General features: G+C 41.1%; 3 protein-coding genes and 2 non-coding genes across 5 annotated transcripts; 4 read left to right on the top strand and 1 right to left on the bottom strand.

The window, feature by feature from the left end:
- Positions 1-13,008: 13,008 nt before the first annotated feature.
- Positions 13,009-41,729, bottom strand: USP12 (ubiquitin specific peptidase 12). Its single transcript, XM_063305748.1, has 9 exons — positions 41,389-41,729; positions 29,407-29,487; positions 27,796-28,009; positions 25,153-25,376; positions 23,828-23,904; positions 23,446-23,529; positions 17,744-17,941; positions 15,052-15,130; positions 13,009-14,702 (listed from the first exon to the last, which is right to left on the bottom strand). The coding sequence occupies exons 1-9, from the start codon at positions 41,434-41,436 to the stop codon at positions 14,601-14,603; spliced, it is 1,107 nt and encodes a 368-aa protein (XP_063161818.1). The 5' UTR covers positions 41,437-41,729; the 3' UTR covers positions 13,009-14,600.
- Positions 41,730-50,907: 9,178 nt separating this feature from the next.
- Positions 50,908-56,732, top strand: RPL21 (ribosomal protein L21). Its single transcript, XM_063305749.1, has 6 exons — positions 50,908-51,027; positions 52,818-52,896; positions 53,189-53,250; positions 54,466-54,578; positions 54,912-55,062; positions 56,605-56,732. Exons 2-6 carry the CDS (start codon positions 52,830-52,832, stop codon positions 56,692-56,694), a joined length of 483 nt encoding a protein of 160 aa, XP_063161819.1. The 5' UTR covers positions 50,908-51,027; positions 52,818-52,829; the 3' UTR covers positions 56,695-56,732.
- LOC134499405 (small nucleolar RNA SNORD102) lies at positions 53,937-54,014 on the top strand. Its single transcript, XR_010068129.1, has one exon. It is a non-coding gene; the product is annotated as a small nucleolar RNA SNORD102 (small nucleolar RNA).
- On the top strand, positions 54,642-54,773 carry LOC134499416 (small nucleolar RNA SNORA27). The gene has a single exon (XR_010068137.1). It is a non-coding gene; the product is annotated as a small nucleolar RNA SNORA27 (small nucleolar RNA).
- Positions 56,733-63,919: 7,187 nt separating the features above from the next.
- RASL11A (RAS like family 11 member A) lies at positions 63,920-67,502 on the top strand. The gene is made up of 4 exons (XM_063304455.1): positions 63,920-64,175; positions 64,732-64,788; positions 65,870-65,949; positions 66,859-67,502. The coding sequence occupies exons 1-4, from the start codon at positions 64,052-64,054 to the stop codon at positions 67,309-67,311; spliced, it is 714 nt and encodes a 237-aa protein (XP_063160525.1). The 5' UTR covers positions 63,920-64,051; the 3' UTR covers positions 67,312-67,502.
- Positions 67,503-72,089: the final 4,587 nt, after the last annotated feature.

The following is a 72,089-nucleotide window of genomic DNA, read 5'->3' as shown; positions in this document are numbered from 1 at the left end:
AGAGGCGGAAGCTGATCAACTACCCCCCCCACCGCAAGACAGACTGTAGGATTGACCTGCTGCCCGATGTCCCCTTACCTAGGCCGAAGATTTACTCGATGACCCCAACGGAGATGACAACCCTCCGGGAGTTCATCGACAAAAACCTGGAGAGGGGCTTCATAGAGCCGGCATGCTCACCGGTCGGAGCGCCCGTCTTATTCCGGGAGAAAAAAGACGGCACCCTACGGCTCTGCACCGACTACCGGGGCCTCAACGCAGCTTCCCTATCCAATAAATACCCCTTACCCCTCGTGAAAGACATGCTTGCCCACCTGTCCACGGGCAGAGTATTCTCCAAGCTGGACCTTCGTGAGGCGTACTACCGAATCCGAATCAGGGAGGGGGACGAATGGAAAACTGCGTTCAACTGCCCCCTAGGCGCCTTTCAGTACAAAGTGCTGCCATTCGGACTAGCAGGGGCCCCGGGGGTGTTCATGCAGCTCATCAATGAGGTTCTGCATGAACACCTGTTCAAAGGGGTCCTGGTCTACATAGACGACGTCCTCATCTACTCCAAGACGCACGAGGAACACGTGACCCTAGTCAGACAAGTCCTCGAGAAGCTAAAAAGGGCGAAACTCTATGCCAAACCCTCAAAGTGCGAATTCCATAAAGCACGCCTAGACTACCTGGGGTACCAAATCTCCGGGGCAGGCATAGAGATGGACCCCGCAAAAGTCGAGGCGGTGGTGAATTGGGAACGCCCCCGTAACAGGCACCAACTCCAGAGCTTCCTCGGCTTCGCGAATTTCTACAGGTCATTCACACGGGGGTTCGCGGAGATAGCCCTCCCCCTAACAGACCTCCTCAAAACTAAAGGGGTGGGGGACACACGATGCGCCAAGAACCCAGGGACAGTACTAAATTGGACTCCCGCGTGCCAAACCGCATTCAACAGGCTGAAAGTGCTGTTCACCACGGAGCCAATCCTCGCGCACCCGGACCCAGAACGGCCATTCGTGGTCCAAGCCGACGCCTCAGACTTCTCCCTGGAGGCCATCCTACTCCAAAAGGACCCCACAGGAGTCCTGAAACCATGCGCCTACCTGTCGAGGAAATTCTCAGAGACAGAAAGGCGCTGGCACGTGTGGGAGAAGGAAGCCTTCGCAGTAAAATCGGCGCTAGAAACATGGAGGCACCTACTGGAAGGAGCCACCCAACCATTCGAGGTCTGGACAGACCACCGGAACCTCAAGGCCCTCCGGACGCCCAAACGCCTCAGCCCAAAACAGGTCAGATGGGCCCAATTCTTCAGCCGCTTTAACTTTCAGCTGAAGTTCATGCCTGGCAAAAAGAACTTCCTGGCTGACACCCTCTCCCGACTGCCCCAAGACGAAGAGCCCGCCCCAGACATGATCGGGACGGTCCTATCCGCTTCCCAGCTGGGGATGGCTGTGACCACCCGGAGCGGCGCTCGGAGGCAGCCCAACCCCACGGCACAACCGACGGTGGGGCAACCAGTGACCAGACGGCGCCACCCACAACTGCCAGGGGGGATACGCGCGGACCTCACCACCGCCCTCAAAACCGACCCCTGGCTACTAGCAAACCCCGACAAGGTGACGATGGCACAGAACCTGGCATGGGGGGAAGGCAGAATATATGTCCCGGACTCGCAACGCCAGGCGATCTTGCGCAGATCCCACAACACCAAGCAAGCGGGACACTTCGGGTTCCTAAAGACCCTGCATCTAACACGACGTCAATTCTGGTGGCCCGCGCTGAGACGGGACGTGAAAGCCTATGTAGCGTCCTGCCCGACATGCACCAGGGCCAAACGGGCACCAGGTAAGCCCCCGGGACTTTTACAAATGGTGGCGGAGCCCTCCCGCCCATGGGAGGAAATCTCCATGGATTTCATAGTAGATCTCCCACCCAGCCAGAAGAAAACAGCCATTTGGGTGGTGAAAGACTACTTTTCGAAACAGGCCCACTTCATCCCCTGCTCATCGGTCCCGTCCGCCCAGCAACTAGCCAAACTCTTCCTTATACACGTGTACAGGTTACACGGATGTCCCGCACGCGTGGTGACCGACGGGCACACAATTCACCTCGAAATTCTGGCGGGCCTTCCTAAAGCTGACGGGGACCCAACAAGCCCTATCCACGGCCTGGCACCCCCAGACGGACGGAGCCACAAGTCCTCAATGCCACCCTGGAACAATTCATACGCTCATACACCAACTACCACCAAGACGACTGGGTCGAACTGCTCCCGTTCGCAGAAGTCGCATACAATAACGCCGTCCACACGAGCACGGGGAAAACCCCGTTCGAAGTAGTCTCTGGGCGCGACTTCGTACCCATACCGGAGCTACCGCAACCCCCGGGACCCCAAGTGGACGCTAGTGACTGGGGACGGAAGATAGCGGAATCGTGGCCAATAATCACGGCAGCGCTGAAGGAAGCACAGGCGGCCTACAAAGAGCAGGCCGACAAGCACCGGCGCCAGCAACCGACGTTCCAGGCAGGGGATATGGTCTACCTATCCACCAAATTCCTGAAGTCACCGCAACCCTCGAAAAAACTGGGGCCTAAGTATATCGGGCCGCTTCGAGTGACACAGATAGTGAACCCGGTGGCAGTACGCCTGGACCTGCCGCACAATCTACGGAGACTCCACCCGGTATTTCACACCAGCCTCCTGAAACCTGCAACCACCTCTCGATGGCACCCAAGCACGGCATCGCCCTCCCCAGTGATGATCGACGGCCAACAACATTTCGAAGTAAGAGACATACTCGACTCTCGCCGTCAACGGGGAACACTACACTACCTAGTAAGGTGGAAACACTTCCCCCACTCAGAATGGGTGGCGGCGCAACACGTCAAGGCGCCAGACCTGACCCGGGCATTCCACAGGACGTACCCCGACAAGCCAAAGGGTCGCCAAGCCGAACCGGCCCCTGAACACCCTTTTCCCCCGCGGGCCTCCCCCCCCACCCGCCGCGCCCCCAGGGGAAAGGGCCCCCCAAGCCCGCGACTTGAGTAGACCTCCTCCCCCCCGGGACTCACCCTCCCCCCGCCCCGAGCCCACGAGGGAGTGACGATTGGTCACCAGTGCATGCCTGGGGGCAACGCCCAGGATGCACACATACAATGGCGATCGCACAATGCAAAAAGATAAGGTTCCTACCTGGAGCTGAAAAGCACCCGACCAGCCACGCCTCTTCTCTCGAACTGAGCCAAGCAAGCAGGGTGTGGCTGGGGCATGCGCACGCCCAGGGTGTGGTCGGGGCATGCGCACTCGGAACACACCCTAAAGATGGACACGAGGTAGAGGGCGGAATAGAGGGAGGGGCGAAAACACTCCGGCGGGAAATTTAAAAAAAAAAAAAAATTTTGACAGCTCTCCTGGAGAAAACCGGATGGCCGGGGGGGGGGGCACTATTCGGACGGGGGGCAGTATGTCATGAGTGCCGTTGAGCTGAAGACATCAGCACAACGGCACACATGACAATACCGAGGAAGCAGAGGAAGGGACTTAAGATAAGCATAGCACGCACAACAACAGACACAGACCCCGGCCGGATGATTCAGCCATCAGGACACAAAAGAGGAAGAAGGAAAGACAAAGACAGGGCGGATCACAAGGCACACCTAAGCTGTCAGCAAAGCGCAACGGAGATCGCCCAGCTGACAGCAATCACCGGCTGAAGGAAGAAACAGATTATGGGCAATCCCAGGGCACCAGCAGGGGCCCCGCAGCCCTTCACCTACCGGCACGAAAGCATGCAGGACAAAGGGGGGATGACGCAACCCAAGGTGAGGGGGCGCTGACCGGCGTGGGGTATTTAAACCCCACACCGGCGCGCTCCCTTCACTCTCAGCTTTTTTCGCGTCTGACACTACGTTTGAATAAACCTGAACCTGCTCTTCTCCGAATCAGCGTCTGTGTTTTACTCAGCGGTAGGCAGCGCATGACATCCCCCTTGTGGACACCCCTCCTTTTAACTCTCTTGATGTAAATTAACAAGTGATAACTTTTAGTTAATACCAGAATATTTAATTTACCTCTGATGCTTCCATGAAGTAGACCATACTTAAAAAGAGCCTCAGACAAAACAGAAGTCTCTCTTTTTGCCTCATTCCCACTAAAAGAGTAGCACGCTATTTCTGATGTTCAAACTAGGCTTTGAGCAAATGTGATGAGACATGCTTCTAAACTGGATGGGAGCCATATTCATTCTTAGAATGGGCACCCCCACTCCATACCAGAAAATGCCAAGCAGGGCAATGTTTGGCCACTCTGGAGTGGCTCCAGGATCTACAAATGGATTGGTGGCAAGTTGTATGTGGATGCTGAAGTGCACTTTGGCAGCTCTGCATTGGCTCTTTCGCCTGATACACTGAGCTTGTCTACCCATCTCTTCACCCTCATGTACCACTGTCTGAACCCCTCCTCCCCCATATCCCTTCAGTCACTTGCAGATTTTTCACCAGGGATGAAAGTGTACCATAATCTGTGTTCATCTATCCAAACTAAGAAAAAACAATTCTAAAAATAGAAACAGCCCATGGCTAAGTCTTTACTTGAAATTTAGCATGCAGCAAGTTAGATGAAATGTAGATCTCTTCTAAAAAGTCAGTTTAAATACCTCTGTCATTTTGTTTGGAGGATTGTTTTAAATTAAGTGTTGGGTGAAACTGCTGCTTATGATCAGAGGGGTGAATAAGTCAAGCATGTGGCATCAAGGCAAAAACTTTAGTAAAATGTTTAGTCATCATTGCTTGCAAGTGCTAGGAGTCAACTCATCTCTGTGAATTGTTTGCTATCTTTCTAGAAAATTCTTTATACAGCATGGTGTCCATTTTGTCTGAATGACCTCTCACCTCATGGCTTGATTACATCACCAGAAACAATTGAGTTTCTTTCATGGATTACATTATAATGACATTGGCATGCACCATTTTTCACTTAACACTTCTAACTCTCTAAAACATAGGCAGGAAGACTTGAGGTGTGGGGGCTGGGAAAACACATTTTAATTCTGTTTGGATGCTAAAGGTCACAAAGGATAAGTCATAACGTTACTGGAATGTTACTGAAATGAGTTGAGCTGAAAATTTCAGCCTGAAATTTTAGGGGGAAAAGTCACACTGTCAGTACATTGTTGCTGCTGAAAATGGAGGCTCCATGTAATTTAAGGATGCTGTTCTGAGTTTAGATAGCAATAAATCGTCAGTCTATTTCAAAAGTTGTTTATGGAGGACAAATCTATCAATTCATGGTACAATGTTGACAATGTGCAATCTTGGATTCGGTGGTGGTATACATAAACTAGCAGCCAGCCAGCCAGGATACTCAACATGGCACCCATTGGCATCACTATACCTGCAGAAACCACCTAGAGGGGTACCCTATTTCCTTATTTTTCAACAGATATACTTACTTAAAAGTAAAAGGCAGCCAATTGTTCTTGAAATATGATGCTTCATCATAAGCCATAAATGTATACAGTTAACTGGTGGCCACTGTGCTCCATCCTTTTTGCAATCTTTTTGCAATCTCAGGGAGTCCAAAAGTCAAAATTTGCAGTCCTTTTGGGGGGCTGAATGGAAAGGTTATAATGAGCAAAATATGTATCTTATGTCTTGCAGAGTTACTCTTAATATACACCAAAACCTTCAACACCATCTGCAAAATTGGCCTGTTATTTGTGCCTCTCTTTCCAATTATATCATGAATCAACACTCAAACGCCCCCCCCCCCCAATGTTATCCTAAACTATTGCAGGAGGCACTCTTTATTTTACACTGAAGTGGATGCCTTTTTAAAGCGCAAATGCCAAAAACAGTTTTCATAAACACACTAAAATAATATTTAGATATAAAGTCAGTTAATACAGGAGATTTCTGTTTGCTAGCGTAGCAATGATATACAGTAGACAGTGCTAAGCAAACATGGCAGCCTGGTAGGAAGGTACTAAGTATTTACTTGTGACCTAATAATTAAAGGAAATATTACAAAAGCTATCCATCTTACTCAACATTCACCACCAAATTCACTGATGAACATTAGATGCTATAGACACTACCTCCCTAAATTGCCAGAAGCAAAATTCTGGGCAAAACACTATGACTGATTGAGTGCATAATGCTAAGTTTAACAGTGGCTCATCAACAATGGCTTAACCAATGAATTATTTTATGGCATAATATCATGTACAAACTGGGGAACATGACAAGATTTTTTATTTGGAAATTTGCTTTGAACAATTTATATCTATAAACTGGGTGTGGATCACCCCTGTCTCAAATAAATCCTGAATATGTGCCTGGGTTTTGATTCATCTGAGCTTTGTGTAGTATTGTGACAAATTTATTATCTCTTGCGTTGTTTAACATTTTACCTTCAGTGAGTTTTGCGATTTTTTTTCTTTTTTGTAATCACCTACCTGTATAGATGGTATCTTATACAGGTCATATATTTTGGGCAGAAAAGATATATCTAATATAAGTTTGTTCTGGTGGATATGCTTGCACTTCTCATTTACACCTAGGGGGCATTTTGTTGTAACTAAAGTGAGTGTCTTTCCACAAATCCAGGCCAATAACGGCAATGGAATTTCTACAGCTCAATGCCTGGCACTCTATTCCAACTGGGATAAGCCAATGCTGAGTTCATAATTGCACAAACCTGCCGTTGTGTTCCAGGCACACACACTGTAGTGAGTTGCATGCAGTTTCCTGACAACTTCAGGCAGACAGCAAGGCAGGAAGAAAGCCAGCTAAGCAGATACACACACGCCCTGGGAATGATACAAGGATGCAATGTCTTACCTGTTAGCAGAGCACGGTACGGATGGTAAACAGTCCAGTCCACAGCTGTAGCTGGAGAGGACAGGTGGTTGGGCTGGAAAGCAGGCAGCCAATGTAGTGCAGGTTCAGGAAAACAGGGCAAGACAGCAGAAGTCCAGGAACCAAATGCCAAAAAGTCAAGCAGCAGAGCAGGAAGCAAGGATACAGGAATGCAGGTCCAGCACTGGAGAATGGTTTCCAGTGGAGGGCTGGTCTCTAGCTGTTGCTCTTAAATAGCCCAGCTACAGGCCTAGATTATTTAGGGCACTGGTGTCCTTGCTTCTTGAGGAGCTGAGTAGATCACCCTTGCTCCGCTATTCAAATCTGCCACTGAGTCTTGGGGCTAAGCACCATGCCGGGATCTGTTCCTCATCACCTGCTCTTGGCTGAGAGTCTGGCTGAAACAGCCTCAGGTGGGAAATCGCCCCCTGGCCCCTGAGGCTGGTACTTGGTGGATCAGGCCTTTCAGCTTCTGAAGAGTCAGAGCGGCTCATAATACCTGCAGTATATTTTAGTTTCTGCTTGGGGTGTGAACCCACTGTGACCTGTTATCCATGATCTAGGGCATAGTCTCATGAGTATACAAAGCCAACTGGTACTTAAGCAAACCATGGCTTTGAACAGTATAAAATCCCTATCGATATTGTGTACGGTCAAGGTTGAACTATAAATGGGAAGATGTTACAGTTTAGCTGGCATCAGCATTATTTATAGCCTGTTACTTTAATTGCTACTGTCAGAACAAAAACAGAAGATGTTTTTCTGTTTTGATTATTGGAGGTGCAGTAGCCTCACTAATTCTTCAGTAAGGCAAATGTTTTGGCAGCTATTGAGAAATACGGTACGTGATGGCAGTTCTCTTAAAGATGAAAGCGAGTATCACAATGCTGTAAGCACCAGATTGGATGCATCTCTGAACAGGGTATCTCAGCTGGAAAGTTGTGATAAATCTGTGGATATGACTATAATTAATTTACCGAAGGCTGCCTTTAGCATAACAGAATGTATGAAGAATCTCATTCTCACTAACCAATTACATGTAGTTCAATTTCCAGAAGTAGCAGAAAAGAAGTCTACTAATTCTCTTTAGAGAAGCTACAATTTTATTTGATTTTTAAACTGTCCCAATTATGCAACTCGCAGCAGTTTGCAAAGGAAAATAATCCATAATACAATGTCACAAAAATAGTAAGAACGATCATGACAAACCAATAAAACCTACCAGTAAACCAAGGAACTAACCAGGATTGGCAAATACAGGCCACTCAGCAGCGATCACATCAAGAGCCTAAGTTGCCTCCTGTTGCCAGTGGCTAACCAGACAACAAATACAACTGCCCATCAGATTGTTGGGAAATTCTCCAAGGGCCTGTTACTGGATCCATCAGACACATGGGATGGGCAATTCTAATAGACACGTTGCCCTGTAGTGGTCATGGGTGGTAGCCAACTTCATCCAGATCAGGACATGATTTGACCAGAGCAAAAGGCTAGATGCTGTGTCCTTTATATAATCACTGAACTATATATACACCACCTGTATGCATCAGGCTTAAGATAATTTAAGATAAGCCCACTGTCACCATGGAGGCCATGGCCTCCCAAGCCTTCTTGGATCCATCCCCTGAGAGACAGGCTGAACTCAACCAGCACTAAAGATAAGGAGATTCCAGTATCATCCCAGAGACCAGATCAAGGAGCTCGGGAGCAAGCCTGCTGGGCTTACTTACTTACATCTTCTCTACCCTTACTGCTATTGCTCTACCCTTACCCTTACTTATTTACTTCTCTACCCTTACTGCTAGAGTGCACTCAAATTTGAGATCATGCCTGTGTTTAGTTGTACTCGCTTGTTTTCTACTAGCATCACTCTAGGTATTTCTTCAATGTCTTCATACTGAAGTAATTGGTTTATTTCTTCCCTTCTGCCCCCAATGTTTTGTGTAATACTTGCAATAATAATTACCATGACTAATATGTTAATTTACATAGGGAGTATCAGGGATGATCTGCACAGTGTCTATCATTGATTGCAGAATACCTATTTTATTTTTATTTCTATTTACTGTGGTTCTCCTTTCTTCATGCTAGTTTCAGTCAGTGTTAACAGGGGAGGAGAGACTGATCCCATGGTCCCTCACTTGTGGGATGCTGCAGGGCTTGACACTCTCACCTCTTCTATTTAATATTTACATGAAATCATTAGGTTAGGTCATCTGTCAGTCTGGGATCAGGTATCATCAACGTGCTGATGATACCCAATAATATATCTTGGCCCCAGGCTGACCAAGTGATGCTGTTGAAGTCTTGTCCCAGTGTCTGGAGCTGCACAGGTCTGGATGGGGAGGAACAGATTCAGGCGCAATCCCAGTAAGACTGGCCACAAACATTTAGGCGCCCTAGCTCTGGAGTTCTTCCATTTTTGGTCTTGGATGGGATTGCATTTCCCCATTCAAGTCTGGTGTGCAATTTGTGGGACATCTTGGACTCACAGCTCCTGCTCAAATACTAGGTGGCAGCTGCGGACAAGAGGGCCTTTGCACCAGCTGTGCCTTTCCTGGACCAGGAAGCCCTTCAGACAGACACTCATTCCTAGTCACCTCACAAATGGATTGTAATGTGCTCTATGTGGAGCTGCCCCTGAAGACCACCCAGAAGCTACAGGTTGTCCAGAAGGCTACGGTGTGGGCAGTGTTGGGCATGCCTCATTAAGCCTGTGTGATCCCACTGTTCTGTGAGCTGCACTGGTTACCACTTGGCTTCCAGGTAAAATTTGGTTATCACCTATAAAAGCCTTCATGGTATAAGGCCTGGTTATCTGAAGGGCCACCTGTCTCCCTCCCTCCAGGGTAATCAGGCAAAGTGTCTGCACTTTGGGTCACATTGATTAAGCAGTGTCATGGGACCCAGGAAGCTTGACTTCTGTCACAGTGCCTGTGATATCCTTCCAGTGATCCAGATGGCTCTCACCAGATGATATTCAGGAAGCTATGAAAGACCTGGCTATTTTTCCAGGCTCTGGGGTAGAGGGATGGTTGAGCTGCTGCTGGATGCTTTCTTTGGCCATATGTTGTTTTTGGAGACATTCATGATTTGCATGTGTGTGCGTGCACCCGTGTGGTTTATATTTTCTGCTTTTCATTGTAAGCTGCCCAGAGTGGTTGGGAGTCAAGCTGCCTATAAAATATATAAATAATTTTCAAATAGTCTTCCTTATCACTTTCCTTTTTTAAAGTCTAAAATTGCAATATTATTACTTGTACAAGGTAGATATGTATATGCATACATCAGTTATAGTGAAACAATGCAAAATAGTAGTGCCTATGTTTTCCCTGTGCTATATTAGGTTGCACAATAAAGTGCTGAATGTTAAAAAACAAACCAAAATGTCCTAAAGTTCAAAAATAAGCCAAAATTAAAAACAAAGATCAAGTATATTTGATAGACAATGTTGAACTACTGCCACTGATGTATTATTTAGCAGAAACTCTAATGCAACAGTCTCAATCTTTTTCTTTTACACTTGGAAAGCATTTGTCTTTGTATTTTACGATATGAGGAAATGTGGTTGACTTAATCTTGATTTAGCGTGTTGTATGATCAGGCCAATTGTGATCAAGCAGCTATGCAAGCAGTAAGAGAGATCTTATGAAATGCTAAACTACATTTAGTAAGGCTGTGCAGCCCTTGAGGTTTAAAGGGAGAAGGTAATTCACAGCATGGATGGGTACATACACAATAGTTGCCAGGAGTACCTTAACTAAAGGCATCTTTTTCAGGGATCATGGCAGGACTGGTACAGATAGTCCTTGTTTAGCAACTGCCTCAGACTGTGACCATTTGCAGTTACAACAGTGATGAAAAAGTAACTTTGCGACCAATGCCCACATTTATGACCTTTGCAGCATCTGTCACATGTTCAGCAGTACAGTCATTAGGAAGCCTTGTCCTGTGCCTGACCCATTTTTTTTTCCTTTTCCTCCCTGGCAGGGTAGAGAGATTGCTTAAACAAGCGATCACTTCCTGAGTTAAGGGCAAGTTAACAAGCTCAGCTCTGTGACCTTAATTAGTTGACTAGAACCCTCCAGCCAACTAGCTGCTGCTGCCTGAAATTGACCAGATGCTAATCAGTTTCACACTCAAGGCTTCTGTTTCACTCCTAGGCAGCTCACAGTGAACATGCAGGGCAAACAGTCCGCGCTAGCATATTCCTTTAGTTGTGTATTCCCCATTGTGTGCAAGCTTACTCTTTTGTAATCACTTCCTTTCCAATGAAAGTAGCATCAATTCTCTTCTTGCTAATTATGCCAGGGATGGGGTGAGCATTCCAAAGAGTGGGGGTATGGGGGAAAAAGGCTACAAGATTTGCCCTTTTACCCGGCATCCTCACGAGTACCTGAAACCTTCCCTGCCATTTTGGGTTGTATCCTTCTGATGCTGTAACGCAGAGGAAAGCTGAAGTAAAATCATACGCACAGTCATGGTCATGTGATTTTTCACTTAGCAATCACTTCGCTTAACAACCAAGTTGCCAGTCCCAATTGCAATCACTAAACGAGGACTACCTGGATCTTCCTAACCCAAATAGATTCTGCCTGACCAATCCAAGTGAACAGAGATTGCCTCCTGGCTCTCACTTAATGAGAAGTATGGTAGGAGGAGACTCAAAAGTAGGCATTCTCTGGGGGAATTATCATCCTGTGAACAGCTCCCTCTCCTCACACCTCCCAGGTGAGGATGGCTCCCATTTTTATGGCTGCTCAGAAGTTAGTAAAATCCCGATCATTCTAAAAAGCCTTTGGCCCCTGATTGGAAGGAAATCATTGGTGCCAGATGTGTAGATATTCTCAAATTATTATATTTCTATGTTTTTATTATTGAATTGGATTGTTGCTATTGCACTTGTGCACCACACAGAGCCTTTTAAGATTGAGGTGATTTAAACATTTTATATGTAAATAGGAGGAGGAAGGGGTATTAGGTATGTTCACCACCTTGAGTTATTTATAAAAATAATAAAGGCAGGATAAAAATTAATTAAATAAAAAATAAAAAAATAATATTAAAAGAGGCATATATTTTAAGATATTTCTGTTAAATGCCATATGTGCATCCATGCTCCAAATGTTTCACTTTGAACCTGAAGGACCGCACAGCCTTAGGATTTAAAATTAACCGGATAAGCCTTCAATTTGAATTCTCCACTATGGGTTGATCAGAAACTCCTACTTTTATTTTACATTAACCACATCTTAAGGTATCTGATGTCCTAAAAGTACCTGTGACTAATTTTAAATATGTCTGGTGATGACACCTGTGTGAATCATAGCATTTTAAAATCAGGTTGTTGATTCATTCCAAAATTAGTTAATCTTCTTCTGATTTCCAGTAAGGAAATGGCTCAGCATACTGTGTAGAGATAAACAATATGTATGTGACATTTAGGATCATAAGAGAGCCAGTGGAGAGCCAGTTGGGTCTAGTGGTAAAGGTGCTGGGCTAGAAACCAGGAGTCTGTGAGTTCTAGTCCTCCCTTAGGCATGAAAGCGGGCTGGGTGACCTTGGGCCAGTCACTTTCTCTCAGCCCAACTCGGTGCAATGTAGACTAGCCTCCTCGTTTTTTTTTTAAAAAAGAGAGTTTGGTGTTGGGTTTAAGGCATCAGGCTAAAAACCAGGAGACGTGAGTTGTAGTCCCACCTTAGGCACAAAACCAGGTGGGTGACCTTGGGCCAGTCACTTTCTCTCAGCCCTAGGAAGGAGGCAATGGCAAACTACTTCTGAAAAACTTTGCCAAGAAAATTGCAGGGACTTGTCCAGGCAGTCGCCAAGAGTCAACACTGACTCAAAGGCACCAAAAAAAATTTAGGATCACAATCGCATACTCCCAGTTAGTACCACCAATATTGGGGGATGATAATTGTTATTTTCCAAAACATGTGGAAGGCAGTAAGTTATCTATCCTTGTACTAGTGTTTTCACTGAAAGTCAGTAAGCCCAGATTCAAAGTTTTATGCAGTAATGACATTCACAAATAGTCTAAACAATGGGTGATTTTATATAAATCACTTTTAAAAATTAATGTCAATTCTCCTCAATAGTTCTTATAGAAGTCTTTGTACTAGTGGTATTTTTTCTGCCCAAGCAACATGACAGAATAACTGAAACAAAGCTTTAATTTTTTTTAATAAAAAAATCTTTACATTTTAACATGATCTTTTCACATTAGTTGAATAAAACAACCTACTGTTGAAAATCTGTTCAGTTTGATGACGTTAATTTCCTGAGCTAAATTGTATAGATAAACTGAATGCATTAATTATAGCAGCAGACAAAAACAGTTTCATACTAACACTGCCAGCAAAACAAAACTATGATGAAAAGGAGTGTCAAAATATGAAGGCATAATTGCTCTAACTGGAAATGTGCATTTAGCTTTGTTTCATCAAATTACATTCAGCCACTGTCAGACAACATAACGGTGATGTAGAGATCCCTTACTTTCAGGATCAAAATAACCAAATTTTAAATATTCCTTTTCTTAATTTTTAAATTTTAGTGGATAAAATCATCACAAGACTGTTGGGAGTTTTCAGCTATCCATATCCATTGCATTCACAGAAACTGAGATATTCTGAAGCTAGTTTACATTTTAATTAATGTTACAGTGAAGTCCAAAATTACATACATTTGCCACCCTGGTTCTACTTAAGCATGGGCAATCCTGGCCTATATTGCAAAGTGTTTAGAAGACTTAGAAAAGAAAAATTGGTATACCATCTAGCATATTACAGTGATAAAACACATAATCTGTTTTACACTGTCAGAGAAATTTCCACTTCAAATTCCTTAAATAACACACATTAAACATACAACAAGAGACACTGGCTCCTTATTAAAGAAGCAAATTCCATACTTTCTCCTGGTTAGTTTAGGTTTCGAAACTCTATTTTCTGAGAAATCTTTAGATGAACAATGTAAAAGAGTATTTAAATCCAATATAATCTAATATACAAATCTAGGTTCCAAAAATTGTTGAAATATAAAACACAGAAACTCTAGAAGTTGCAGTAATGCATAAATAAAAATAAAATTATAATTATAAATCAAGTTCTTCCCCATAGAAAGTTTAAAACTCAAAACTGTTCCCATAAAGGTACTTATTACTGTAACATAAGCTTCTTACAAGAAGCAAAACACATTTGATTTCTTGGTTCTAGTTTCAAAACCAAATGCTATAAATTTATTCTGGCCAAGAAGGCAGCTGTTATGCTAACTCTCTGTTTATGTGTGCAAAAAAATCTAGAAACTGAATATAGGTAAAATCAAGATCAAGAATCATGTGCACTTTTAGTAATATCAAATAAACAAATTAATGTGCCAAATTTATATTGCTTTGTTGCACTTGCATTCAATGCAACACTGACAAGAAATCAAAGATGCCAAAGATTATGAAAATATATCCACAAAATTGGACTTCTGATCAAGTCTGTTAGATACAATTTGCTTGATGGGAAATTCTTACAAGAGTAGTTGACATCTGCTTCCCTGTGCATTGGTGATGCATCAGCCATATCCTCATGACCCCTGAGCAAATTCATGGAGCATAATATGAAGATTTTATGAAAGCCTCTCTGAATACCTGGGTTTGTTGCAGTGCAAACTGCATTGTCGTTCTTTTGCCTCTGCATTTCTCTCTTCTAAGAAATAGTTTTCACGTTATCCAGAAAAGGCAGTAAGTCACTTTTCACCAGACACATTCAGTCCCGGGACTGATAGAAGAGAATATAACCAGATTCTGAGTTTTTTGAGATGTCTGATGTCAACCCGTAGAAATCTTCAATAGCTTGGGCATCTATTTTCTGAAACAAAATAGAAGGGTATACATTTCCATATATATATATATATATATATATATATATATATATATACATACATACATACATACATACATTTTGTAATTTTGTAGCAAAAATATAAGATAACTTTAGCAGCAGCATTTTATAAAATGGTTTGTCACTTGCAGCAACAGAGGCATTACTGAGAAAAATATGCATAAATTAATTTTTTTTGGTAAATAGCAGATCCATACCAATAGCAACAATGGAAGTTCCTTGCAAATATTTCTAGTTTTGGTAATCTAAAACCAAATAGCCAAAACATAAGTTTAGTGAATACATTTTACAATCAATGAATCATAATAATTCTTACCTCTACAATGTCATCATCAAAGAGCAACCAAAAATCATGACTCTTCACAATAGCAATATAGTGTCCTCTGTTAGGTCCACTGTGAAAAGAAAGTCATTAATGTTATGCCATCTTCAAATTCAATATTATGTAGGGTTTTTTTTAAAAAACATAACATTGTATTAAGGAGAATCTTTGATTAGTAGTACTGCTTTTTTCCTTCCTAAACCAGCATAATCTTTATGCCAGTGTACTGAAGATTTTATATGAGGAAAAAAGCTGATGAACAGTTAAGCTAAAGAAGTAACAATATGTAATTTTCTTGTTAATGAAAGTACAGAAAATTATACATCCAAAGTAATGACAATTAACATCTTTTAAAATGCAACTTTCAGGCAAAAACTGATACTCAGATGAAGGCAATTGAAAGGATCACTCATAAAAGCTCCTTAAAAGAGAGAATTAAAATTATCCACTAATACATATTTATGAAATAATTAAAAATGCAGGATACAATTTTTGCCCTCCAGTGGCACCCAATTTTAACAGCCTCATAACTTATCTTCTCTTAACATATAACAGTGAAACTTCTTGCCAACTATTCCTTTATCATACTGACAGTCTATCTAGAAATGGAATTTACCCTTTCTCTAATAATTAAGAAAACTGCAGGATTTAGGAACATGAATAGCATAACATTGAACTATAAACACACGTACAGATACCCACACACATACAGTCAGTAAGGAAATACAGAATATATTCTGTGCTGTAATTATAGAACGAGTTATTCAACATAATTTAATGAAGAACACTCCAAATCAGATATTTTTCATAAGACACCTTTTTTCTATTGTTTACTGAATAAACTTTGCTAGGGATGAATCTTAGAAGACTATTATTATTCATATTAAATAAGTTATTATTTATATATTATTTTCCTCCTAAAAGAATTGAGTGTTGTTCAAACTAGTAGCTATAGAAAGAAATATACAGTAAAAATGAAAACATTATCATTTTAGTAGTACTACAGTTAGCAACACAAATTATGTCTTAGTTCCATTTTGGCATTCACCAATGTCCCATTCATAAGCAGCACAAGGGCCAGCAATATGACACTTCTGGGCATTGGAGCATCTACTCCTAGGTTCTTGGACCAACCAGTGATTCTGTTTAATTAGAAATGACCAAAGTCTCATGAGATTTGAAATGAAAATGCCAAAATCTAATGAGATACTGATGTGTACAATTTGGAGAGAAACCAGTGCCTTCAAATGAAGTTGCCAAAACCACAGAAAAAAAGGGACATTAATCGAAGTAAATATTTGTAGCTCAGGGTTGAACTGTGGAGTCCTTGGTGCTCTCTGAGTCTTGTTGCACTGAAGATGTTGCCTAGTCTGGCAATGAAACGTCTGCAAGAAAACAAGGCTGAGAGAGCACCAAGGACTCCACAAAAGGGACATTCCTTGGGATTGCATGTGACATATAGGAAGTCCTCGCTTAATGACTCTAATTGGGGCTGGAATTTCCTTCACTAAGCGATGCAGTCATTGGGCAAAACATCACGTGACCACACCACTTAGGGACAGCAGTTTCAGTAGTCCCGGTTGTGGTCGTCAGGCCAGGACCATGTGGTTGTTAGGCCAGGACCTCATGCTTCTCTTGCCCTGCTGTGCTCACCTCCAATTCAACCCCCCACCCGCCTATCACTCCCCCATCTCTGCCCTTCTGGCCGTCCTGCACTCTGCTGCCCCTGCTGACTTTCACTGTCTTCTTCCTCCTGCTGATGAGGCAGCAGGAGGAAGAAGGCAGTCTGGCCTGGCCCTTCATGAGACAGCTGCTGGCCACACAAGGCCTCAGGAATGCTGCATGCAGCTGCCTCACAAAGGGCCAGGCCAGGCGCACCTTGTCAGCAGTGGGACGAAGAAGATGGTAAAGGTCAGCTGGAGACAGGAGGGCTGGCGGAGTGCGGGGTGGGCAGAGTACAGGGTGGCAGGGGCAGTGAAATGCAGGGCAGAGCACAGGGGCGGCAGGGTGGCAAGGCGGCAGAGTTCAAGGCAGAACCAAGGGCGGTGGGGGTGCAGGGCGAAGTGCAGGATGGCTGGGGTGCTGGAGTTCAGGATGGTGGAGGCGGCAGAGCACAGGGCAGCCAAAATGGCAGAGATGGGAGGGAAATAAGCAGGGGGAGTTGAAGTGCACGCTGTGATTGTAAATGTGGGCAGGCTGCCAAGTGTCCGAATTTTGTCATGCACCATGGGGATGCTGCAATGGCTGTAACTTCGAGGACTGGGTGTAAGTACCATTCGTTCAGTGCCATCGTAATTTTGAATGCTCGCTGAATGAATGGTTGTTAAACAAGGACTACCTGTATAAAAATGTTGCTCTACTCCACCTTAATGGCGTGACTACTTCTTACTATTACTTTGAAGAGGAAAATTTTGCAGAAGAAATACGATTAGTTGCTACGTTACAGGCTACCACTTATGTAAAACATCTGCATTCAATCATATCACTCAGATATGAATGGGAAGTGAGTTAAGAGGATAGAGCTACCTTTCTTCATCTCATTTATATACCCAGCACTAATGTTGTCACTTAACTCTACATATGTAATAAATTTCAAACTTTATGTTTAGGATTTTTAACGGTGCATACATAGCACTATTTTCCAGTAAGTCAACAAAAAATAATAGGTTGTATCATATTTTATTACCTTCCACAGTGAACTACCACTGCCACAAGATCATACATTCTGTCAGGATTTGTGGCATCACCAGATGTATTAAACAGTCGAAGTTCTAAAGGAAACACTACCCTATAGGAGAGTTTTGTATATCGATGTAGCTGGTCCATGTATTTAAATCTTTTCAGATGGAGAGCAAGAATCATAGGCAGCTTTTTTACTTTCATTCTGAAACAAAATTAAAGTGATCACCATATTTAATTAGATTTCAAAGTCTATTTTGCTGCCTGTCTGCAAAGTCATAAAACAATATTAATGAAACTCTGTTATCAATACATTATCTCAATATTACCATTTGCTGAAAGCTAAAAATATTTACTCAATAAAACTTCAATTTTCCCCCCCAAAATTTATGTGAAAATGATTCAGAGCAAGTCATTAGCCATTATACACCAAGGTTAAAAACATTTTTGAGATTTGGGACAGAGCTGCTAATGAGGAAATCAGTATAGCTTGCAAAATGATGAACTGAAAATAAAACATCTTATTTTCTTACAAATCTTTTAAACTAAGAAAAATGATGTTCCTTTTTGACAAATTTTCAGATTCCTTTGCAAACATATTCAAAGTCTTGGCAAACAGGTGTGCATATAAGGGAGAGAAAACATATCCATGATACTAAGATGCCTGAACTAACAATCTCTTCCTTTCAGTAGTTTACAATATGGAGCAGCCATCAAAAAGCAACAAACATGACACTGTAATCCTTTCCAAGGAAGTTATTTGGGGATTTAAATGGGATTTTAATGTTATAATGCTTACAATGTGACATCCAATAGCTGGTCAGGAGCTATGAAAATTATTGAGAGAAGTATAAAAAGTATTTGGTAGGACTTTAAGGAGCTTTTTCTATCCTTGGAAAGAAACATCAGACATGGGAATGCAGTATATTTTGCTGGGCCACACAAATTTCATTAAAAATGAAAAAGGCAGTCAAAAGATTATACAGTAGCAGGGGACAACATTTTTGGAAAATATAGCTCCAGTTCTAGAATTTTCTCCTTTTTCCTTTTATGCTCTCTTCTTTCCTCTTTTTCTTTTCTTAAAAAGTTTATTTACTTAATATGTAGATTTACATTCCACTTGTTTGTACAGGAGCTCAAGTTGGTGATAGAAATTTTAAGGTTTAAAAATAGCTTTAGCACAAACTAGTTGACGTTCACTCAAGCTGAACTCCAAGAAGTTTAAGAAAACTGCCACTTTTAAGTTACTACAACTAACTGACACTAATACCCCTGGAGAAGGAATTACTGAATACTCTATTATTAGCAATAATACCTGATTATGAAGCTACTAACCAAAATTCTACAAAGGGTCCTTTTTGTTTGGATCTGATATAATTTTTATTGGTGACCTGAATTTAGACAATAGCCTTATAAATGTTCATGTAATCAGCTAAAATTTAATTTTAATTAAAGGTTATTCTCATCAAAAACTCCAAGGGAATAAAAGAAATTCATATACAAGTATCTATACATAAAAGTTACCCAGGTACATGAATATACAGTATATGAAGCTGTTTCTACTGAAGGATAAAACAACTACTTGCACAAATAATATTTCACATTGCTTTATTCAGATATTCAAGACTGACTGCACCAAATATTTGAACACTTTGGGGCACCAATCTTTGGAGCAGGAGGCTCTGGCTCTAGTCACCCTTACTACCTCTAGATTAGATTATTGCAGTGCACTGGGTCCACCTCTGAAGACCATTTGGAAATCACAATTGCTGGGGAATGCAGCAGCCCACACTGATAGAGAAAGCCTAGTCTGGCAGCACAGCACCTATATTATGGGTAGTATATTGGCTCCCCTTCAGCAAAGGATCGTTACCTTGTCGTGGTGCTGGAGCTTGAGCACCTCAATGATGCCATGAGCTAAACCGTGAAGGGCCACCCAAGACGGGAAGGTCATGACAGAGAGGTCAGACTAAATGCGATCCCTGGGGAAGGTAATGGCAACCCACCCCAGTATTCTTGCCGTGAAAACTCAATGGATCAGTACAACCAGAGATATGTCGGTATACCATCGGAAGATGAGACCCCCAGGTCGGAAGATGGTCAAAATGCTACTGGGGAGGAACAGAGGATGAGCTCAACTAGCAACAGACGTGATGACGCAGCTAGCTCAAAGCCGAAAGGACGGCTAGCGGCCAACGGTGCTGGTGGTGAACGGCGAATCCGATGTTCTAAGGATCAACACACCACTGGAACCTGGAATGTAAGATCTATGAGCCAGGGCAAATTGGATGTGGTTATTGGTGAGATGTCAAGATTAAAGATAGACATTCTGGGCGTCAGTGAACTGAAATGGACTGGAATGGGCCACTTCACATCAAATGACCACCAGATCTACTACTGTGGGCAAGAGGACCACAGAAGAAATGGAGTAGCCTTCATAATTAATAGTAAAGTTGCTAAAGCAGTGCTTGGATACAACCCAAAAAACGACAGAATGATCTCAATTCGAATTCAGGGCAAGCCATCTCACATCACAGTGATCCAAATATACGCCCCAACCACAAATGCTGAAGAAGCTGAAGTAGAGCAGTTCTATGAGGATCTGCAGCACCTACTGGACAACACGCCTAAAAGAGATGTTATTTTCATCACAGAAGACTGGAATGCTAAGGTGGGCAGTCAAATGACACCTCGAATTACAGGTAAGTATGGCCTGGGAGAACAAAATGAAGCAGGACATAGGCTGATAGAATTTTGCCACGACAATTCACTCTGCATAACAAACACTCTCTTCCAACAACCTAAGAGACGGCTTTATACATGGACTTCACCAGATGGACAACACCGAAATCAGATTGATTACATCCTTTGCAGCCAAAGGTGGCGGACATCTGTACAGTCGGTAAAAACAAGACCTGGAGCTGACTGTAGTTCAGATCACGAACTTCTTCTTGCACAATTTAGGATCAGACTAAAGAGATTAGGGAAGACCCACAGATCAGCTAGATATGAGCTCACTAATATTCCTAAGGAATATGCAGTGGAGGTGAAGAATAGATTTAAGGGACTGGACTTAGTAGATAGGGTCCCAGAAGAACTCTGGACAGACGTTCGCAGCATTGTTCAGGAGGTGGCAACAAAATACATCCCAAAGAAAGAATAAACCAAGAAGGCAAAATGGCTGTCTGCTGAGACACTAGAAGTAGCCCAAGAAAGAAGGAAAGCAAAAGGCAACAGTGATAGGGGGAGATATGCCCAAGAAAATTAGAAACATCGGAGGTAAATTCCAGGCAAAAATGGGTATGATCAAAAACAAAGATGGCAAGGACCTAACAGAAGAAGAAGAGATCAAGAAAAGGTGGCAAGAATATACAGAAGACCTGTATAGGAAGGATAACAATATCGGGGATAGCTTTGACGGTGTGGTCAGTGAGCTAGAGCCAGACATCCTGAAGAGTGAGGTTGAGTGGGCCTTAAGAAGCATTGCTAATAACAAGGCAGCAGGAGACGACGGCATCCCAGCCGAACTGTTCAAAATCTTGCAAGATGATGCTGTCAAGGTAATGCATGCTATATGCCAGCAAATTTGGAAAACACAAGAATGGCCATCAGATTGGAAAAAATCAACTTATATCCCCATACCAAAAGAGGGAAACACTAAAGAATGTTCAAACTATCGAACAGTGGCACTCATTTCACATGCCAGTAAGGTAATGCTCAAGATCCTGCAAGGTAGACTTCAGCAGTTCATGGAGCGAGAATTGCCAGATGTACAAGCTGGGTTTAGAAAAGGCAGAGGAACTAGAGACCAAATTGCCAATATCCGCTGGATAATGGAAAAAGCCAGGGAGTTTCAGAAAAACATCTATTTCTGTTTTATTGACTATTCTAAAGCCTTTGACTGTGTGGACCATAACAAATTGTGGCAAGTTCTTAGTGGTATGGGGATACCAAGTCATCTTGTCTGCCTCCTGAAGAATCTGTATAACGACCAAGTAGCAACAGTAAGAACAGACCACAGAACGGACTGGTTTAAGATTGGGAAAGGAGTATGGCAGGGCTGTATACTCTCACCCTACCTATTCAACTTGTATGCAGAACACATCATGCGACATGCTGGCCTTGAGGAATCCAAGGCTGGAGTTAAAATCTCTGGAAGAAACATTAACAATCTCAGATATGCAGATGATACCACTTTGATGGCTGAAAGTGAAGAGGAACTGAGGAGCCTTATGATGAAGGTGAAAGAAGAAAGTGCAAAAGCTGGCTTGCAGCTAAACCTCAAAAAAACCAAGATGATGGCAACCAGCTTGATTGATAACTGGCAAATAGAGGGAGAAAATGTAGAAGCAGTGAAAGACTTTGTATTCCTAGGTGCAAAGATTACTGCAGATGCTGACTGCAGTCAGGAAATCAGAAGACGCTTAATCCTTGGGAGAAGAGCAATGACAAATCTCGATAAAATAGTTAAGAGCAGAGACATCACACTGACAACAAAGGCCCGCATAGTTAAAGCAATGGTGTTCCCTGTAGTAACATATGGCTGCGAGAGCTGGACCATAAGGAAGGCTGAGCAAAGGAAGATCGATGCTTTTGAACTGTGGTGTTGGAGGAAAATTCTGAGACTGCCTTGGACTGCAAGAAGATCAAACCAGTCCGTCCTCCAGGAAATAAAGCCAGACTGCTCACTTGAGGGAATGATATTAAAGGCAAAACTGAAATACTTTGGCCACATAATGAGAAGACAGGACACCCTGGAGAAGTTGCTGATGCTAGGGAGAGTGGAAGGCAAAAGGAAGAGGGGCCGACCAAGGGCAAGATGGATGGATGATATTCTAGAGGTGACGGACTCGTCCCTGGAGGAGCTGGGGGTGATGACCGACAGGAAGCTCTGGCGTGGGCTGGTCCATGAAGTCACGAAGAGTCGGAAGCGACTAAACGAATAAACAACAATATTGGCTCCCAATAGATCCCAAGAACAAGTCACTTTTTTAAACTATAAAGCTCTGTAGGGCATGGGATCAGGTTATCTGCAGGGCTGTCTCCTCCAAGTTGATTCCAACTGGACTGTCTTAATTTTGCCTGGGAGGATGCTGTTGGGTACTCTCAGCTTAAGAGGTGAAGGGATTGGGTAACCTGAAGGGGATGGTTTGTTATGACTACCCCAAATGACTTGCACATGCTTCTCCAGATCTAGGTGGCCCACCTTGAATTATTTTATAGAAAGCTGTTAAGTCCTGGCACTTCTGCCAAGCCTTTGGATACCAACATCTGTATTTGCACACCACTGGATTGACAAGGGCTATTTTTGTTGTACTCTGGTTTTAGGACTGTTATTAACATGAATTTATGTTTTTATTATATTTTATATTAATCTTATGAACCGCTCAGAATTGCATAATTTGGAAATATATGAATACTGGAAATAAATAATCCAACCAACACTGGTATCATATCCAATACAATGGAGAAAGATATCAATTGAAAAACAACTCTAGATCAGGATTAAAATTTTAAATAATTTTAGAACATTATGGATACGGACAACTGAGCAAAAGTCTCATATTAAACAATCCCACAAAACTTAAATAACCTAGTTAAGGCAGATAATAAACACACTGGCAATTACCAAACCTGAAAACTCAAAATATGAACTGAGAAGAATTATTTATATATATTGTTAACACCCAAAATATATGCATTTGGTACCTTTTGTGTGCTTCCTGTTTACTGCGACACTCTTCACAGTAATATTTATATTCACTGCACAAGGTTTCTGTGTTGCTGAAACCCCTAAAACAGGAGAATATTAATAGAACTAAGAAAACTCCATTTTTTGAATAAATTATTTTGAAAGACCAACAACTATCATTTCTTTCATTGAAATACATTTTGCACTGAATTGTACATTACATATTTGAGACACTATGACACAAACTAGGTAACAGTTCAAGTTCAATTAAGGAAGAATACAAAAAGTTTTATGGTCTATTAATCTTAAACTGGTCTAATAAAACAATTATACTTACTTTATGTCAAACAAATTTCTATGCTTATGGGGGCAGAATCAGTGGTAAACTATTTCTCATACCTTAAACAATGTGTGATTGAAGTATTTTGTTCCACATCAACAGAAAGATCTAAAAAATCTTCATCTTTGCTGCTTATCTGCAAGTTGAAAATAAATTCTACAATGATCCTTTTTATGCACAGTTTTGAAAGATCTTGAACTAGCAATAAAAAGCAATAATGGTAACTAATAATGGTAACTAAACATTTAACAAAATTCTCTCGTGTTGGAGAAAAAATGCTATTGTTTTCACCGCTTTGTTAATATTCCACTACTAGAAGCACAGCAAAAGCTACACTTTTTAGGGATCTTCTCCTGACTTCTCCTTTCACACTGGAAGAAACTGATTCACTTCTATTTTTGGAATTCAGTACTGAACATCTTAAACTCCATATATCTCCAGTGAACAACAAGAAACAAATTATTTGGCTATATAATTCATCTTTTGCAAACATAATCCACCGTATGCTGTTCTTGGCAGTGGATGAAGAAAACTGGGTAGAAATATACAGTGCAAATACTGACAAAAAAGCAAGAATACAATTGGAAGAGGAAGCTTAGTATTTTGTTCTTACCCAAATTAACATCTGGAGATACATTCATGTTAATGCTTCGGGATAAAACAGTTTAAGGACAGACTCTTAGTAACACGGGTTAAGCACAGTAAGTGGGGAACTTGTGGCCCTCCAGATACTACTAAATTAAAATCTGCAACATTATGTACTTTTCTTTTTAAAAATTATAGGTAATCAGAAACAAAGTTTTCCCAGAATATTATAGCATCCCTCACCCCTGGCCACGCTACAGGGGATTATGTGAACTGAAATCCAATATATTTGGAACATATCAGTTGGGAAAAGCTAAGTGGAAATTTATTTCTCTGATAAGAAACTCAGATAATTTGTTTATTAATCATTAATGAAAGAATATGAGAAGATAGGCAAGAACCTATTTTTAAGGTCCAAATCTATGTCAATTTAGACGTGCAAAACGTTCCCATTTTCTAGCCTGGTGCCTTAACTATTACACCAAACTACTACACCAAAATTACTCTCATTTCCATATTCACTTTTTCTAAATTCCATTTCTCACCTAACTTTTTTTCTGGATAAAAATTTTAATTACTTTACCACAAAAAGTCCTTATACACAAATATACAGCTGTTGTACAATTCCATTAAATCAGACCGTGAAAGAAAATTTGTTTACTCTAGTGAAATCACCATACAACTCAAATTCATATCAATATTTTATACCCAACTTTCTTTATCCACTGCCAAAAACAGTATCTGTTTTATATTCATCAACCATGCTGAAAATTAAGAGTGATTTGTAGAAGATGCTTACAGTTTCACAGGTGAGACACCTTGTTTCATTGGTTAATGTCCCTTGGAAGATTTCATGAACCCATGTTGGATTTGGGGAATTATTGTTTTCACTGTCAATGCTGCCATTAGGTAGACCATTCTGTTTCTCCTGTTTTCTCTCCTCTTGCAAAATATCTGCCACTGTATTCAGTAGATAGTTCAAAAACTCATGTGCATCTTGCTGCATGTAATTGTCGAAAAGCTCTACAAAAAAAAGATACATTTAGTCTACTTCCTGGGTAGATAAATACGCTTAAATAGCAAGTCATGTTTGAGATGGGCAGTGGAAAAATGTGCTAAATAAATAAATAAAATAAATAAATTGCTGGGAAACAATAGTGACAGAAAGCTATTGTACATATCCTGCATAACCAACTTTCTATAGCATCTGGTTTGCTATTATATGAAACAGAGGGTTGAGCTACATAAGCCTTGAGTCTTCCAGTTGAATTCTTGCCTTGTTCAACATTCTCACTTCACTCTCCTAACTTTATATCATACATTTAGTGTGACCCAAAATACCCTAGAACCAACTGCAACAGGTTGGAACAGATATTCTGGGCTCTAGCACTTTACATTCTTTCAGGTGTGTTATTGGAATTTGGTCCTATGCATGATTAAAATTTCAAGAACTGTTTTTTTTTTCTCCTGACTTCGTATTGCTAGCATCATTGACAGGAACTTCTTGAAGTGGGACTGAAAGTATTTTTGCAAACAACAGACAAGGATATTTGCAGTACACGAACCTGCTTCCACCCAATAGCAAATATATGTTCATTAGTATGATCCCAAGAAGAGGTGGCTGTTTTAAAGAGCTACCGATAGGTGCTGTATTTCTTCGACTGCATACTCCAAAGCATCTTTCTGGAATCAAATCCCAAACACTACACAGCCCAGTGTCTATGAGAATAGTCTGCAATTTGATAATCTTACAGTATTTTTTCAAAGGTATATTGGACATACAACATGGCCACTGGTGGAGCACTGATTCCAGAAACCTAAGACCTTGAAATGTTTTTCTAAATGTTTTGTATTTAATCATATATTTAGGAAAAAATGCCTAAACAAAAGTAAAGATGACTAATATTTTATCTTTCAGAAGCACTATTCATTTTGGTTCATAGTATGCAATCGCATTCACCTGATCTCATAATTAAATGCTAAATTGCCAAATGAAAAACACAGCCTTCTGCTTGTGATAGGGTTCTTTGGCTCTTTTAAATTGTAATTGTTTCAGTAATTGATGCCTGATGTTTTACTCTTCACAACTAAGAGCTTAATAATTGCATCTGAATACTTAAAAATCGCTTTGTAATTTACCTATGTGCTTTTCTTAACAAAGCAGACACTGAATCAAATTACTAAAATGGTATTCTTTAGGAATAAAACAGAAGGTGTTCCTGAAGACAGAAATGACTTGTTCAAGGGTTGGCCAAATGGAATAGTCATGAGTTCTTTCTTCCATGCAAAACTTCTGAATGATGCAAAAGAATTTGTTGAGCAAGCACAACTCAGAGGAACAAATAGGTCTCCATCTGGTCTCTTGTACAAAAAAAAAAAAGTTTGCATCTTGACAGAACTGAAGAAATTCACAAAAGGAGAAAGTTGCAAATGCATAAAATAAATGATCATGGTATCTTTCTGAATCAGTTCAACAAATGTTCAGTTCTACTTGTAGAGTTATTTTCAGAAGCTGGAAAATTTATGCGTCTGTTACTAGCACCACATAGTTTCACCTTGTCCCTCATGCTTAATAATACTTGTGTAAAGCTACCAGAAAGGTCATTTGGAGATCGGCAAGCTAAAAACACAAAGTTTTATTTCATCCTCATTTCAGTTAGAGTAAGCTGAATAGGTGGCAGGAATCAGTAGATAACAGAAGTTCTTTCAGTGAATGATCCCACTGTTTTGAATTATGGTGTTTCACTTATATTGGATACAGGGTATCTAGTCTAGTATGCTAGCTGCGCTTCCTTGGATAAGAGAGAGCAACCTATATCAGCTGCTATTTTAACTAAGTTATTCAGTGGGCTCTTTTTGCAAACTGCCATTTCTTAAACTCTTACATTTAATTACTACCTGGGTCTGTGAACTGCAATCATATTTCACTAACAGGAAAAAATCTTCAATATTCACAAATCCATTTCTAAACTCTATTCAAAACACTGGTGTTTACAGTAAACCATAATGACTTTGGCTTCCTTAGGGATTTTCAACATGTTGTCTTCTGTGTTACCATCTAGACACCAGGTTAAGACTGGTTTTGTTTACCAGAACATTAGCTGTGCTAATCAAATTCTACATTTTGTAATTTTATTAAAGTTTTACTGAGTGCTACTTTACTGAAATTGTGTCTTTATGTAATTCTTAACCTTCTTGAAATCAGGTGTTACCAGGCAGTATCTTATTTGTTTAAAATAAATGGGTTGCAAGGAAGACCGATTCCTGGACTTGGAAAGGACAGAATAGTACTTTTATGACAAAATTTCAAAGGTTTGGATTTTGAAGATCAGTCCAAGTAAGAATACTGGGAAAGAATCAACGAATGGTGGAGAGAAAATGCCCATTTTGTGATTGAATTGGTTAAATGCAAAGCCTTCTCAACAACAAAATAAAATATTACCATTTTCTTTTCGTAGTCTTGTTATGAACTTTTTAGGAGGTATCACTCCAACTTTCTTCTTCTGGGTGGCTATACTGTGGAAGAGATCAGCTAAGCAGGTGAGAAGACTCTCTTTTTTTCTGGGCTGACTCTTGTACGCCAAGACTTTCTCTCGGAATGGTCGACAAAAATAAAGTGCCTGAAGAACTGAATTACAGTAGCATGTATTTCCAAACTAGAAAACAAATTGTCAATTAAGTTAGACTGACAAGGGTCAGTAAGCAAATGGCATGCAGAAAGAAATTTGCTAAAGCATATTTATTAATGATTTTTGGATTCTGAAGGATAACATAATCCATTAGTGATAAATATGGTCAGCAAACATGCACTTGTTTACTGCCATCTGGCTTATATTTTACTTATATTTTTATATTTAGAAATAATCAATAAACAGTGCATACCTTTCTGCAATCTATCCATCGTTAATGAAATTATTATTTTAAAAGGCCATTAGAAAACTTTGTTTTGTTTGTATGATATACAACAAAGCCTTCAATTTTGAAGTTCTTATCACAATATAAATTTCTTGCCAAAAGTGCCACTGTGTCTCTTTTTAGTAATATTAAGAAAGTAGGAAAATAACACAAATTCTTCCACTTTTCAGAGCAAATTCTTCCTTGTATTCCTTGTCACATTAAATATGTTTTTTTAATCACTGCAACTACACTGATGCTAAAGATCGTTAACATCAATCCAGATATTCAAACCTACTTCAATTCCTTATTTAGATGAGAGTTATAATTAGGGTAAGACAAGGTGAATATCAGTATAAATGTAATCTTAAGCCATTGTTAAAATCAATAAAGGAAGTGAGATAAGAACAATTGCTACTGAGACAGAGATAAGAAATAAGCACGTCTACTCTTAGCTAAGAGATTTACAGTGCTGGAACTGGGTCTACAGGAACCCCATCTATCAATTTGAGCATATTTTAACAGACCAATTTCCTAGGCAACAATGTTAAAGTATTCTATAGGATTACATATTTGAATTAAATGCTTCTCCCACTAAAATTTAAAGCACCAAGATAAAGTTATAAACGATTTTATTTGCAGTTTCCACAATTTTCTTCTTAAGGGAACCTTTTACAATTGATTAATTTGCCAAGTAATCCTGAAAAATCTACCATAAATATATAGTGTTTTGCTTAAAATTCTTGATACCCAGCATGTGCAGGCTGGTATGTGCAAAACATTAGAACTGCTGTACATAAACAAAGAATACAATATACTCAGTATGTTCTTGAAATGGGCAGATAGTTTGTCTACTTTTACTTTAAGGATTCTCCAACTAACTTGGTAGGAATTATACTGTTTTGAAAAGCACTACCTTAGCACATAATTTAGTGTTACCATTATGAATAACTTGTGATCTGCACCAAGACTAAATATATTGAACAATATTGTTCATTACATTAATTTAAATTAATTAAATAACATTATAGCCACTTTTATTATTATTTTCTCTAAGCTATCAGTCTCTAACATTCTGGCAAACAATTTTTCAGCAACTTTCTTATTCTACATTATTCATTCCACTTCTTTTTCAAAGCAAGCAAAACATGAAACTTACATTTACTAAACCAAAATAATGTTCATTGGCTGGGAATTGTTCTGAACCAATTTCTTTCTCTAAGGCTGAGGCATTAGCGCCCTAAGAGGGAAAAAAATAGTATTTAGTAGCAATTATTAAACTATTTTATAGCAATTTTGACCATACAAGTTAAGTAGTTTACTGAAGAACAACTAAATAAGATGTGAAGCAAGAATAAGGGTATAAATCATAACATTTTGTAATATATAAAATTTCAAACAAATTAGATTAATAAATAATGGAGTTTTGTGGTATACCAAAAAGGAAACTAAACTGGCCATTGTTGGCAGCTTAATTTTTCCTGTAATTCTAATACAAACCCATAAATTGCTAATATTAAATATTGTAGAAAGAATGTTTACCCATGTAATTAGCATTTGTGTGCATAAAAATGGGGGAATGTTATATCAGGCATCTACAATTATAGTTAATTTTAGTATTATAAACTTATTTCTCTTACCAGCTACATACCTAAAATTGATAAGACTACGTGCTTTCCTAAAATTAAAAAAGCTCACACTAGTTTGAACACTGAAAGAAGAAAGTATGGAATTATATTTGGCACATAATGCAGCTGATAGGGATAACATCATTAAACCACAAGACATTTTAAGTTATACAAGTCTAAAGAAAATAGAAAAATGAAATTACAAATTGTGTCAATTAATATGAATTTATAGATTAAGTAAACAAAAACAAAATTCCAAATGGTAAAGTTTAAAATAATCATAATATATCAAATTGCTATGTTTTGAACCTTTTTTCTAATAACATGTGTGCTTGTACATATATATCATTCTTGTATTAACATTTCTGAATATTATGACATGGAACATAAGGTGTCAGGCTACCCCTAAAAAAGAAAATTATTTATTTTTATTTATTTATTGAATTTTATCACCGCCAATCTCCCCCCCCAAAGGATTATTATTATCTCTGATACCAGAATTTTAGAATAAATACATTTATTAGGAGAAGAATAAAGACAGGTTGCAAAATTTTATTGTAAAACACCCAGAGTCCCCCTTTTTGGGGGCAGATGGGCGGTGATAGAAATTTGAATAATAAATAAATAAATAAATGGGCAGGATGAGTAATTTCAGCAAAGCACTCAACAAAGGCTTACATGATATTCTATGTCATGAGTAAGGATGGCGAGCAGGGGGCTCCCACCCAGACTGTCAAGCGCATGCGTAGCACTGAGGAACTGTTCAGCCTTTCAAAGAGACACAGATCGGGACCGCCTTAACCTTTGGGGTTTATATGGCTGGGTTTTTCCCACGCTTCCTCAGTTTGTTAGGATTCTTGTTAAGTACTACTAATAAATATTAGAGACCAAGTCATTGTCTCAGTGTGTTTCCTGGTAATCAGGACATTCTACTAGAGAAGGGGACAAAATGTGGGTAGAACTTTACTATCATTACATAGGTACAGAATTGGACGCACAATCATATTCAATGTGTGTAGAACAATACTCCGCATCAAGCTGAAGGGAAATGTCAAGTGATGTATCAGAGCCTCTAGGAGGAGGGGTCAGAAAATATGATAATCAATTCTGCAGATAACACAAAATACGGGAGAAGGGAGGTAGCTAACATCTTAGAGGCCAGCATCACTAAGTTGCAACACTAGGCAAAAAATTGGAAAATGGACAAATGCAAGTCCTTGATCTGGGTAGGGCAAATCAAAGATATAAGTGCAGGATGAGCAGGGCATGTAGTGGGCAGCAGTATATGCAGAAAAGACCTGGACGCCTTAGTGGATCACAACCTCAACATGAGCTAACCGTGTGATTCAGCTGTAAAAAAAGCAAATAAAATCCTAGGCTGCATCAACAGTGGAACTGCATCAAGACTAATAGAAGTCATTGCTTTTCTCTATTTTGCATTGGTCAGATCGCTCCCAGAATACTGGATTCAACTCCAGGCATTGCATTTTCAGAATGACATTGATAAACTAGAACATGCCTAGATGAGAGCAACCAGCATAAGGGACTGGAAAGAGAAACTGTTGAAGGTGTTGGGTATGTTTAGCCTGGAGAAGAGGAGACCAAGGTGAAATATGATACAGGTAGTCCTTGTTCAGCAACCACTTGTTCAGCAACCATTCAAAGTAACATGGCACTGAACAAGGGGACTTATGACAGTTTCTCATAGTTGTGACCACTGCAATGTCCCTGTGGTCACATGATTGCAATTTTGGTGCTTGGCAGCTGGCTCGCAATAGTCACAGCATCACGTGATTGCCATTTGTGACCTTCTCCTGGCTTCCGACATGCAAAGTAAATAGGGAAGCTGACAGGAGATTGCAAATGGTGATCATGTGACTGCGGGATGCTGCAACTGTGCAGGACTCACTTAATGACAGCAACTGGAACTGCTGCAATTGCTGTTGTAAGTCGATGTGGTCATGTGATGTCGCACATTACAACCGTGTCAAGTAGTGTCAGAGTTGCTGGTCCCAATTATCATCATTAAGTGAGTTGTTTTCAAATTTCTGAAGGGCTGTCATGCAAAAAACAAGGCAGAACTGTTCAGAGTTGTTACAGAAGATAAGACAAGAGATCAGTTTAAATTATGAGGAAGTAGATTTCAGCTGGTTATCAGTGAGAACTAACAGACATGATGGACTCTGCTTTGATGGAAGTATTTAAACAGAAGTTGGATAACCATCTGTTGGGAGAAGTAATGGATACCTGCACCGGGCAGGGAGGTTCTCTAAATCAGATGTGTGGATGTCAACTCCTAGAATTTTTAGCAATGGCCATCTTAAAATTGCTGAGGTTGGGAAATGCTGCTCTTAATCATTTCCAAGATCACTTCCAAACCTTATATTCTACAACTCTACGATCCTCAATTTATATAAGCAGCCTTACAAACAAGACAGGGAAAGTGATCATATTAATAAAGACAGCTTGCTTTCTGTGCTGCAAGTATTAGCAGTTGGAGAAAGCCATTATTTAATAGTATACCTGGTATTTATTATCAATGTTGATAATCCTTATCTAAGTCATCTTGGCTTATAAAATTTTGATAATAAGATTTTAACGAAATCTTTGATCAAATTTTGGATAGAAGTTCTTCACCTAAGAAATTGCAGTTACTTAATCAGCATTGAAGAGTTATATGTGAAAAACTGATTTTGTAAACATGTGGCATTTACTACACAGACCTGACAAAGGTGTTTTCTCTTTTGTCTGTATACCAAAATTGTTTTCATTTGCATTCTTCAAACTTTTTCCTCAATGTTTCAAAATATAACTGATATATATATGAACAGGACAGTCACAGTAGACATAGTAGTAATAGAAATAAACAAAAGAAACATACTAAAGGGTCAGTCTAGTGTAGTGGTTATGGCACCAGGTTAGAAACCAGGAGACTGAGAGTTCTAGTCCCACCTTAGGTACAGAGCTAGCTGGGTGACCTTGGGCCAGTCCCTCTCTCTCAGCCCTAGGAAGGAGGCAATGGCAAACCACTTCTGAAATCTTGCCTAGAAAACTACAGGGATTTGTTCAGGCAGTTGCCAGGAGTTGACTGAAAGGCACAAAAAAAAAAAAAAAGAGGAAAAGAAAAGATACTATATGTTTGGATGCCATATAATTAAATGATGATAATTTTAAAACTGAATGGCTATTTGAGTTTCAAAAACAAGGGAGCAATAAAGTTGCTTCAAGTTTCCATTTTATAGTCAGGATCCTAATACATTTCGAATTCTGTCCTAACACAAAACACTCAAGCTGTTTTGGGTTTTGTTCCAAACTGAATGTAAAACATTCCTTCTATTCTATGTACACCTCTAGAAAGGAGGTCTCACATGCTGCATTGTTGCAATGTTTTACAGCATTTCTCAGTTTGCCTCAGTTTAACTGTATGCCATTGCAAAGTACTGTAGGCTGTGCCCAACAGCTGGGTAAGTGCCCTCTTTCTATATGAAAATTCAGTATTTTCAGTGTTGCATATTTGTATACATTAATCCATCATTAAAACTTTAATAGCTTATTAAACATCTCCATGAATAATCCTCTTTGCTGTTGAACTTTTCTTATTAGGAAGTTTTTTTCTCTTAACATTCAGTTGCAATCTGATGTCCTGTAACTTAATCAGTGTCCTGCATTCCAGATAAAGAGAGAAAATGTACTGACCCTCTTCTTGAGGATTTCTAGAATAGAGGTAGCGCAGATTTACTGTATATACAAGCCAAGGGAACCCAACTACTAAGTATGACCTAATTTATACTCTTTTAAGAAATCTGAAGAGTGCAGTGATCTCCACCTCCTCCTTCAACTGTCTTAAGGAATCCTTCTTAAAACTGGTTTAGACACAATACTCAAGGTGGGGTCTAAGGAAAGCAGAATTAAGTAGAATTATTATTATTTATTAAATTTATATGCCACCCAACTCCCAGTGACTCTCATGATTTGGAAATTATACTTCCAGTAATCCAGCCTAGAACTACATTTCTTTCTCTTTTTTTGCAGCCATATCACACCACTAGCACTTACTTACTTACTTATTTTTTATTCACATTTCTATCACTGCCCATCTCCCCCTAAAAGGAGATATTTGACTTGCAATCAACCACTTAGGGTTATTACTAAGTTGTTTCCCCTATCCTAGATTTCATATTCTTTCCTTCATGAAGAAGTTTGTGGTGGTATCTGGTAAATTCCATTATGTTACTTCAGTCCATTTCTTTAACCTATTAAGATCATTTTTAGTTTTGTCCTCTGAGTTATTAACTATTCCCTTCAGTTTTGTATCATCCTCAACTTAGTAAGCATTCCTTTCATCCATGTCATTAACACAATTATTGATGGCTGAACACACAAAATGTATCCTTGTACAATCCCAATCAAAATCACTTTTTAAAATTTTCATTAAGCTTATGTAGCCACACTGATGTCTTCTATTGTCCTCCATTGTTTCCTCATTGGAATTGCTGGCAATTGTGTGCTGTAGGTCACAACTACATACTTATATACATTCATCTTCACCATTTTTTAGGACACTCCAGTAGAAAGGTGTTTATTTTTTCTTATTCTCTTTGCAGGCTCTCATGTTAACCGAGTACAAACTTTTGACTTCGAGGTGAACTTTCTCAGGGATTCCCCACCTGAACTTTCCCACCAACCTGCTGTTAGTTCACTCTGTTTTCTCATTAAGTGATCTCAATCTCTGGAACTTGCCTTTTTATATTATTATTATAGTCTCTGCTTATTCAACAGGAAGCAGTCCACCACATTTGGCAATCAGCAGCTCTCAGGACACTCTCCTTGCAATCCACAGTTACTGTATACAGAAGATCACCTTTTCACAGTCCTCACAGCTGAGCACATAATCTCTCAGAGCAGGTAGCTTTTTGCTCTCTTCCCTTCTTCCTGTTAGCTCACTTGACAAGCACCTGTTAGCTATCCCTATCTGTTTGGTTATTTACTATGCATTTTTGTTGTGTATTTCATTTGTTTTATAGGTACAGTTGTAATTGAAATTATTCAACCCCCATTGGAAATCAGGTTGATTGTCAAAATGTACAGACTTTCAGCTGTTTGCAATCAACAAATCAAACAAAAGCAATTGAAATAGCTTAACACAACGAATGCTTCAAGTGGTGTCCCCAAAGTCAACTGAAAATGCAACTTATAATGACTTCTCCAGTCTCAAAATTATTCAACCCCTTCATGGCAAGCATCTTCAGTACTTAGAGCACCCATTTGCTGTTATGACCTGCTGCAAACAAGATGCATAGCCAGACACCGGCTTCTGGCAGTGTTCCTGAGGAATCTTAGCCCATTCCTCATGAGCAATGGCCTCCAGTTCAGTAATATTCTTGGGTTTGTGTGTTGCAACTGCCTTCTTCAAATCCCACCAGATTTTCTATGGGGTTCAAGTCAGGTGACTGTGATGGCACTGTAGAATCTTCCAGGACTTCTTCTGCATCCAAGCCTTAGTGGAATTTGAGGTGTGCTTGGGATCATCGTCCTGTTGGAAGGTCCGATGACACCCAAGCTTCAGCTTCCTTACAGACAGTATGACGTTTTCTCCTAGGATTTCCTGATACTTCAATGAATCCATCTTGCTGTCCACGTGCTTCAGGTTTCCAGTGCCAGAGGATGCAAAGCAGCCCAGAGCATCACCGAGCCACCACCATGCTTACCTGTAGGTAGAGTGTTCTTTTCAGCATATGCTTCATTCTTCTTCCTCCAGACATACTGCTGATCCATCGGGCCAAAAAGTTCCAGTTTTGTTTCATCGCTCCACAGAACAGAATCCCAAAACTTCTGTGGCTTACATATTTATATAATTTTGAGCATATTGGAACCAACTTTTCTTGTTCTTTTGGGTCAGTAGTGGTGTACGTCTTGGAGTTCTGGAATGGGAACCTTCTGTGTTTAGTACGCGCCTTACTGTGCTCACTGAAACCTCAGTGCCTGTTGCCACCTAGTCTTGCTGCAGGTCTTTTGCAGTCATTCAAGGGTTTCTCTCCACTTGCCTTCTCAGAAATCTGGTTGCAGCCATTGACAGCTTCCTTTTTCTGCCCCATCCAGGTAGTGTAACCACTGTTCCTTTAACTTTGAACTTGTGAACTATGCTTCCAACAGTGTCTCTAGGAACATTTAGTACCTTTGCTATCTTTTTGTATCCTGTTCCTTGTTTGTGAAGGGCGATGATCTGATCTCTTACCTTTCTGGATCATTCTTTTGACTTAGCCATACTGTATTTCTAACATGCAGTCAAATATGACACTCAACAAACCCCTAGCCACTTCAGGTATTTCATGTGTTCCAGCTCAAGCACACCTGGTGCAACTAATGAAGCCCTTGATTAGTTGCATCAGGTGTGCTTGAGACAACACCTGTTTTACATACTGTATGTGTGCTGTTGTGACGGATTCTATTCAGGGAGTTGAATAATTTTGAGACTGGAGAAGTCATTATAAGTTGCATTTTCAGTTGACTTTGGGGACACCACTTGAAGCATTCGTTGTGTTGAGTTATTTCAATTAATTTTGTTTGATTTGTTGATTGCAAACAGCTGAAAGTCTGTACATCTGACAATCAACCTGATTTCCAATGGGGGTTGAATAATTTCGATTACAACTGTAGCCAGAACCCCAATTTTTCTGTTGACTGTTCTTCTGAAGTTTACATATAGCCACAAAAAGGGATAGTTAATTCAATTTACCAAATTACATGGCACTTTAGTTAAGAAGCTAACATGAGAATAGTGGTTTTCATACAATATTGCTAAGCTGGTCTGGGAAAGATAGTTAATATTAACAAAAATGATTATTTCATTTGTGCTTTGGAAAAAGTAATCTAGATGAAAGGCTCACAGCCTACAATCCAAATGCATCCCATTTATGGTTCTTGGAACCTCTCTAGAGTGTGGGATATGTCAAACTTTTTTTTTTTGCATTAGGGGAGGCTTAAAAGGCAGAATGAAAAAGAGACAAAGTAATTTGTCTCAGAAATAGGGGGCTATGAAGTAAATGTATTATGAATCAACTGGATCCAGATAAGGATTTACAAACTTCTGTAAAATAATAACTATTTTGTTTCCTGAGAAAAAGGGCTTTTAATGTGGCTTCACAAAGAACTTTTGTATTACAATGAAGGAGAAGGAATATAATGGCTCTAAACACCCTCACCATATGAATTTTAAGCTAAGCTACCAACTGTAAAGGATGAAGTACAAAAGCACAATCACCACACCCAAAGGTATACATAATATCAACATTCCTTTTAAATCATATTTCAGAAGGTCATCTCTGAAGAGACTTTCAATAATGAAATGGGAAATAGTATATTTCATAATGAGGATTAAAAGGATAGGTTTAAGAAACCTCAGTTTCATTAAAAATCCCCAAATGCTTCCAAGCAGTATAACAACACAGAATACTTCACTTTTCTGCTGCACTGCATGACCAGTTTCTACAAGTTGGCAGAAAACCCACCACCATTCTTTTAATTCCATATTGCCACACAAACCCTCTTTATCTGTTATGCCTGTTCCACTTAAAATTCTCCTTTCATGAGGCCCACCTCCAAAATCCTTTTCCTTCCCTCAAGTTTTTCTGTTTTTGATTCATACCTGCCCCTTCGCTATCTCCAGAGCATTGAGCAGAATTTATATCTGCCTCTCCTGGCAAATGTTCTAGATAATTTGCAAGACATCAGCAAGAGGTTTGTTTTTTTTAAACTAAATTTTAATAGGAAGTTATTCCTCTCCCTCCCCACCACCCGCCTTTATTTGGCTGAAACTAAATTCCAAGAGAGCAGTTTGGTGAGGAAATTCTGAAAGATCTGTTCAGTTCTAGTTGTTGTTGTTTATTCGTTCAGTTGCTTCCGACTCTTCGTGACTTCATGGACCAGCCCACGCCAGAACTTCCCGTCGGCCGTCAACACCCCCAGCTCCCCCAGGGACGAGTCTGTCACCTCTAGAATATCATCCATCCACCTTGCCCTTGGTCGGCCCCTCTTCCTTTTGCCCTCCACTCTCCCTAGCATCAGCATCTTCTCCAGGGTGTCCTGTCTTCTCATTATGTGGCCAAAGTATTTCAGTTTGGCCTTTAATATCATTCTCTCAAGTGAGCAGTCTGGCTTTATTTCCTGGAGGATGGACTGGTTTGATCTTCTTGTACTCCAAGGCACTCTCAGAATTTTCCTCCAACACCACAGTTCAAAAGCATCTATCTTCCTTCTCTCAGCCTTCCATATGGTCCAGCTCTCGCAGCCATATGTTACTACAGGGAACACCATTGCTTTAACTATGTGGACCTTTGTTGTCAGTGTGATGTCTCTGCTCTTCACTATTTTATCGAGATTGGTCATTGCTCTTCTCCCAAGGATTACGCGTCTTCTGATTTCCTGACTGCAGTCAGCATCTGCAGTAATCTTTGCACCTAGAAATACAAAGTCTTTCACTGCTTCTACATTTTCTCCCTCTATTTGCCAGTTATCAATCAAGCTGGTTGCCATAATCTTGGTTTTTTTGAGCTTTAGTTGCAAGCCAGCTTTTGCACTTTCTTCTTTCACCTTCATCATAAGGCTCCTCAGTTCCTCTTCACTTTCAGCCATCTGCATATCTGAGATTGTTAATGTTTCTTCCAGAGATTTTAACTCCAGCCTTGGATTCCTCAAGCCCAGCTTGTCGCATGATGTGTTCTGCATACAAGTTGAATAGGTAGGGTGAGAGTATACAGCCCTGCCGTACTCCTTTCCCAATCTTAAACCAGTCTGTTGTTCCGTGGTCTGTTCTTACTGTTTCTGGTTGGTCATTATACAGATTCTTCAGGAGGCAGACAAGATGACTTGGTATCCCCATACCACTAAGAACTTGCCACAATTTATGGTCCACACAGTCAAAGGCTTTAGAATAGTCAATAAAACAGAAATAGATGTTTTTCTGAAACTCCCTGGCTTTTTCCATTATCCAGCGGATATTGGCAATTTGGTCCCTAGTTCCTCTGCCTTTTCTAAACCCAGCTTGTACATCTGGCAATTCTCACTCCATGAATTGCTGAAGTCTACCTTGCAGGATCTTGAGCATTACCTTACTGGCATGCGAAATGAGTGCCAGTGTTCGATAGTTTGAACATTCTTTAGTGTTTCCCTTTTTGGTATGGGGATATAAGTCGATTTTTTCCAATCTGATGGCCATTCTTGTGTTTTCCAAATTTGCTGGCATATAGCATGCATTACCTTGACCACATGATCTCGCAAGATTTTGAACAGTTCAGCTGGGATGCCATTGTCTCCTGCTGCCTTATTAGAAATGCTTCTTAAGGCCCATTCAACCTCACTCTTCAGGATGTCTGGCTCTAGCTCGCTGACCACACCGTCAAAGCTATCCCCAATATTGTTATCCTTCCTATACAGGTCTTCTGTATATTCTTGCCACCTTTTCTTGATCTCTTCTTCTTCTGTGAGGTCCTTGCCATCTTTGTTTTTGATCATACCCATTTTTGCCTGGAATTTACCTCCGATGTTTCTAATTTTCTGGAAGAGGTCTCTTGTCCTTCCTATTCTATTGTCTTCTTCCACTTCCGAGCATTGCTTGTTTAAAAATAATTCCTTATCTCTTCTGGCTAACCTCTGGAATTCTGCATTTAATTGGGCATATCTCCCCCTATCACTGTTGCCTTTTGCTTTCCTTCTTTCCTGGGCTACTTCTAGTGTCTCAGCAGACAGCCATTATGCCTTCTTGGTTTTCTCTTTCTTTGGGATGTATTTTGTTGCCGCCTCCTGAACTATGTTGCGGACTTCTGTCCATAGTTCTTCTGGGACCCTGTCTACTAAGTCCAATCCCTTAAATCGATTCTTCACCTCCACTGCATATTCCTTAGGAATATTAGTGAGCACATATCCAGCTGATCTCTGGGTCTTCCCTAATCTCTTTAGTCTGATCCTAAATTGTGCAAGAAGAAGTTCGTGATCGGAACTACAGTCAGCTCCAGGTCTTGTTTTTACCGACTGTATAGATGTCCGCCACCTTTGGCTGCAAAGGATGTAGTCAATCTGATTTCGGTGTTGTCCATCTGGTGAAGTCCATGTATAAAGCCGTCTCTTAGGTTGCTGGAAGAGGGTGTTTGTTATGCACATTGAGTTGTCTTGGCAAAATTCTATCATCCTGTGTCCTGCTTCGTTTCGTTCTCCCAGGCCATACTTACCGGTAATTCCAGGTGTCATTTGACTGCCCACCTTAGCATTCCAGTCTCCTGTGATGAAAATAACATCTCTTTTAGGCGTGTTGTCCAGTAGGTGCTGCAGATCCTCATAGAACTGCTCTGCTTCAGCTTCTTCAGCATTTGTGGTTGGGGCGTATATTTGGATCACTGTGATGTGAGATGGCTTGCCCTGAATTCGAATTGAAATCATTCTATCGTTTTTTGGATTGTATCCAAGCACTGCTTCAGCCACTTTACTATTAATTATCAAGGCTACTCCATTTCTCCTGTGGTCCTCTTGTCCACAGTAGTAGATCTGGTGGTCATTTGATGTGAAGTGGCCCATTCCAGTTCCTTGACGCCCAAAACATCTATCTTTAATCTTGACATCTCACCAGTAACCACTTCCAATTTGCCCTGGCTCATAGATCTTACATTCCAGGTTCCAATGGTGTGTTGATCCTTAGAACATCGGATTCGCCATTCACCACCAGCACCGTCGGCCGCTAGCCGTCCTTTTGGCTTTGAGCTAGCTGCGTCATCACGTCTGGGCCTAGTTGAACTCATCCTCTGTTCCTCCCCAGTAGCATTTTGACCATCTTCCGACCTGGGGGTCTCATCTTCCGATGGTATACCGACATATCTCTGGTTGTACTGATCCATTGAGTTTTCACGGCAAGAATACTGGGGTGGGTTGCCATTACCTTCCCTAAGGATCGCATTTAGTCTGACCTCTCTGTCATGACCTTCCTGTCTTGGGTGGCCCTTCACGATTTAGCTCATGGCATCATTGAGGTGCTCAAGCTCCAGCACCATGACAAGGTGACGATCCTTTGCTGAAGTCAGTTCTAGTGGTCAGTACAAATTCGCAGGCTTAGATTCCTTTATGTATAAGCCTTTTGCTCCAAGGTCAGGTGTTAGATCCCACCAAATGTCTTTACACTCCCGTTTTCAGGATCGCCTGCTGACTATTATGACCTAACGCGCCCTTTGACAGACATGTCGGCATGGCCGAACTCCATGGGCTTTACTTGGGAGTAAAGACGCACTACAGTTTCGGGCCGCAAGTCTTCCGTTTCTGCTGCCTGGAAGCCATTCTTTTCGGGGAGAAGGGCCCCCGGACGGCTCTCCCCTCTGCACAGCCCCCCCCCCGATTCCCTTCTCAATTGAGCGTGAAGCACATCTTCGCCCGGGGTCCGCCCAGATTCCCCCGCCCGGCGCCCCGCCTCTCACCCGCGACCGCGCATGGGCCCGAGAGGGCAAGCGGACGGGGGCGCCTCCCCTCACACTCACCATGGTACAGATGGAGGCAATTTTGGAGACTGTCATTAGGATTTCCATCCGCGCAGCGCCATCTTCTACCCAATCACAACGTCGAGCCGGGCCGGGGGAGTCCCGCCTGAGGAGGAAGAGGGCAGCCCGGAGAAGGCGGCGGCAGCGCCACCCCCAGCTGCTTGGAGCGGAACCCACCAGGGCTCCGCCCGCCTAACGAAACGACCCGTCACAGCTCGAACCGCCGAAGGGCGAGCAGCACCGCCGCTTACGCTCCCGTCCTGCCCGAGAGACCAACCGTCCCCTCCCCGCTCTCGCTTCTTGGAGGATCCGCGCGCACACCACTGCGCCAACCGGCCCTTCTTCCGCCCACACACGCGCGCGCGCGCCTGGTCCTCTCTGCGGGTTGCGCCCAGATTTCGCAGGCCCTCGAACTCAACCAATCAGGTTTCACCATTCGCGCACGAGCGCTCTCCCTGTGCGGTCCTGTTCTTCTAGGTCTTACAGTTACCCGATTTCGGCTGCTGGGATCTACTTAATGGCAACAAGGTTGCCGAAACACCTGGGATCACGCATCAAGCTGTGCCCAAATTTGCTCGGAAGCGTGAATCCAGCCACTGGGATGTATAAGCCATGCTTTATGGCTTCATATGTTGTAGGACGCGATCCAATTCAGGCTTATTTAAGATCCCAGCCAGTAAGATCCTCACAAGGAGCATTTCAACCAGAGACAAAGGTATATTTACAGCATCCATACACCTTTGACTAAAGTCCTCTCAGTGTATGGGATATCTTACAAGTAAAGCAGAAATACTATATAATAGCTGCCTTTTCAGGGCAATTTCTTATTTAATTTTATGAAAATTTGTCTGGGTTCGCACCCTTGTATTATAAACTAATTGTATTTATTAAACTTATATGGCTGCCAATAGTTTAAGCTACAGCTTAATCATGGTTTCTTATATCTTATACAAACCAGCCACAGTAATAAATCCCAATGGCTTCATTAAACCTTCGTTGTTTATTCATTTAGTCGCTTCCGACTCTTCGTGACTTCATGGACCAGCCCACGCCAGAACTTCCTGTCGGTTGTCAACACCCCCAGCTCCCCCAGGGATGAGTCCGTCACCTCTAGAATATCATCCATCCATCTTGCCCTTGGTCGGCCCCTCTTCCTTTTGCCTTCCACTCTCCCTAGCATCAGCATCTTCTCCAGGGTGTCCTGTCTTCTCATTATGTGGCCAAAGTATTTCAGTTTTGCCTTTAATATCGTTCCCTCAAGTGAGCAGTCTGGCTTTATTTCTTGGAGGATGGACTGGTTTGATCTTCTTGCAGTCCAAGGCACTCTCAGAATTTTCCTCTAACACCACAGTTCAAAAGCATTGATCTTCCTTCTCTCAGCCTTCCTTATGGTCCAGCTCTCACAGCCATATGTTACTACGGGGAACACCATTGCTTTAACTATGCAGGCCTTTGTCGTCAGTGTGATGTCTGTGCTCTTAACTATTTTATCGAGATTGGTCATTGCTCTTCTCCCAAGGATTAAGCGTCTTCTGATTTCCTGACTGCAGTCAGCATCTGCAGTAATCTTTGCACCTAGGAATACAAAGTCTTTCACTGCTTCTACATTTTCTCCCTCTATTTGCCAGTTATCAATCAAGCTGGTTGCCATAATCTTGGTTTTTTTGAGCTTTAGTTGCAAGCCAGCTTTTGCACTTTCTTCTTTCACCTTCATCATAAGGCTCCTCAGTTCCTCTTCACTTTCAGCCATCTGCATACCTGAGATTGTTAATGTTTCTTCCAGAGATTTTAACTCCAGCCTTGGATTCCTCAAGCCCAGCTTGTCGCATGATGTGTTCTGCATACAAGTTGAATAGGTAGGGTGAGAGTATACAGCCCTGCCGTACTCCTTTCCCAATCTTAAACCAGTCCGTTGTTCCGTGGTCTGTTCTTACTGTTGCTACTTGGTCGTTATACAGATTCTTCAGGAGGCAGACAGGATGACTTGGTATCCCCATACCACTAAGAACTTGCCACAATTTGTTATGGTCCACACAGTCAAAGGCTTTAGAATAGTCAATAAAACAGAAATAGATGTTTTTCTGAAACTCCCTGGGTTTTTCCATTATCCATCGGATATTGGCAATTTGGTCCCGAGTTCCTCTGCCTTTTCTAAACCCAGTTTGTACATCTGGCAATTCTCGCTCCATGAACTGCTTAAGTCTACCTTGCAGGATCTTGAGCATTACCTTACTGGCATGTGAAATGAGTGCCACTGTTCGATAGTTTGAACATTCTTTAGTGTTTCCCTTTTTTGGTATGGGGATATAAGTTGATTTTTTCCAATCTGATGGCCATTCTTGTGTTTTCCAAATTTGCTGGCATATAGTATGCATTACCTTGACAGCATCATCTTGCAAGATTTTGAACAGTTCAGCTGGGATGCCGTCGTCTCCTGCTGCCTTGTTATTAGCAATGCTTCTTAAGGCCCACTCAACCTCACTCTTCAGGATGTCTGGCTCTAGCTCACTGACCACACCGTCAAAGCTATCCCTGATATTGTTATCCTTCCTATACAGGTCTTCTGTATATTCTTGCCACCTTTTCTTGATCTCTTCTTCTTCTGTTAGGTCCTTGCCATCTTTGTTTTTGATCATACCCATTTTTGCCTGGAATTTACCTCCCATGTTTCTAATTTTCTGGAAGAGGTCTCTTGTCCTTCCTATTCTATTGTCTTCTTCCAGTTCCGCACATTGCTTGTTTAAAAATAATTCCTTATCTCTTCTGGCTAACCTCTGGAATTTTGCATTTAATTGGGCATATCTCCCCCTATCACTGTTGCCTTTTGCTTTCCTTCTTTCTTGGGCTACTTCTAGTGTCTCAGCAGACAGCCATTTTGCCTTCTTGGTTTTCTCTTTCTTTGGGATGTATTTTGTTGCCGCATCCTGAACAATGTGGCGAACTTCTGTCCAGAGTTCTTCCGGGACCCTATCTACTAAGTCCAGTCCCTTAAATCTGTTCTTCACCTCCACTGCATATTCCTTAGGAATATTAGTGAGCTGATATCCAGCTGATCTGTGGGTCTTCCCTAATCTCTTCAGTCTGATCCTAAATTGTGCAAGAAGAAGTTCGTGATCTGAACTACAGTCAGCTCCAGGTCTTGTTTTTACCGACTGTACAGATGTCCGCCACCTTTGGCTGCAAAGGATGTAGTCAATCTGATTTCGGTGTTGTCCATCTGGTGAAGTCCATGTATAAAGCCGTCTCTTAGGTTGTTGGAAGAGAGTGTTTGTTATGCAGAGTGAGTTGTCTTGGCAAAATTCTATCAGCCTATGTCCTGCTTCGTTTTGTTCTCCCAGGCCATACTTACCTGTAATTCGAGGTGTCATTTGACTGCCCACCTTAGCATTCCAGTCTCCTGTGATGAAAATAACATCTCTTTTAGGCGTGTTTTCCAGTAGGTGCTGCAGATCTTAATAGAACTGCTCTACTTCAGCTTCTTCAGCATTTGTGGTTGGGGCGTATATTTGGATCACTGTGATGTTAGATGGCTTGCCCTGAATTCGAATTGAGATCATTCTATCATTTTTTGGATTGTATCCAAGCACTGCTTTAGCCACTTTACTATTAATTATTAAGGCTACTCCATTTCTTCTGTGGTCCTCTTGTCCACAGTAGTAGATCTGGTGGTCATTTGATGTGAAGTGGCCCATTCCAGTCCATTTCAGTTCACTGACGCCCAAAATGTCTATCTTTAATCTTGACATCTCACCAATAACCATATCCAATTTGCCCTGGCTCATAGATCTTACATTCCAGGTTCCAATGGTGTGTTGATCCTTAGAACATCGGATTCGCCGTTCAACATCAGCACCGTTGGCCGCTAGCCGTCCTTTTGGCTTTGAGCTAGCTGCGTCATCACGTCTGGGCCTAGTTGAACTCATCCTCTGTTCCTCCCCAGTAGCATTTTGACCATCTTCCGACCTAGGGGTCTCATCTTCCGATGGTGTACCGACATATCTCTGGTTGTACTGATCCATTTAGTTTTCACGGCAAGAATACTGGGGTGGGTTGCCATTACCTTCCCCAGGGATCGCATTTAGTCTGACCTCTCTGTCATGACCTTCCCGTCTTGGGTGGCCCTTCACGGTTTAGCTCATGGCATCATTGAGGTGCTCAAGCTTCAGCACCACGACAAGGTAACGATCCTTTGCTGAAGTCATTAAACCTACTTATGATTAATCAAACAGGATTACCTACATCAATATATGCATATTCATATAAGTCTTTAGAAGGCAGGTTTGTGGGTGATAGGGATAAGATGGTAACCTCAGGTACTCTGAGTCAAAATTTAGCAATATGAAAGGCTTTAAATGACATTTATACCACCTATAATAATTGGTTTATAGCTACTGACACAGCAAAATCTAGTACATAACAATATAAAAAAGGTAGAGAAACTCAACATGTTTAAAATACTAAGTTTTTCTAAAGTTTGGGAAATAATTATGCCTAATGTTTAAAGGATAATAGAATAAGGCAGCAGACAGTTCCCTTTGTGGATTTGGAACAGTTGCATAAATGCAAATGCTGTTTTCCTACTGTCTCTTGAGGTTTTCCATTTTCCTTCTCTCTGGAGCAGTTTGCAGTATTGTTCAGATTCTGTGATCTACAATAATGGCTAGTTATTGTACCAACACTTCGAAAACAAACTTTTGTATATACAGTATACAGTATCATGTTCAGACTCAGCACCAGACAGGTTCTCAAAGAATATTTATTAAATAACTATTTACAATAATTAAGTCCTTGGTATGCGAGGCTGGGTTAAGCAAGCTCAACTGGGCCGACTGGATCCGACTGGAACACGAAGGCTGGAGGCAACAGTTCTCGAACTGGAACAGTAGTGGAACAACACTGATGAGGAATCTCTGAATCACTGGATCTGGGATCAGGACTATGAACAACAGGGATGAACTGAAGACTTGGAGCAGGATGTGAACTCAGAGCAAGGTTAGACTCTGCTGGGGGTTCTAGACTAGGCTGGGTACTCTGAACTGAAGACTTGAAGACAAGGCTTAAAACTGGAGCAAGGCTGGACTCGGCTGGAAGCCCCGGACTAGACTGGCAATCAGATCCTGAATGTGATAGGTGTGAAATTCCTGAACACAACAGAGCATATGAAACACAGTTGTGCCGGACTGAAGGCAAATGGCGGCGCTGGCACATCAAGGCTTGCTCATGCTCCTGAGGAAATCGCGGAGTTTCACGGCTGGAGGCAAGGCAAAGGCTGCTGGGCATGGCTGACGCTGATTCCTTGTTGACAGCAGATGCAGGATTCAATTTGTCTTTGGAGTGGAGTTCAAACGCTGGTTCCTCTTTGGCCACAGACACTGACTCTGACGCCGGTAAGGGCTCTTCTCCCGAAGCTGCAGGCTTGGAGGATTGGTTGTCTCCGGCAGCTCACTCTCTGCATAGCTGCCTTTTATCCCGATCTTTGGCGCGCTTGGAGTTTCCTATAGCCAATTGGGCTGCCTTCTCCTTCGCGCCCTTTTCAGCCGGTCTCTGGCACGCGCTGATTGGTGTATTCAAATCCTCCTCCGGATCTCGCCCAATCAGCATTGTGGATTCTTTCTGCTCTGCTGAGTCATGCTGGAATTTTGTTTCTCCGATTTCAGCCCGCTAAGTTTCCAATTCCTCCTCTGACTTGGAAATAGTTTCACTTTCTGAGTCAGAGGCAAGCTTGGTTCTGACATACAGAACGTCCTAGTGGAAAGAATGTAGAAAATGTAGAATTTTTTAAAAAGTGAAAGTTAGATAATGCTATGGGCGGGCAAGTGGAAATGATTTGGGGGGGGCTGAGTTGAAGCCTGAGACTTCAAAGGTGGTAACGAATCAGGTAATGCCATACAGCTCTGAATATGGCAAAAATATTTTAAAAGTTCTCATTATTCATTGTATTTGTAATAGTTCATTTCAGGAATAATTGAAATCTAAACAGGCAAGCCATTGAGACTAATAGCCACTGGCAGCCCTATTCCTCTTACATTCATTTCATCTTCTTTTGAGGCAGTCCACATTTAGTTTTGCACTTGCCCAGTTCCCTTATCACACTGCCCCTATTTTCATTTCCCAACTCCCAGAAACACCATCACTAACCTTGAAATGGAGAAAATACCACATGAGGTAATGAGTGCACCCCTCAGCTCACGCAGAGGGCAAGTACACACAAAAACACAGCCAGCCAGTGCCCTTCCTCACTCTTAATTCATGTTCCAAAAAGCCTGAGATTTTACAATCTCCCCCATGTTGCAAAGTCAGTAGGTACCTCTGTTCAATCGAGAACATCTAAGAAATTATTTTTCAACAGTTTAATCTGTGGGGAGTAGAAAGCAAGCCTGGGAGGTTCCCACCAATAGGAAAATGGCCTCCCCAAAGCTGTGTAGAGTTCTCAGTCAGTTGCAGCTAAGTTGGAAAGAAATCAGCTCAGCTGCCAAGTGATGACGTCAGCATGGAATCAGAGGGGCATAATCCAGGAGTAGTATAATCACATGGGGACAGTTTGGTTTATTTGGTTTGACTAATGAATTTTTGGACCCACGCATTTACAGTGCGATCTGTAAACCACGGCTTATGACTTGGTGTGCTGTGAAGAACCAGCTGCTGATAATTCAACAAACCATAGCAAAGCAAATTAGTTTACTGTGGTATGTGAATAAGATAACTGTATGAAGAAATATATTGGAATTTAGGTGGTGGTTCTAAGCACAAAAAAGATAAAAGGTAGTATTACTGAGCTCCAGTGATATATTATGAGGAAGTGCATGTTATTAATGTTTGTCCTTCATAGAATAAATGTGCAGGGAGATATACAATGGGACCTGGTTCACAGATTATGGCTTGGGCAAAAACAACACAAGATGAACTGACTGCAGATTTCCAATGTCCAAAAAGGAAGTATATTGATAAAAAAGTCAACATAAAGAGGATAATATCAAGAAAATAAAAATGAGAGTTCATTGCAAGAAGATCAAATGTATCATAGGAAAATTTACAGTTAGGATAGGAACACTCAAGAGTAGTCATGCAGGAGATCTGATAAAGACAGATGAGAATAAAGGAAGATGGAAAACACTTTACAAAAAAGTATATGAAATGACAAACCTTCAGGAACTAATTCCATCTAGAAAATGAGGCAGGACAAGCCACTGATTAGGTCTCAAATGAGAAAGCGTCAGGTACAGATATCTACTGAATTGATATCCACTAAATCTGCAAAAAAGAGATAAATTTGTTTGTTTACTTTTGTTAGCCAAAAGTAAAGATTTTAGATAGCTCACTATAAAAGTAAATAGAGAAGTGAAAATGTTAATATTAAAGACATTAAGAAAACAAAGATAATGTCATCCCATGTGGTTAGTGAATTTATAGTGGATAGCAATAATTTTGGTTTTGAGGCTGAAGAATAGAAAGATGAACAGTGTGCTGAGGAAATAAAGAGATTAATCCTAGAAGAAAAAGTAATGATAATTTTAGACAAGATCAGGAAAGATAAGGGCATTTCAATGACAACAAAGATGCAGTTTTTCCTGTGGTAATGTATAGTTGTGGATACTGGTCATTGAAAAGAGCAAGACAAAGAAGATGGGTACCTTTGAATTTCTGGATTTCAGGAGAATTATTAAGAGTACCATGGACTGGGGGGAAAAAAAAGTATGATTGAACCAACCATTTGGACTGACTGACTGCTTCTTTGAAGTGATGATCAACAAATATATACTAGATTAGAAAAAAGTGTGTTTGGGAAAGTGAGAGAAATATAAGAGGAGGTCTATTGTTAGGATGGAGGACAGGTTCAAAAAATTGCTGGAATGTCTTTGTAAAAGCATAGAGAGCATTTTCCCTACAATCATCAGGTGTCAACTCGATGGCACCTAATTAATTTAAAGCATTAGGGATTTTTAACCTTATTTGGAGTGTCAGTAATTGAATATTTTTATTGCAACTAATATTAATTTAATTTATATTCCTCTTTACTAGCTAGACTTCCTCTAAGCAATATGTGTACTGAGTTATATGCTCATGTGTTTCCCATTACATGTTACCTGAATTTTTTCAGAATATACACAATATACAGGATTGTGCTATACATTCAGTAAAACCTCCTGCTCTGATGCAGTGCTGATGTTTGGCATAATTTTTCCTGTGACTCAAAACATGTTAGTAAGTAGCAGCCTGTTCTTCTTTGCTGATTGTTCAGCCATTATTATGTTTATGCTGCAATCAATTTTAAGCAATGCTGTCTTTGTCATCAAGAAAAGTGGAAGACAGTAATTTTGATTGGCTTCCTTTCTTACTATACTATTTCCCCTCAAAAAATCTGCCGTAGTTTTGTTCCTAATTACTTGCAGATGGTCAGCTAATTTAAACTTCCCATCTGGCTCTATCCAAGGATAAAATCTCTATTGGTTATGAATACACCACTGATGATCAGATTCCATCTGTTTGAGTCTTCTTCCCATATCTGTACCACAAAAGCTACTGTTATTCTAAATGACACATCATCAAAACACTGATTGGAAGGAATCAAGTATTGCTTGTACAAATTCTTATCTACACCAAAGAGCTCCAAAATATTTTAGGGAGTCACAATGAAATTGTTTAACTTGAAATGTTATTAATATGTTTTTTTCTTTGTAATATTTTAGGATTTTGGAATTGGCTGAAAGACATTAAGTAAAAAAAAATACATAGCCTTTTTATGGTTTCAGTATATGAGGATAATTTCTGAATGAAGTAACAAGTTCAGTTCTCCTTCCTAAATACCCTACATAAGACAAATATGGATGAACATGGAGCATTATTCCTTTTATTTCTCTATGGAAAGGAAAACCACTGACAAAATTAAATTGGAGTGTTATTCATTTGTATAAGCAATTCATCAGCTACAGATTTACATGTGCATTTTAATCAGTGCTGCTCCTTGTATGTTCATGGACTTGCTAAAAAACCAACTCAAATTTTCCAACATCATATGACCACTGAGTTGTTTAGTCTGGTGAAGCTGTTACATCTGTTAAACATTTTATTTATTTATTTAATTTTTATACTTGATTTTGGCTCAGCATATTGCATGAATCTAGCCATTGCAATTTGCACGCCATGGTTTATACTAATTATGCTGGGTGAGTCATTCAGCTGCTGGCTTATTTAACCCAGTCTAAGAGATCGTCAACTACGCAATCGTACCCCATCCACGCTCCGCAAAACTCCACCTACCACTTACAAACACCCCGCTCGTCTTTCGTAGCCTCATGGGTCCCTCTTAGAAAGCTGTCTAAAACAGTGCCTGCTCCAGTTCGGTATCGTAACATCTAAGAGAGCCCGGAATATTTATTTTGTGGCGACTTAAATGTTCGCCTTCTTCCTGTTTTCTTTAACTTTCTGCGCGAGTATTTTCAGTTTTTCGGCCAAACATTTCGGCTAACACCATTTTTCAATCAGGCAATTTTTGGGTACGCGGATCAGATCAGGCCCCCATCCCAGCCGGAAGGAAGGCACGGAGATTTCGCGAAGCCCCGCCTTCTCTCTTTTTGGCCTGGGACGCCATTTTGCAGGTACCCGCAGGAGTTCAGCTGCTCCTTGTTTTCGTCGGGTCCGGTACGCGGAGGGTCCGGTGGAGAGGGAAGACGCATGGGGCTGGTCGCGGGGAAGCGGGTAGAAGACGACCTGGCTTGGTGGAACTCAGCGGGTCTGGACAGTTTTGAGAACATGGCTTGGCGTGGCGCGGAGGAGTGAGGGCCAGGCGAGGAGCATAGGGGGATCGCGAGGGAGGCGAGGGAGATGAGCGGGCGGGAGGGGAGGCGAGGAAGGTAGGAGAGCCGCAGAAGGGCGAGCTTTGGTCTGGGCCGGAAGCGAAGTCGGGGGGGGGCGGGCAGCGGGAGGGATGGCATCCAGGCGCACATGGCCGAGGCCCAGGGATATTTGCAGTGCCTGGGGGAGGCCTGCTCTTCCTCCCCTTCGGTACTCCGGCATTTGGGGAGATAATGCTTGAGCACGTGCTTTGCGTGCAGGGGGCCCGGAGCTCGGTCATCGCCCGCTCCGCCTTCAATAAGTCTTAAATAGGGGGCCTTGGGAGGACCCCCTCTGCAGCTCCCGGAGTTAGAAATGTCATTCTGCATAAACATGATCGGTCTACTGAGTCAATTGTCTGGAGTGGTAGGGTTGTGTATATTTTTCTATGAAGTTATGTCTGTTTAATTTAGGTTCCCCCAACCTGTGCATTGTAGATACGTTGGGTTGTGGCTTATTTGGGAGGGCATCGGGTGGAGAGAATTATTCCTGCCTGATATGCAGGGACGCTCTAGGTCTTGGGAAGTGATCTATCACACCTGCTTACCTTTTAAAAGATTAGATTAAAAATGTGGAGGTACCTATGCCTGAATCGGGGACCTTTTGCATTCCCTGAAGTTTAGTTATGTTCTCTTGCCCATATAAAAAGCAATTTCTTTTCCTCTGGTTTGTGTTACAGTAGTGTGGGGAGAAGTTAGGAGGGAGGAATGTACATAGAAAGTTATCACATTCAGAAAAGACAAAGCTGAAACCTTTATAATATAATGTTTTATATTAAACCTTAAGGTAAAGGTTACATTTACAATCATTTGCTTGTAGTTTGATGTGATTAAATCAGAATGGACATTAGCACTTTAATTTCAGAAATATTTTGCTCCCCTTGCACTCAGTGGAGTCCTAATTATGGCTACAATTCTGCCGTTTGTTTATGCATCAAAGTAGCTACTGTCCTTGAATTTTATTAAGCTTTGTCCTCTTGCAGAGTATTGATTTGGATAATTTGGGATGGAGAGAATGAAAGTTTGAACAGTTTATCTTGAACACATTGTTCACATTTGAAACACTTCCTTTGTAGGCTAGTCTATTGCATCCTTCCTGCTGGGTATGGTAGGAGATGTACAAATGTCCAGGGTATCAAGTTGGGGAAAGGTGATCTAGTATTGGCTGTCACAAGCAAATCCCATGTGTATAAAACATCTTAGCTGAGTAGGCAAGAGTATAGTTCTGACTTTACAATAGGCCTTCCTGCTTTCTGAGAAAGCCATAAAATATTGCCCAGTCGTGCTGGGGGTCCATATAAGAATTTGACACTGTCTTAAAGGATGTTGTGTGAGAGCTGTATTTTAGCAGGGCTTGCTTATTTCAGATACAAAATATTAAGCAGAATCTAATTTAATAAGAGTTTCTTCACTTGCTGAAAATGGTTCTTCTGAATTCTCTTGTTTATAGTCACGTGTTCAATGACAAGGAAGCATCACTATTTTAGTGATTGTGGATCCTGACAAGTATTTACTAGAAAACACTCCATTTAAATCTGTTTAACATAGTAATCTTCATATTTTTTTCTGAATTATGTTGTATATTCCTTACTCTTATAGTGATCAGTCAAGATGACAAACACAAAGGGAAAGAGGAGAGGGACACGTTATATGTTCTCAAGACCCTTTCGCAAACATGGTAAGTAATATTTGTTGAGCCAGTTAAATTTAATAAGTGGTTAGAAATAAAAGGGTTGGTTGAATCCCTACCTGTGTGAATTAGAGTGACCACTGAGGTGTGAATTATATAACATGCACTATAGTTAAAGGGATACCAGTATCACTTGAAGTTCACCTTTAAGTTTGTCTAATGCCTACTGTTGATCATTACTGAGGGAAAGAGAATTCTTCATGGGTAATAGGGATTGGGGTATTAAAACACCAATTAAAATTAAGTTAACTAAAATATTATTGTATTTTTTTAAAAAAAGGTGTTGTCCCTCTTGCGACCTACATGCGCATCTATAAGAAGGGTGATATCGTTGACATTAAGGTATCTTTCTTTAAAACTTAATATCCTGAAACTAAAATTAGCTTACAGAACTCTTGTTACTTTACTAAAGTAAAAGTGTAAAACACCATAACATAAAAGGATAAGCAGTTGTCTTGAAATTATATTGTTGAGTTTTGTATATGCTCTGATATATTTTTCAATATAATAAGATAAAAATATACAAAAGAGATGCAATTTTTAAAGTAAAAATTGTGTGGACCTAATGGAGCATCTGTAATCAGATATGTAGTACTTCACTTGAGATTGGATATAGTTTTGGTTCCTGAAAAACACTGTTACAATATTTTTTTAAAATATATGTAAGCTTAATCAAATGGTGTATGTTAAAATTTTGCTGAACTCTATGTGCAAAGCCTAACTTGAATGTCTGATTTTATGATGTGTAATAATTGTCATGAGCACTGATGGTGAACAGGAGGGGGCCCCTATCCAGGGGGGAAAACGCATGCGTAGTACTGAGGAGTTAAGCAGCCATTCAAAGAGACACAGATCAGACCCGCCTTAACCTTTGGGGTTTATCTGTCTGGGTTTTTCCCACGCTTCAGTTTGTTAGGATTTTCTGTCTAATGTAGCATAATAAAACACTAGAGACCTATTCCTTGTCTCGGCATGGTTTCCTGACTGTTAGGACAATAATACTGCATTACATTATTTTAATACTCTGGTGCTTGATGATGACTCTCTCCTATGATTGCTTTGTAATAAAGCAAATTGAGCAAAACATTTCACCGGCACTGAAAGCAAACCAGAGACATTGTCTAGCTCTCCGGGAAATTTAGAACCTCAAGCACATTTATAATAGGGATTTTTGCTGTTTTATAACCATAATAAAGATGTGATTTGATACAATAGGGATCAGTAACCATGTGTGATTCATTGGGCTCATAAATTATGCCTATACCATTCATAATTTGGGGGCTGTATAGTAAGATTACTGAAAGGTTGGGATTCAGTTAAAATGGGAAATGGTCTAATCATTCTGAGTAGCTTACCTGGAGAGAAAGCAAGCTTGTTCTGGTTTGACCAGAGAAACTTATATTGTGGGGGCAGAACAGCAGTTATATTAATGGGTTTAAGAGCACAGGAAATCACTTGTAAATAATTCAGAATGCCCTTTCCCAAAAATTGCCTAATAAACTTTCCCAGGCATTTTTATTTATAACTATTTATGGTGGAACTTTTTTGTATTAACAGGGCACGGGAACAGTTCAAAAAGGCATGCCGCACAAATGTTATCATGGCAAGACAGGAAGAGTATACAACATTACTCAGCATGCTGTGGGCATTATTGTGAACAAGAAGGTTAAGTAAGTGCATTCCTTGTTATTGATGTCATTCCTCATTACTGAATATTATGTAAAAACATGTCTGTCTCCCCCTTCACTTTACCAGTTAGACATTTCTTGTCTTAATTGGCCATTCAGGGGGTGTACAGCAAATATCCTTTTAAAACCCAACCAGATTATATTTAATTGGCTTGGATCCTGTCAGAGGAAACAGATGCTTAATCTCTTCTGCGACAATATGCATTGTGGGAATGTCAGACAGTAGAACTTTACTGACTTGATCTTGGCGATCCAGGTCTTGATCATAAAAAGAAAACACTAAAACTCTGTGTCCATATCTTTTTTTTTCCCTAGAGGCAAGATCCTTGCTAAGAGAATCAATGTGCGCATTGAACATATTAAGCATTCTAAGAGCAGAGACAGTTTTTTGCAACGTGTGAAAGAAAATGAAAGGAAGAAAAAGGAAGCAAAGGAAAAGGGCACTTGGTTTGAGTTAAAACGCCAGGTAACATTTAGAATATATCTTAAGTGGTTGGTACTAAACAAGTCTAAAGTTATTTTGAGAAACAACTTGCATATAGCTAGGCTAAAATGTTGAGACTTGGTTAAATTCGTAGGAAAAGAAAAACGATTATCTGATTTCATATACCCCTGTCAGATCTCAGCACTAGTGAGGACTTGTTGACGTAAATAGAATATTCTCTGTTTAGTTTGTATAGTGTTTAAAAAGCTGTTTCAAATGCTACGTGTTAGTTAAATGTTACTCTATGACTTAATCTATTTTCTACTGTCATAACAAGCTAAATCTGAAAAATATCAAAGGAAGCATAAAGAGTTATTTTAAAAAATGAATTTAGAATTGTCAGTCTCCTTACTGGCAGAACTAGCTTAATTTGTCAAATGTAAGACTATGTTAAAAAAAATCCCCTTCTCACCCCTGTGGGTGGCATGTGTCTTCCTCAGCCTCAGGTCCTCTACCAAGGCTGGGGAGTTTGAGGGTTCTGCACAGTAGCTTAGCTGTTCCTACCACTGCCCTCTTCTGGACAGAGAGCTCTGATGTTGTTCCTGGGATCTGTTGGAGCCACTCTGCCAGCTTGGAGGTCACAGCCCCGAGTGCCCCTACCACCACTGGGACCACTTTGGCCTTCACTTCCCACATCCTCTCTAGTTCCTCCTTCAGCCCCTGGTACCTCTCCAGCTTCTCATACTCCTCCTTCCTGATGTTGCTGTCACTTGGCACTGCTAAATCTATCACCACTGCTGTCTTCTGGTCCATGTCTACTACCACGTTGTCTGCTTGATTGGCCTGTCTGTCTGGATCTGGAAGTCCCACAGGATCTTAGCCCTGTCATTCTCCACAACCTTCTGTGGAATCTCCCATCTGGACTTGGGAGGGTCTAGCCCGTACACTGTGCAGGTGTTCCTGTACACAATGCCAGCTACTCGGTCCTGCCGTTCAGTGTACGCTGTTCCTGCCTGCATCTTACACCCTGCCACTATGTGCTGGACTGTCTCTGAGGCCTCTCTGCACAGTCTGCAGCTCGGGTCCTGTCTAGTGTGGTAGACCCCTGCTTCTATGGATCTGGTGCTTAGTGCCTGTCCTTGTGCTGCTATGACCAGTGCCTCAGTGCTGTCTCTTAGTCCAGCCCTTTCCAGCCCCTGGTAGGATTTCCCAGGGTCAGCCACCTCAGCTATCTGTCGATGGTACATCCCATGCAGGGCCTTGTCTTGCCATGGCACTTCCTCTGCTTGACCTTCCTCCCATGTCTGCTGCTGCCTCAGGCATTCTCCCAGCGGCTCATCTTTAGGGGCCATCTTACGGATGTGCTCCTGGATGCTCTGGGTCTCATCCAGGACAGTGGCTTGGACGCTCACCAGAGCAATCCATATTTTTGTCTTTGCTGTTGAGATGCGTTCCCAATTCTGAGGACAGGCAAATGGCCTGCTCAGTAAGTGTGCTGTGGTAGAAAACCTTCTGTAAAAGGTGTCTCTGATGTATCTTGCGGTATTACTGTACCTCACGCCTCTCTTGCCTTTCTGTTTACAGCCGGCTCCTCCAAGAGAAGCTCACTTCGTTAGAACCAATGGCAAAGAGCCAGAGTTGCTGGAACCAATTCCATACGAATTCATGGCATAGTGTATGCGAACAAAATAAAATACCTTGTAGAGGACTGAGATACGTATTTGTGGATTCAAAATTATTATTTCTGAATTGCAAGGACTGTGTTTTCATTATTAATCTTAAATGTTCTAATTCAGGGCACAATTAATTATGGGCAGAAACGATCACCTAGGAGGCAGCTATTTTTCTGTGAACCATGAATTATTGGCTGTTAGTAGTCTGCGCCTAGACTTATCCCTCCCCCCTCCCTCCCCTGTATTCTTAACAGTAATCACCAGTGCCTTCTGAATCAAAAATACATTAGAGATAGAAAATACTGGAATTATGCATTTAACAAATCTGTGGTTTGTAAAACATGTCTGTTTCCTGTTTAAATTATTTCTGACATGTAGCAAATTTCTCAAATTCTTGTCTGGGTTTTCTAGTAAGGTATGTGTTACTCTCCAGTCCTAGATGATTTGGCACAAGGTTCACAAGAGCTTTTAAAAATACTTGCCCCTCTTTCCTCCTCCTCCCCCCACCCCCAAGATTGGCCCACCAGTGTCAGCGAGTCCCAGTAGTAAGCATTAGGTACATGTGTTGACCCTAAGATACCTAGCACAAGTGTGTATGAAGGTGATTTGACTTGAGAACTACCAAACCGAAGACTGTCCAGTTGTATTCTGTACCCAAAGTGTCCTCCCATTAAGCTTCATACCCCTCACCGAGAAACATCAAAAACCCACAAGCAGCTCTAGTTGGTTTTGTTTTTTTTAAACCTTTCTAACAGAATTAAATGAGATTGGCAGGCACAAAAAATACCCCAATAAAATGAAGCCTGCCTAATTTAAGAAAAAAACGTGGATAAGATCTCTTGTGTTCATATAAGTTAGCAAGTCTGGTTAGGAGTGAGTTGTCAAGGAATTAATCATGTACACCTGTTACGCTTGGTGTCAAATGTGACAGCACTGTTTGATAGGCCATTTGGGGATGGATATTCAAGAAGATTCCTCTCCTTTGTGGCAACGTTCAAACAAAGCCAAAGCCTTCATGATAGCTAAAAAACGTGGCAGCATCTAATGGATTTTAACTTATCTCAAAAAAGTTAACCGAGGTTGGTTAGTAGTTTAATGGGAGACTCCCAGGAAATGTTAGGGTGGAGACTAGACTGGGAAGTCAAAAGAATACCTCAGAAGAAGGCAGTGGCAAACCACCTCTATTATGGCTGATAGAGACTTGGGACATTTTCATAAAGTTGAGCTCAACTTGAAGTCTGCCTTTATGTACAGTTAAACTGCGCATGTATTTGGCCTGATTCATGCTGCATACGATAATGTGTGAACCCACTAATTACGCCTTGGTGATTTCTATGTAAACCAGGCATTCTGCACTGGTTTCTGTACACCAGAAAGAACCGCAGAAGACATTCAGATCCCACAATCTATCTTTCAAAGGTGAAAATGAAAAGTGGCAAAGGAAGTTTTTGCAGAAGTGGGAAGAAGAATATAGAAAGTCCCTTGATCCTGGATGGTCATGGCCACATCCTTGCAATTTTACTAGCAACAATGCAGAAATGGTTTGACATTGCCCTGTGCCAGAATGTAAACTATATAAAATTTATTGTAAGAGTCCTCTTCACACAAAATTCAGTTCACTTTTATTTCTATTGCATGAGACCTGGGAAAGGTTTCTGAGCTTGAATCTTACTTTGAAGTCAGGCAAGCTTCATACAGTACAAAATAAATGCAGGTGTTTTGTGCTGGGTGCTTTTAAATTACGATATTTTAATGGCCTTTACAAATTACTGCTTGACAGAATTCGATGCAACTTTTAGGGGAATAAACCTGCTGAGTTTCAAATGAATGAGTTGGAGCAGGCTTTATAGTCTGAGGACTTGCTTAGTTGGTCTAGGTGTTTTGAGCTGTTAGGAGAATGTCAGAATGGCATAGAAGTGATACAATCCCACAATAGTTCAAAGGTTTAAATGCAGTGAAAAGTGGAAATTCTCGTTTTCAGAGGGTGGGGAAAGAAGTGCTTTTTTCCTTCTCATTCTCTTCCTCATATTTGTGTTTAGACAATTTGTAAGAAAACTCTATGCATCATAATTGTGTCTAGGAAACATGAAAGTTTTGGGGAGTTAAAAGAAACAACATTTTATATTTTAGTCAATGGGCAACCAAGTCACAAAAAATGCAATACTAAGGAGTGATGGTAAATGTTCATGATAGGATCGTGCATAATGCTTTGCTTTACTCATGGTTTATGAAGTGCACCACAACTGACTGGGTTTCATTCAATATGAAGTTATAAACTGGTTCAGAAACTACAACCACTGGGTTCACCCAAAACCTTAAGCCCAAATCCAATAAACTGAATTGTGTATTCACACATGCGTGAACCAGGACACTCTGCCATTCTGATCCTTAACCAAGAACATGAAGCCTTGAATTTGGTTCATTTCAGGTTAACTCAGTTTCAGTTAGGACAACTGATTTGTTTCAAGATTTGCCTGTGATGCACACCCTTGGTTTAGATATATGGACTCATGAGGCATTTCTGTCTGCTGTTGCCAAGTAGTAACAGGTGCCACTGAATTGTTGGACTGAGTTATGGTGGAGTGGTCCAAGTGTTCATTCTGGAGCCACAGATCTATTGAGATATCGTTGCACCTTTCTCAACAATAGTATTTTTCAGTAATGCTGATCTGGTTGGAATTGGAATATCAGCAGAAGTATCCAGAAGTTGCTTGACATGTCTTTTTCTGAATTGCTAAAAGCCATACACAAATTATTCCCAACTGGCATGAATTATTAGTGAAAACTGGGGGAGCACGGTGGTGACTGCAAAGAAGCCATAAGGGAGCCTTGCAGGAGAACTTAATTTGCTACGATTAGTCATTGAACGATGTCATGTTTTCTAATTGTCACCTGTAGGCTTTTGTCTCTCTGTATGAATCTCCCCTTTGTATTCTTCACTGAACCTGATATTTTCAATTTTTTTCTGAATCTTAACAGGCCCCTCATTTGCTCCTATTGTATATTTCATCTCATTTTGTATCAGTTCTTACTCACCCACACATCTGTCACTTAACCTTCCTTTATCTGAGTTTGAGTCATTGTTCTTTCTCACACAACAGCTAGCTAATTTTGTTAGTTCAAAACAGCAATAGAAGGAAAGGCAGTTTTCCCTGAGCTATAGTTGTTTCAAGAATATCTACCTACAGAGGCAGTTGGTGAGATCAAGTAGGGGTGAATCTCTGCCTGCTGACGGTACTTTTTGCAGAGGCGAGTGGGTGCTGACTATAAACTGAAAAGGATGATAATTCTTAAGTGCCCATCTGTCTCTTGAAGTAATCTCTCACAGCTAGAGTACTTTGGGAAAAGAGAGTGAGGCAATAATTTTTCATCTGTGATTGATAGATTATAACAGCAGGAGATATTTTAGCTTTTTTGTACAGCCTTGACTAAATGCATCCTATACTTGGGTGTTGCTTGGTTGTTTGAAGTGCAACTCGCAAGAGCGCTACAGGAAGAGAAATAGCCATGATATCTCCTGCAAGGCAATACTGGGTAGAGCCTCCATAGTGGCTGTATTGAGTGTTATTGATGGGTGTGAGAATGCCTCAGCTACGGATTTTATAGAGTGGCTTTTTACATTTTTTATTCTCAAATTGTTTTTGAATTGCTTTGGTGTTTTTATATTTTTAATTGTTTGTGAGCCACCCAGAGTCATATTCTTGAGACGGGCGGCTATATAAATCAGGGCCGCAACTAGGGTGTGTCCCCCGGGGCAAACATGGATTCCGCGCCCATTTTGGGGCCCCCCCCAGCGCAGCACCCGGGTCGCATGCCCCAGTTGCCCCCCCCCAGTTGCGGCCCTGTTATAAATTGATACGATATAATAAATACATACTATGAAAGATATGTATAAAATCAGTTTGTAGTATGTGCCAAGGAAACTACGTGGCTCAGACTTTTCTGCCATGGTACAGAGGTGGATTAAAGGAAAGGCTGGAAGGTAAAAGAAGGAAAAATGAATTTGTTCTTGGTGGGTAGGTGTTTGTGGAGATCCTGTTGAGGCTTTTGTTGTTGTTACTGATTCAGTTTCTGAAGGTACACTTTTTAAATACTGTAAGCTGCCCAGAGTCTTTTTGGAGTTGGATGGCCTCAAAATTTAGTACATAAATAAGACAACCTGGGAAGCCGTTAAGATATTTGCAAATATGACTGTAATAAACAGTAATAAAAAATTATTTTCTGACCAGTGTGTGCATTTATGGCCAAATTTCATGTGCCTGACAACAGTGGACACCAGAGTGAGAGTAATGCTGGTGTGGCTGCGCAAGAGAACTTTATTTGAATGAGATGCAGCAACCAGTGATCTTTGCAGCATCTCTCTTTCTCTCAGTCACGTTTGTTTAGTGACCATTTCACTTAATGACCAGGTCATTGGAACTGAACTTGGTCGCTAAACAAGGAGTGAGCGTAAGGTGACATCTGTGTGCCCTTGTTAAAACACTACCCTGGACTGCATGGGGAGCTCAGATGTTCCTTTAGCCAAAAGCACAATCAGATGCAGCCTTCTCTGCTAGACACAAACAGCATAGGATTGGCTGGATTTCACACAATGCTAGGCCTTAAACCATGTTTTACAAGCCACAACGGCTATGTTCATGCAACACATGTATTATGGCTTCGTATGTGTGAACCTGACCACTGTTACTCTACCAATGGGCTGCTATCTTCAGAATTTTTGAATGAGAACACAATCTCCTTAGACTGCAAGCCAAAGTAAGTCCTATTTTGTGAATTCTAGGACAACGTGGACATCTGGGCCAGATTTTAATGGCAATTACCTCTCCCCATCAGATACCTCCCCACACCATTTCAAAGGCAGGAAATCAGGCTCTGTGATCATGCTGGGATGCAAAGAAGTTACAAGCAGCAGGAAATGCAGTTGTGTTTTCCAGCTTCAACAGGAGGGTTACATGTGTCCTTTGAGTAAAGCAATCTTGGACTCTGTCAGGTGGGATATACTTTGTGGAAATGACTGCCATGTGCTCTGTGTGGCAGCATAAAAGGGCAAACACCCTGCCAGAAGCATCTGGAAATAGTGGAGAAGGTCAGCATCTCTGAACATGCAAATGTTCATTGATTCAAGGTTTCAGCAATGACTCTAGGCTACCACTGTACAGGATCAATGGACTCCCAATGACATGTGAGTGGACGTGACCTGGCACACTTTGTGCATCATATCACAATCAGCATTCAAGGTTGTAATAGCTCAATCAGCCTAACTTGCAATATCAGATCAACTGACACCACAATCAGCAATAACTCAACTACAAGCAGCATTTTTAAATAATGCTTTAATTATTCATTTTATTGCTCTTCCGGTCAGTTGTATTCTTTATAAGTTGGGGCCAGTTTGGTCTAGTGGTTAAGGTGCTGGGCTAGAAACCAGGAGACTGAGTTCTAGTCCTGCCTTAGGCCTGAAAGCCGGCTGGGTGACCTTGGGCCAGTCCCCCTCACTCAGCCCAACTCGCCTCACAGGGTGGTGGTGGGGAAAACAGGAGAAGGAAGGAATATTAGCTATGTTGGCCACCTTGAGTTATTTATAAAAATAATAAAGGGATAGAAAATAAATATAAATAATTGTAAGCTACCCAGAGTCATTAGGAGTTAGGTGGCCTATAGGTGATCAGTGTCTTTTATTATAAAGGACAGCCCTTTATTTCAGGAAGCTGTCCTTTAGATTTATTTATTTTTCAGAAATTCACTTTTGTCCTTTATGTTGATCATTTAACTTTTACTGTGCAAATGGTACCACTTAATGCCCAGTCTTTCACATTCATGTGAAAAATATGGAAATTGAATTGCCTTTTTAAAAATAAATTTACATATGCTGTTCGTTAGATATTTTTATTAGTATATGTGTTTTTGTATTTCCTGGTTTTGCTCTTGAATTTTCCTTTGTAAGGCAAAGTTATCAACAAATAATCTTTTTTATCCTTATGAACTTTTTCTGATTTGCCCCTTTTTCAGGTTTGTCCTTTATTTTTTCCAAGGAAATATGGTCACCATACTTGTAAATTAAATAAATACGAGTTGCCCCACCCGAAGATAAGGGATTCCTTTGGAATCCATTTGATAATATACTCTTTTTGGTAAAAGGTGATAGAAAAATGCTTCTGTGAGTAGCCTGCAATTTTTCTCATGGTAGCAAGATTCTCCTTGGATGAAGACATTACTATACTTTTAATTGGCATATAAATGGGATTCTGAGTAACCTCTCTTCCCTTCCCACATATATACCCCAGGGCCTTTTAAAGCCATGCATACTATCGTTTCCATGGCAATTACAGTATTTGCAAAGTTACTATACAGCCCCTGTCAGGCAATCTTACCTTTGCAGGGATGTTGACTACACTGTATTCAGTCAGACTCCTACTGCTATAAAATTCGTATATTTCAGTAATGAAAAAAATGGGAAAAACGCAAATTAATATCACCTGTTTTTAAGATCACCTTTGTGACACATCTCTGCACAAGAGACAAGGCACTCCTCTTATAAAACACGGAAGAATCATGTCAAAGCGAGCTACACCTTCTCTCCTTTTCTTCCGCTTCTTAAAATCGGATGGAACAGACGACAGAAAACACCGTTTGTCACGTCGCCACAGACAAGCAATAGAACGCGTGAACAAAACGGGTCGATTTCACACCCGAAGCTTCATTCGTAACTACTCAAGCAATTCTGTGAAGCGGGTGGCGGTGCTGACTACACGGCAGAACCTACACGGGCTGGGGATGCTCGTGAAACCCCTCTCCGTTTCAAATTATTCGTGTGTGTGTGTATCCGTGTCCTTTGAAAAAACTCCACCCATTTCACAATAAGGGACAAGGAAGGGGTAAAATGGCAAGGGAAAAACAACTGGTGCCTTTCGGAGAGGGGTTGCCAACCGAGAGCCGTTCACCCTCTCCTGCCCCCACCGGAAGCCAGCCAAAATCAAATAAAGCCCGGCTCTGGCCACGCACCGGTAAAACCCTTTTGCGAGCGGCTACCGCAGCCCCCATCAATCAGCCGCCCAACCCCGGCTACTCCTATTGTCTGCGGCTGCTGGCGCTCGGAACCGGGGCGTGCGTACAGTCCGCCGCCCTCGTGCGTACGCAGCCCCGGGCCTTCCCAGATAGGGGAGGGGGTGGAGGTGGCGCTTCGTCGCACTCGGGCCGACTTTAAAAGCTCCGCGGTTCCTCGGCAGCGGCTGGAGCGCTTCGCTGGGATGCTGCGCCCGTTCCTCGCCCGCGCGCTTTGAGTGCACAGGGACAAACACTCCCGCCGCCGCCGCTCCCGGACTCCTTTGCTTCGTGGGGCTGGAGGGCCCGCCTTTCCCATGCGGTTCTCCTCGATCATGTCCCAAAATTACCTCTTAGCGCCCATCCAAGAATGCCCCTCCGATTTCTTCATCAAAGAGGTGAAACTGGCGGTGCTCGGAGCAGGGGGCGTGGGGAAGAGCGGTAAGTGCCGAGGGGGGCGAAGGGGGCCAGGAAGGGTCGCGCCCCGCGATTAGGGTTGGGGCACGCGGGCGGGGGAGAGAGAATGAAAAATGACGGCCCAGAAATAATCAAAGAACGGCGCTCTGTGGAAAGCATGGAAGCCGGGGAACGGTGGGAGGGTTGGGGAAAATATTCCGGATTCCGTGAAGTTTTGTCTGCTTTTCCCACATAATGCCCTCCAGGTAGGGAGGAATCCAACGCCCCTCAGCCAGGATGCCGATTAAAACCCAGTGGTCTGGAAGGGCTTTGGGATGGGCAAGTGGCAGCTATGAACTGGTGGGGTGGGTTTAAGAGTTGGTCTTCAAGCAGAACATAACTTTCTCTTGGCTGAAGCAGAAAATTCCTCTGCCCTTCCACAGGCATCCAAGCTCTCTCGTTTGGCTTCCTCACCCAGATGCCATAGCCCAGGTCACCTCTGCCGGGAAGCCAGGCTGGTTGCTAGAAATGGTTAAGTGGCTTGATGAGCCTTTCCCCAGCTGTCTTCGTTTGACAAACAAAAGGTTCTTTTTCTTTTCAGCCATGATTGTACGCTTCCTCACCAAAAGGTTTATTGGAGACTATGAACCCAACACTGGTGAGTTTTCTTCTTCACAATTTTCCCTTCACACAAGCCAGCTGTGAGATTTGAGTGAGGGCAGCATCTATGCCATAAGGCAGTGTTTCTCAACCTTAGCTACTTTAAGATGTGTGGACTTCAACTCCCAGAATTCCCCAGCCAGCTGTGCTGGTTGGGGGATTCTGGGAGTTGAAGTCCACACATCTTAAAGTGGCTAAGGTTGAGAAACACTGCCATAAGGAATCTGCATTGACCCTTCCTTTAGGGCCGTGAGAGAGTCCTTCTAGGGAAAGTTGGGGGTGTAGGTATTTTCCCACCTAGCCCTCCTAGAGAGGAGGAGGAGGAAGAAAGGCCCTGAAAACTACTTACCTAGCTAAAGCTCCAGAATCCCATTCTGAAGCTTAGTGTTACCATTACACTGCATTGATCTCTCTGCATAAATTGGGAGGCAACTCTATGGTGGCTGCAGGCTGCACTTAAAGCTTTGGGGGTTGGGCAAGAGCTGCAGCAGGTAGGATGAAGTGAGGCTAGGATTTTCCTTCCCTGCCCTAAGGTTTGGGTGGAATCTGGGAAATTTTCTTGCTAATGTGTTTAATTAGTTAACCCTTTCCTAACATTTACACCTGTTTTCAGATGTTTCACATCTCAAAATGGGGAGCAATTAAACCAATACATGAGAGCCAGTTTGGTGCAGTGGTTAGAAACTGGGAGACTGTGAGTTCTAGTCCTGCCATAGGCACAAAGCTAGCTGGGTGAGCTTGGGCCAGTCACTTTCTCTCAGCCCTAGGGAGGAGGCAATGGCAAACCACTTTTGAAATTTTGCCTAGAAAACTACAGGGACTTGTCCAGGTAGTCTCCAAGAATCAGACACGAATGGATTAAAAAAAAAAACCAATACAACTGTTAGCAGTCATATTCATAGGTGGTTTTGAGGCCCCAATCAGTATTTGGTTTGAGGGCTTCCAACCTCTGGGGTGTGGTATGCCAACATAAAGGACATTAGCAGTTGGTGACTAGCAGTTGTCCTGTTTCTCTGGGTTATCTCCTACCTCCAACATAAGTGCAAATTTATCATTCCCTTTCATGTTCATTTCTCCAGGGAAACTCTATTCAAGACTTGTTCATATTGAAGGTGATCAAATTTTCTTGCAGATCCAAGACACACCAGGATGTATTGAGGTACAAAATTATCTTAAAATATGTTGCTTCTGATGGCCAAATGGGATTTGCTATCTCTGTGTTGCAGAAGCACAGCTCGGGCTGTAGCCGAGCGATTGTGGCTAGTGTTTACACAGTTGTTTATTGGATTTGCTCATTGCTGCAAATTACTTTCCATGAAGGAAACAAATATAGGAAGAAGTTGATTAGGCTTTTATTATGCAATCATCCTGCCTCATTTATTCACTATTTCCAACTGCTTAAAGCAGTATTACACTGTTAAAGCAATATTTCCTACTGCTTTAACAAACAACTTGGGAATCATATAGTCGCTGCGAATAGCTTTTGCCAGTTAGTTCTCAGAACTTTCAGGCTGAACTATCCCATAAATTGGGATTTCCAATCAAATCAGGATATAATTTGCAGGCACACATCCTAAGCATGTTAGAAAGAAATCCCACGGTGATCAAAGTACCATATCCCTAGTCAGCCTTCCTATAACCACAGTCCCTGGAATATCTTACCTGTTCTTAGGTCATTTAAAATGTGTGGCTTAGTATGTCCAAAGCTCGTATACAAGAAATACTTTCATTTTGTTACAACATTAATAGGAGTTATAGTTACGTGTTGTTCTGGTTAGCGCTGGAAGCATTTGTTGTAGAAGAAATGCACTTGACCTTTGAATGATTCATTTGGGACTAAGTATGAGCATTCCCAAGAGCATTATTTCTTTTGATGCTTCAAGGCTGTTGAATCCAGTCACCCAAACTAGATGAAGAATATGGTACTTCTGGATTGTATTATGAAGATCAGGGTTAAAAGCTGAATAGTTCAACTGTGAGATGAGCTTCTTTACTGAAACTATGGCTGCAATCAAATTCCTTTCTGTTCTTTATAAATGTGTGTAAATAACCCATTCCTTCCTTTCAGGTTCAAGAAAACTTACCACAGATGCTGGATTCACTTTCTGGTTGTCTCAAGTGGGCAGATGGTTTTCTTTTAGTCTATTCAATGACAGACCGTCATAGCTACCAGCTCATTCGGCCACTTTTTCAACACATCCAGAAGATTCGCCCTGACTCTAAAATCCCAGTCATCATTGTAGGAAACAAAGGGGATTTGATGCATTCCCGACAGGTTGCAGCAAATGAGGGCCTACAGTTGGCCAATGAACTGGGTGCTGTGTTTCTAGAAGTCTCAACGAGTGATAATTATCAAGGTGTGTGTGATGTCTTTCAGTACCTTTGTAAAGAAGTTGGTAAACAATACAGTTGTGGCAGCCGAGACAAAAGGAGATCATCCATCATCCCACGTCCCAAATCACCAAACATGCAAGACCTCAAGAGACGTTTCAAACAGGCTCTTTCATCCAAAGTGAAATAGACTTGAAATGGCCTTTTGCTCAAAACTGTTTTATTAATTACACATTTATAAGAAGATTTTATTTTTGTACTGATGCTGTTGATGTCTATCTAGATGAAAATACACAACCTTCTTGGAATTACTTTCATATGAATTTTTCCTCCTCCCCCACCTTCCATACCGAATTGCAACAAAATAAAATTAAAAAAAAATGATTGAACTCAAAGCTTTATTTCTGTTCCATAGAGATTTGCTGTTGAAATAGGGGAACTATTTATTTACCAGATTTATACCCCAGCTTTTCTCCAGGAACTCAAGGCAGCTTACATGGGGCTCTCCCTTTCAATAATAACCATATTAGGCCACTCAATGAATTTCCATGATTGACAGTGATTAGAATTTGGGTCTTCCTCTTTCTTCAATGTTTTAACTGCTGCAATTACAACTCTCGTCAAATTTTGATAATCCTAAAATGTAGGATGTAGCATTTCAGTTTCATTGGATAGCCAATAGGATTAATTTGTCTCTCTTATCCTATTCAAAAATATGTTTCTAACTCATTTATTTTGATTGATTATACTTTAAACTACTTCCTCCCTATGTAGAAAGACACGGCAACATGTCTTGTTTTGCAAAATGCTCTAACAGGATCTCTGAATTTAACCCCTAGCTGACTTTGGGTGATTGAGAAAAAGCTAAGCAAGATTGTACCTACGTAGTATTCAGATGGAAAATAACCAAGATCACTCAGGGCTGTCTATGAATCTGGGGAGTTAAAAAGACTTCCTGAAAAAAGGCACTGCAAATCACTTTCATCTTGTAATGATTATATTATTATAATATAATATGAAGTGCCAAAATATGAAATGCTTCCAGAAACTTTAGCTGTCTTAGTGTGTCAGTGATGGGCTTATAGTTGTCCAACAGTCACCCCCAATGGTAAGATCAATCTTCTGAAAGTAAGACATTTATTCCTGCATTTCTCCTGTTTTGCTCAACAGAAGATGGGGTGCTTTCATAGTGTTTCTTGTCTTGTAGGCTGGGCTAAATGACATCTTGAAGTGCCTTCCAGCCTCACAAATGAGAGCATTTGCTTCAAAAGGGGGAAAAGTCTGGAACTGTGTGTGTGCCTGAAGTAATGATTATCTTGGACTTCCAAGATAAATACATAGGAATTAAGTTCTTAGTCATTGAACTGTGATGCATATTTTACAGCTGATTCAGTGAGCTGTATTATGTGTATCTGCTTCATTTATAGGGCAGTTTTGTCATATATGTGGAAGAGTTCAGGCTGACCAGGTTTTTAATTTTTTCTTTATGTACACCATGAAACAAAATGAGTAGACAGATGAGTGTGCAAAATTACTAGATGTAAATGTATTACCTAGGAGTAAATTCCAGTGAAATAAGTAAGACTTATTTTTTAGTAGATGTATATAAGATTGTATAGTGAATGTTATTCCCACAGTTGCAGGTTGATTTCACTGAAGTATACAATGTTTTACGAAATTCAGGAGAAAGCTGTAGTGTTTTGTTTTGCTTTAAAACGTCCATTTTCATCCATCAGGTTCACTAGGTAGCCTTTGGTCAGACTTTATCCTTCAGTCTAATCTTACCAGGAATATAAGAAGCTGCCTAGTGTCATGAATAATGCTAAGTCATGCTTAGTTTTAACCATGTTTTGTTGAAGTCATTACTATAATTGAGTACGAACATAATGTTAAGGCTATAAACCATAGCATGTAAATCACAATAGCCTGGTTCAAAAAATCACTCTGAACAATAATGAGATTAATTTAGTTTTAGCTCGATGAGTTATGTGAATCTAGCCATTGTTGCTTCTAAACTATAGTGGTATAGATTGTCACCATCTGCTATCCAGTCAATAGTACTTTCTTCTTCTATGTCTTAGAACTGTGTGTGAATACTGAATCAAACCACTAATCTTTCTAGCTCAGTATTTTCAAAACCTACTATATAATTTCCAGATGTGGTGGAATACCCAACTTCCCCAGACAACTTGCTGCCTGGGATAATAGGAATTAATCTAATGCAGCTGGCTAAGAAGACATCTAGAAAGTCTTGTCTTAGACAAACTGGCTCCAGATGCTGCTCAATTATAATTCTGAGCATCCTTAGGAGACATGGCCAATTACTGCTGTCTGGAATTATGGAAATTATAGTCTAATATTCTGTATTTGTATGGTGATGGTGAGAGCTTTAGTTCAACAACATCTGAGTGCCACAGGTTGCCTACTCTGGGCTATACTAAAAAGCAGAACCTCTTCAAAGTATCAGATAGAAATTATTCTAGGCTTTATATGACATGTCAGAGATTAAATATAGGACTATTTGTATTCTCACTAAGCTGCAGCATCTTAAAGGAGAGGTGAGATATATGTAACTAATTAAATTCTTGTAGCAGTCATGTTGTTTAATAATGGTGTATAGTTGTATGTATAATAGGTCATGAAATCACACTAATACTGTTAATTTCCCAGCCTAGTTCTTGATTTTGTCCTGTTGGATGGTTCGTTCTATTGAATGATAGCTTAAAGAACTAACAGACAGTCATTAATGCCTTGGCTTCTAGAAGCTAGCCTATTGCAATGTATTTATATAGGGCTGCCTTTGAAAATAATTTGGAAGCTGCAATTGATGTAAAAGTACCTCTCTCTCGCTGGTAAGGAAAGACTATTATAGCCCACCAGTTTTGTGGGCCCTGTATTGGCTTCCAACAAGTTTCTGGTTTATAGTTCCAAGTGCTGGTTTCAATCTCTAAAGCCCTCCTTGGTGTAGTCCCCAGCTATCTTCAGGATTGCCTCCTTCAAGTAGAACTAGCCTGTTCCATATTGTCATCTCAGAAAGCAAAGCTTAAGATCTACCACTCAAGAACTTCAGGGAGGTGCTGGAGGCAGGTTTTTTCCTGCTGTAGGCCTTTCCCTCTGGCACCCCCATCCTGGAAAGGCTGTAAAACAGGATTGTTCTGGGGAGCATTTGAGAGGTAATTGTCAACACTGGGCCTGAGCACCAGCAGGGTTATTTAATTTGCTATTTTTGATGGCTCTTGTCAATCTGTTGGCTGTTTTATTATTTTTAAGTGTAAATCATTGGGGATCATGTTGGCACTATGGCAGTATACAAATGTTCAATAAACAAATCAATAAATTCCCTGCATATGCAATCAGATTTTAGCATTGTAGCTACTCTCTAACACGTTTCATTTTGCACACAGGATGCTTAGCTTGACCTTGTAATCCTTTTATCAGCCTGCTCAATGCTTTAATAGCTGCTTGCCAATCAAATCTCGAGAGATGAAAACATTTACTAATTTAGGAGATGCTGCAGGGTAAAAACCTGTTAATTCCTGTGTCTCATGTAAAAATAAAGAGCACTGCCTTCCCCCCTGCCTCAAACATGGTAAGTTAAAGTTATGAAGCAATTCATCTGCTTAAAGAGAGGGCTGGCCCAGAGGCTTCAGTTCATTGGCTGGCTTTGGAAAAGGACAAGGCAATACTGAGTACAATGAAATGATGCCACTATTTAAAATTTGTTCCCCACAATCATACCAGAGACTTGCATGAGAAGATAAAGTGCCCAGATTTATAGCATCCATTTCACCTGCATAGTTAGGTCTTGGGTTAGGACTGGATCCATAGCATGGATTTAAAAAAAAAAGAGTCAAAGCCATCCTTGCTGGTCCATGGAGGAAAAAAAACATTGGAAATCCAGAATGCCTTTGTTAGACCCCCAAAAACTGGTGCAATCTTTCAGGTTCTTCAGAATTTGTCATCAGTCAAGATGCTTCAGAAGAAAAAGATGGAGAAGAGGCAAAAAATATAAAAATTAAAGCTAGATGTTTCAAGCCATGAAGTCTGCAATTTTATAATCTTTTTGAAGACAGAGATAGTAGAATGAATGCCTTAGTCAGCAATAGGTATTGTCTGTGTCAGGCTTCATTCAGTGGCAAGAAATACCTGCAACAACTCTGCCTTGCTATTACCACAGATCCTTTGCATGTACTTAAGTTCTCCTTGTAACAAAAATCCTGCTTGTTGCAGCATATTGAAGGGAATGAACATGGGTGACGAAACCCAGCCTGCCAAGTGGCCCCTGTTTAAATTCTTTCCCTCTGCAGAATTATAAAGAGTGAAGGAAGCCAGTCCTTGCTTGCTTTGGGCTATGTAAGGAATGGGAAGAAGCAAAGGAGTGCAGATTTTTTGCTGGGGTCTGGGAGGGGACACGGCCATTCCCCAAGTTCCAGTACTTTTCCTAAGAGCCATGGTGTGTAGTAAAGGCAGTGTTCTCCCTTAGCAACTTGAAGATGTGTGGACTTCAACTCCCAGAATTCCCCAGCAAGCATGGCTGGCTAGGGAATTCTGAGAGTTGAAGTCCACACATCTTCAAGTTGCCAAGGTTAGGAAACACTGAGTTAAGAAGTTGGACTAGGATGGGGAAGTAATATGGAAAAAGGCCATGGGGGCAGTGGATGGGAGGACACACTTCCATTCAGAATTAGTTTTCATAATGGAAAAAAAGGAAATTGAAACTTCGTTATCATTTGTATATATAGGGTTGTTTGTCCTTTCTAACCTTTTTTTAAACATCTGTGAAGTGTTTAGAAGTAATTCTGAGAAGAATAAACATGGGGCGGAATTGACTGGGATATAATCATAGCCTTAAGAGCAGGTTGTACTGCATGAAGCCCTATGACAGAAAAAGTGTTCTCCCACCTTTCTTCCTGTCACTGAAATTGTGTTCTTATTTCAGAAGATTGATGAGAGAATGAAACGTGTATT

This window comes from Candoia aspera, chromosome 5 (genome assembly GCF_035149785.1).
Source record: "Candoia aspera isolate rCanAsp1 chromosome 5, rCanAsp1.hap2, whole genome shotgun sequence".
NCBI lineage: Eukaryota > Metazoa > Chordata > Lepidosauria > Squamata > Boidae > Candoia > Candoia aspera.
This window is presented reverse-complemented; position numbering and strand designations above follow the sequence as displayed.

Coding starts and splice junctions, on each gene's coding strand:
- RASL11A (XM_063304455.1), top strand. CDS start 64,052: ATGCGGTTCTCCTCGATCATGTCCCAAAATTACCTCTTAGCGCCCATC. Junction 64,789..65,869: donor AGACTATGAACCCAACACTG/GTGAGTTTTCTT, acceptor TCATTTCTCCAG/GGAAACTCTATTCAAGACTT. Junction 65,950..66,858: donor ACACACCAGGATGTATTGAG/GTACAAAATTAT, acceptor CCTTCCTTTCAG/GTTCAAGAAAACTTACCACA.
- RPL21 (XM_063305749.1), top strand. CDS start 52,830: ATGACAAACACAAAGGGAAAGAGGAGAGGGACACGTTATATGTTCTCA. Junction 53,251..54,465: donor GTGATATCGTTGACATTAAG/GTATCTTTCTTT, acceptor TTGTATTAACAG/GGCACGGGAACAGTTCAAAA. Junction 55,063..56,604: donor GGTTTGAGTTAAAACGCCAG/GTAACATTTAGA, acceptor TTCTGTTTACAG/CCGGCTCCTCCAAGAGAAGC.
- USP12 (XM_063305748.1), bottom strand. CDS start 41,436: ATGGAAATCCTAATGACAGTCTCCAAAATTGCCTCCATCTGTACCATG. Junction 23,905..25,152: donor GGTGTCTCACCTGTGAAACT/GTAAGCATCTTC, acceptor TTCAACTTGCAG/ATAAGCAGCAAAGATGAAGA. Junction 15,131..17,743: donor GTGGTAGTTCACTGTGGAAG/GTAATAAAATAT, acceptor TTCTTTTCACAG/TGGACCTAACAGAGGACACT.